This window comes from Callorhinchus milii, unplaced genomic scaffold (genome assembly GCF_018977255.1).
Source record: "Callorhinchus milii isolate IMCB2004 unplaced genomic scaffold, IMCB_Cmil_1.0 Scaffold1, whole genome shotgun sequence".
Taxonomy (NCBI): domain Eukaryota; kingdom Metazoa; phylum Chordata; class Chondrichthyes; order Chimaeriformes; family Callorhinchidae; genus Callorhinchus; species Callorhinchus milii.
The window spans coordinates 136,212,946-136,276,484 of NW_024704742.1; the positions used below are offsets into that span (position 1 = coordinate 136,212,946).

General features: G+C 44.4%; 2 protein-coding genes across 2 annotated transcripts in view; one reads left to right on the forward strand and one right to left on the reverse strand.

Moving 5' to 3' along the window:
* LOC103187355 (RNA-binding E3 ubiquitin-protein ligase MEX3C) overlaps positions 1-6,347 on the forward strand; it is a 120,379-nt gene extending 114,032 nt beyond the window's left edge. The window contains exon 5 of the mRNA XM_042331976.1: positions 4,078-6,347. Within this exon, the coding sequence (XP_042187910.1) occupies positions 4,078-5,318 (1,241 nt within the window). The 3' untranslated portion in view covers positions 5,319-6,347. The remainder of the gene's footprint in view (positions 1-4,077) is intronic.
* Positions 6,348-16,823: 10,476 nt separating this feature from the next.
* On the reverse strand, positions 16,824-59,112 carry LOC103187334 (mothers against decapentaplegic homolog 4). Its single transcript, XM_007906780.2, has 12 exons — positions 58,933-59,112; positions 48,377-48,789; positions 42,160-42,334; positions 40,268-40,297; positions 38,574-38,777; positions 36,049-36,168; positions 22,827-22,940; positions 21,510-21,560; positions 19,761-19,944; positions 18,859-19,027; positions 18,615-18,753; positions 16,824-17,335 (listed from the first exon to the last, which is right to left on the reverse strand). Exons 2-12 carry the CDS (start codon positions 48,614-48,616, stop codon positions 17,124-17,126), a joined length of 1,638 nt encoding a protein of 545 aa, XP_007904971.1. The 5' UTR covers positions 48,617-48,789; positions 58,933-59,112; the 3' UTR covers positions 16,824-17,123.
* Positions 59,113-63,539: the final 4,427 nt, after the last annotated feature.

Sequence of the window (63,539 nt, forward strand, 5' to 3'; positions counted from 1 at the left end):
GGAGTGGTGGTTTGAATCAGATGCGGCTGCTGTATACATGTAGATGTATTCGAGAGGAAGCGAGACTTTCACACGAGGGAGCGGGGAGTTGAAGGGTGTGGGAGGGAGTAAGGAATGTGTGAAGGCTTGTGTGGAATATAAACACTGGCACAGACTGGGCTGAGTGGCCTGTTTCTGTGCTGTACATTCTTTGTAAGTGATTAACTATAAAATGTAAGTTCTTTGTTTACTTCTACATAATGTATTTGAAAAATGTCTCGATAAGATGGGGCATTATCTACATTGCTTTCTTTTCTGAGCTTGTACAGTGGAGGTATGTGTGTGCTGCATTATGTGTGTGTGTGTGTGTTGCACTGGGCATGTGGTGTTCCTGCTCAATGTATTGACTGTTCCTTTAAATGTTCTGGTCACACTCGAGAAGCTCGGACCCTTCTTGCCTTTTGTGCATACCTTGGCTCAGCCAGGAGCAAGGAGTGCTTAACAGTCGAGGTTCGCAAATCAGTGGACTGGTTCTACCAGCTTTGTCTTGAGAGAACTGGCAGTGAATCCACCTTCTGCATTCCTCTTCTTAAAATGTTCGTCTCGACAGTCAGCTAGGAACTTGGTTTAATGTTTCATCCACAAGAATGCTTCCCACCCCCCCGTCCCCCCCAGTCTTTTGTGTGCTTTGCAACACATGAGAGGCCATTCCTCCCATTAAGCCTATACTGGTGCTAATGCCTCCACTGGAGCGCTCTACTTTAGTCCTATTTTCCCTTTTCCCCCATAGCTGCCCAACGGAGCCTCTAAATCGATTTTATGCGTGAAATGGTTACTTTGAAATGTTTTGGCATCACCTACATGCATTAAAAAGCAAGACATTGAAATTTCAATTCCCCGCTTTTCCCCATTTTGTGCTCCACTATCCTTGGGCCAGTTGTGTGGCTCAGACCCCCCCAACCTGTCCTGTAGCTTAGCGGTTAGAGCACTCGCCTCGCAAGGTTCCCAGACGGGGCGAAATATTGGGCAAGTTTCCTTGCCTCAACACGCCTTTTAGCAGTGGGTAGGAACCTGGTTGTTAGTCAATTGACGGATCACTTTTTCAGGAGAAAAGCATAATAAAAATATAGTCACTCAATCCACGACTGCTGTGCGCAATTAGCTGCCGCATCTCTCCCACAGAATAGCCAATTCACTTTACCTTATATTCTGTGAAGCGCTTCGAAGATGTGATAATGCACTATGTCAAATGCAAGGATTATTATTATAACCATCTCACCCAGAGGGCTCATTGCTGTGAACCGAGTGAGCCACGGGCTTATTGACCACTTTGAAATGCAGGGTGAATTTGTGCAATAAAGTCTGGTGGCGGCAATGCAGTTTATCACAAGAAGTAAGTGGTGTAACTAGACATTTTAGTCATTTATTGGAGGTGGTGGTGGGGAATCCACTTCCTTATCTCTTGAGGGCTTTATTTGCATCAAATATGCAACGGAGGATGTGGCTGAAGTCCAAGTGAGGTAATGGAAATGGAATCTGACCCTCAGGATTTTTGAACCTTAGACTAGACATGAAAATGGAATTGAATATGTTGTCAAAGCAAATCTTATTCTGTAACGCTGTCAGAGGTTAAATGTCTTGTCAGATGTTGTGTATCTTGTGCTGAATGAGTGGAGACGATCCACACTCGTAGCACTTCTCTGTTCTCCCTCTCTCCACCTTTCTTTCTCCCTTTCTTCCCCTCTCCCTGCACCTGAATTTTTTTTTCCCCTCTACATTGAGATTTTTAAGCACTCTGAGATGCTGCCGTGCGTGAAGGGCGCTATGTAAATGAAGTTGATGTTGTTAACTACATCTGTGTCATCCTGACCATTGGATGTATCAGTCCTGTTCTCTGACTGGTCAATCAATGCGAAAAATTCAGAGGAACTTCCCTCTCATTCTGTCGCAGAACTTTTGATATTCACCTCTTCGCGATTTGCTGCCGCATTTCGCCACAAAATATAGTCAATTCACTTTATAGTATTCTGTGACGCGCTTTGAGACGGACTTTACAGTCCAGATTAACACAGGAGGAGTGGGGGGACGGGGAGAAAGAGGGCAGTGCTGACAATCTGCCTTCCTACAAACGAGACTTTGAAAAGGGTGCGCTGTTTGCCTCTTCGTATTTAAAAATACTACAAAGTTATTGGAAAAGAGAAGGGAGTTTCTCCCAGTCACTTAGCCAACAAACCTCCAGATAAAATTGGTCATTAACTTTTTAATGACTTTTGTGGGACTTTGCCGTGTGGAGATTGTCTAGAAATAGTCGCTACACTTAACAATCCCCGTGAAGCACTTTATATCGACCAGACAGGAGCCATACTCTTCGGCTCTCGTCAATGTCTTCTCTCCCGTGGGTCTGAACTCCTCAACCTCCCTCAGCTCACCCGCAGACTCTCCGAACCCACGCGCAACTTAGGCGTCAGGTTCAATCCCTAGTTTTCCTTTCTACCACACACCTATTCCCTAACCAGGACCACTTTTTTCCATCCCGATCATATTACCTGCCTCCGTCCATAATCTCACAACCGAAGCAGCTGAAAACTTCGTCCTCGCTGTTGTCATTTTCCAGCTCTTTACTGGTCTCCCCGGTTCCAACATACAGAATATCCAATTAATTTGAAACTCCGCTGCTTGCACGCACGAAACTCCATACCTCCATCACACCGGTCCTTCCCAGGCGCCACTGGCTCCCAGTTACCAAACGGATCGATTTCAAAATCATCTCACTCGTTTTCTAATGCCTTCGTGCCCTCACATCTCCCTACCTGTCTAACCTGCTTACCCCCCCACCCCCCACCTCAATCCATCGCCGACTGCCTCCGCTCGGCTGGCTCCGGTCTCCTTTTTGTCCCTCGTCCCCTCTGTTCCCCCGTCGGTGGCCGTGCCACTACTCCTGGAACTCAATCTCTCCACCTTGCCCCTCCCTCCCCACTTTAAAATCCCACCTGAAGACCTTCCTTTTTGATCGTGATTATGCTTTGCTCCCTCTCCCCTTGGCCTGTTGTCAGACTCCGCCACTGTGAAGCTGTCCGGGACGCAACCCGTGTGGAGGACGCTATATAAATGCGAGTTTATACAACTCACTACAACTCACCAAGCCATTCAGGAACCTCGGTGTTTTGTTCGACCCTCAACTGTCTTTTCTCCCCCACATTCAAGCCATGACCCGCTCTGCCTTCCCTCACCTCCGTAACGTCGCTCGACTCCACCACTACCTCACCCCTCAGGCCGCTGAAACACTTGTTCATGCCTTCATCACCTCCAGGCTGCAAATGCTCTGCTCGTCAGCCTTCCCAACTCCTCCCTCCACTGCCTGCAGATAATCCAGAACTAACTCTGCAGCCCATGTCCTCTCCCGCACCAAACTCCATGACCCCATCTCCCCCACTCTCATCTGACTTCATTGGCTCCCTATCCCTCAGAGGATCCAGTTCAAGATCCTGGTCCTCACCTACAAAGCCCTCCATGGCCTCGCCCCACCCTACCTCTGCGACCCCCTACCACCCTCCCACTCCATCTACTCAGCCGGCTCTGGCTGCTCCACGTCCCCTGACCCACCCGCCCCACCATTGGTGGGAGAGCCTTCAGCCACTCTGCCCCCAACCTCTGGAATTCCATCCCCCAATCACTCCGCCTCGCCCCCTCCTCAACCTCCTTCAAGTCCCGCCTCAAAACCCTCCTCTTCGACCATGCCATCGACCACCCCCCTTTCCCTCGCCTCCCTTACCCCTCCAACCCCAGCTCAGGTCTGAAATACTGTACTCTGTCCAGCGCCTTGGGCCGTCCTCCCGGCGTGAAAGGCGCTATACAAATGTAATCTTCTTGTTGAGTTGTTATAACATATTTTGATATTATAGGGCTACAAGGAAAGATTTGCAGGGCTATGGAGTAAGAGCAGGAGAGTGGGTTTAGTTGGTAGCTCTTTCCAGAGCCGGCTTGATGGGCCGAATGGCCTCCTTTTGTGCTGTAAGATTCTATGATTCTACATCAAATGCAAGTGATTATAATTCTATACTAAAATAGCTTTGTTTTTCTCTGCTTCTGTTTCTAAAGGTTGCAAAATCAAAGCACTGAGGGCCAAAACCAACACATACATCAAGACGCCTGTGCGCGGTGAGGAGCCTGTGTTTGTGGTTACAGGGAGGAAGGAGGACGTGGCTATGGCCAAGAGGGAGATCATCTCAGCAGCCGAACACTTCTCCATGATCCGAGCATCTCGCAACAAGAGCGGGGCATTGCCTGGGGCCACGACTGGCTTAGCCGGCCTTGCCCTGCCCGGGGCGCCCAGCCTGCCAGGCCAGACCACCATCCAGGTGCGTGTTCCCTACCGTGTAGTGGGGCTGGTGGTGGGTCCCAAAGGAGCCACCATCAAACGCATCCAGCAGCAGACGCACACCTACATCGTCACCCCCAGCCGCGACAAGGAGCCCGTATTCGAGGTGACTGGCATGCCCGAAAACGTGGACCGGGCCCGGGAGGAGATCGAGGCTCACATCGCCGTGCGCACCGGCAACTACATCGAGGTCAACGAGGAGAACGACTTCCACTCCAATGGCACGGACGTGAGCTTCGACAGCGTGGGGCTGGAGGCCGCCTGGGCCGAGATGAATGCTAACGGCCCGGCCCGTAACCGCCTCCTCTCGAGCTACAGGAACGACAGCTCCAGCTCTTTGGGCAGCGGCTCCACCGACTCGTACCTCGCCAACCGCATGGCGGACTTCAGCCCCACCAGCCCATTCAGCGCCACCGGATTCTGGTTTGGGGAGTCGGTGCCCACCGTCAGCTCGGAGGATCTGCCCTTCGACCCTAGCCCTCTCTCCACCGCGCCCCCGCAGCCTGTCATTTGGTGCCCCTTCGAGCAGGCCGGCTTCTCCAGCGAGCCTGCAGTGTCCGGGGGGTCTGTGGCCCGGGACAGCCAGCCCACCACCCCGCGCCTCTCGCCCACCTTCCTGGAGAGCGTAGAGCAGCTGCCACTGGCCCACAGGCCATGCAGTGACCCGCTCCGCCTCTCCGGCTACATCTCCGGCTTCTCCAACGGCAACAGCTACTCCTCCTCGTCCGACAGCAGCCACAGCGCCTCAGGCTCTCCCACAGACTCGTCAGGCTCCGGGCACGGCCCGCGGGGCAAGCGGGACTGTATGGTCTGCTTCGAGAGCGAGGTGATCGCGGCCCTGGTGCCCTGCGGCCACAACCGCTTCTGTATGGAGTGTGCCAACCGCATCTGTGACGAGGAGCAGCCAAAGTGTCCCATGTGCAATACCCTGGTCACTCAAGCCATTCGCATCTACTGCTAGTCGGCAGGACCTACGCAAGTTACAGGATGATTTGGAGAGGTGTGGGGGGGGAGGAGGAGGGAGAGTGCGCGTAGAGACCTGTCTGTAAACCTCCTAAATGTGACTGTTATATATAGGATTAGGCTGCAGGGTTTGTTTCTGTTGGAAAACTTTGGGAATTATTGAGTCTCTTTGTTACGGGCGGGCGGGACGGCAACTCTTTTTGTTTCCATCGGTCTCCGAGTAAACCACACTCAGCATCAGCAGAGAGGGATCCACATTGCGGGAGCCTCGTGAGTAACTATCAGAGGCTTATTTGATGGAATTCGTACAAATTTTTGCATTGTGCCCTCTCTCTCTTCCACCTTCTTAAATCCCCCCCTCCTCTCCCCTTTCCCCTCCCAGAACTTAAATCCCACTCCCCCAGCTCTCTCTATTCCAGAGGGGCCCAGATCTGGAGAAAGGCCCCATCCGAAATATTGCTGTGCTGAAAACAAAATAATAATAACAAATAAAATCAGTGAGAGGCTGCCAGCGTTTCCTCCACATACCCCTGCGCTGTGTGTTGGGAGAATAGCAAATTCACTTTGTATCAGGAGCAAAATTTAAAGCTGGCGAGTGTTTTAGTCCTCTTCCTCCACCTTGCACCGCCCCCCACCCCCGCCCCGCCCCCAGTTGACATCTTCCCCACAATTAAACGGTTCAGAAAGTTAGATGCTGAAAAAACTATAGCAGAACATGTGGTGAATGTCTCTCACTCGGGGAAGTTTATTGCAGGAGTCGGGTCAGTGACGAGACGCCCACAGCCTGGGTTTGCTCCGTGCTGTTTGCCAAGACGGTTTGAAGTTGAGGTTTGTGGTTTCTGCCCCTTTGTGAATGTTAAGAAACAGAGGAGGAAGGACATTGCATTCCCCCTACGCTCTGTAATGAGGTGTGAGCACAGCCATTTTAATTTGTACTTTGGTCTCTCCCTCCCTACCCCTCTCCACCCTCCTCCACCACTGATCTCTGAAGGGATGTGGAAGAGCAGATGAACCCACGTCTCTTTCCGCAACCCCTTGTTGCCACTTTTCTTGCTCCTTTCCCCACACAACCCTTGGCCAGGCAGCAAGCGCTCTGATCTGTGCCTCTCTGCCCACCCAAAACTGGAAACTCGCTGAGTCGGTGGCTGTCGTGTCACCTCACAGCCCCACGTGCGGGTTTGTTTCGGCCTCGTCGTTGGTTAGCAGCACTGAGGGGTATTTCAGTTGTTTACTGCTACGATAGCTGTGAAGTCAAACCAGGGGAAGCTGATGCTGGAATCTCTTCAGGTCACACTGCAGGCTGGGGGGGGGTGTGGGGAGGGGGGAGGCGGGTGTCTGTCCGTTTCTGCGCTTCCTGAACTGGGTTTTTCCTTTTTTTAAAAAAAATACAACACTTGAGAGCTTGGAACGTGCAGCGTCCAAACACTGAACAAACACTGAGCTGAGCCAAGAGGGATTCAGCCATCACAGCGGCCACACAGCTGGAGCTGGCTCCGGCCTTGCAAACGGACAGAGGAACCGTTTAAAACGTTTACATACCCTCCCCTCCCCTCCCCACAGCCTGGCCAATAACCATGTGTGATATATATTTCTATTCTGTCTATATAAATATATATATATTATATATATTCAAAACTACATATAAACCGTGTACCGTGCGTGCGAGCGAGTGGCGCGATGTGGAATTACAATCTGATGTAAGCACTTGTCGGTCGTCAGGATCAGCAGTGACGACTGCTTACATCAGCTGCTGTGAAAACGCATTTGATTCATTAGAGCGGGTTTGGCTGAGCGGCTGCTGGTGAGTGATTGCGGGGGTGGAGAGAGGAGGGTGTTGGATGCTCTTGTCTTTACAGGTTGCCCCTCATGGCACTGGTTGTGAGCTGCTGATAGACAAAGCCAAGACTGTGAATGTGCCTGCGGGGCTCCTGGGCGTGTGTCGAAGGTGTTGTGTAGCTCAAGCGAAGCAAAAAGGGAGTGTAGCCGAGTGGCGTCTCTGCTGCTGCTGGTGGTTTTGTAAACTACTAAACGTTTGTGGATCAGCCACGTTCGGGTTTTCTGAATGAAACCCTCTGTGTGAGGCGAGCTCCGCTCAGCTTTGTGGATTTACTGTTGCATTTTTTTTTCTTTGGGTGTGCTTTGAGACCAGGGGTGTGTCTGAGGTTTAACCAGCGAAAACCGTGCAGCTTGACATTGCTAACAGTGACTGACCGAGCAAGCTTCCTGCTCATCATTGTCTTAATATTTAAGACGGTGCAGAAAATTGGCTTCCATTTTGAAATTGACTATGACTAGTTTTCCAAAATTCCTCCCGGCCGAGTAATGAGCAATTTCAAGTCCTGTGAGGGGGGAGAGAGAGAGAGAGAGAGAGAGAGGATTGTTGCTTGAAATCTGAAACTCCGACATTAAAGTGTCAGCCTGAAACCAATCAATCTTTTAACCCACAAGGACTGAGTCTTACCGGCTCCCAGGGGAGGAGTGGGCTGATCTCGGTGTATTTTCACAACGGTGTGTTAACTGCACGCCAGCTGGTAGCTGTTCAGTAGCCCTTGGAGATGGCAAAAAGCATCTGGTTTCCAAAGGCAAGTAGGAAGGAGCTTCCAACAGCTTTCCCCTTCTCCCAAGTCCTCGAACCGCACCAGACCTTAGTTCTTTCAACCTCTCACATAACATCAGTCCCGCTTCAGGAATGATGCTTTCACTTGAAATGGGTTTGCAAACAAATGATGTGCCTCAATGTGATCCCCTTTGTTGGGAATCTCCCAATACTCATCCCCGCACAGTCCTGATCCAAACAGAAGGTGACGCAGAGGGGAGCACATGAGCCGTTTTCTCTCGCTGAGCCGTGATCTTCACCAGTTTTCTTTTCCCAGTTAGACCCAAGACCCTTCTGCGTTCCTGTAAAGTAACTGGCTCTAATTTTCCCAACTACCCTGTTTAACTTCACACTCGGAAAGGCCGTCATTGTCAGCATGGAGACCAATCCTAATTTAGAAACAACCATAATCCGGATGTTTTCTCTGCAAAACTGAGAGCAGCTCAGGCAGAGAGTGAGGTCCCGCTTCCAGTGGGATCCGGGGATAATTTCTGGGGTGAAACTGGGCTGTGGGGGTGTGGGGGGGGGTGAGGTGGCTGTGTTGCGTAGCCTGGTGCTGTGTGAGCTTGTGTCGTGGGGCCTGTGGGTCGCTGTAGCGTTGTACTGGGACCCTGTACTGGGACGGTCTGGTCTGGCCGGGGGTCAGGTCATCGGTTGAGCTGTTCCTATCAAGTAGTTGCTGAAATCTGCTGTTTTAGTAGGAAGTAGTCACAAGTTTCCCGCCCTACACAGCAAGACGGAGAGCAAGTAGTTGGTGGGTGGGGGAAGGTGGGATTTAATCGCAAGTTAATTGTCCTCAAGCTACGATAATGTAAAGGCTACGGGAATAGATGGGGGGGGGGTGGAACAGTGGAATATTCCCACGCTGTGTCTCGAGGTGCGTAACTTCCTCCCCAAAAACCAGACTGCTTGTGCCCGAGCAGGACGTGTAAATAGAGCTCGCGAGAGAGAATTTTACTTTTTTATTTTGACTTGAAAAGTTACATTTCGTACAGGGGTGGGGTTGGCGCTGTGGGGAGAGAGGGGGGATTCAAATAAAGTTTACACAACAAATAAAGGCTTTTATTTCTATGCTTTTTTTTTTTCCTTTTCCCCCCCCCCCCCCCCTTTCCTGGGGTATCTGCAAATTTGCCTTGAGCGGCGACTTTCTTATCTGACTTATAATGTGTATCGCGTAAACCTTACCGCTGATTGCTTCTAGAATAGTCTATGTCAGTATTAAAAGATAACACAAGCTGCCATCTCGGGACTAGATGATGGTCACTGAGCATGTGATTTTGTAGCGTCCTGCATTGTACACTGCGATGAGAGGCCAGGGGAGTAAGTAGGTCGTGTGATGGGAATATGTTTCTAACCCACAATCTGAGAATGGCAATTTACGAGTAGTTTAGGAATTTGCTAATTTTACTACACCCCGTTTGTTATGTATGTGTAGGGAAGTGATAAGGATTATAAATTCAACCTATTGAGTCGAAACAAAAAGTTTAAAACCATATATTTTATGATAAAATGGCCTTTAACTTAACGTGGCCAAAGCACTGATATTATATATTTGCTGTAAAGAGAATTATAAGAGTTTTATTTTTCTGATATTAAAAAGTTACTTAATAAAGACCGTTTCCATTAAAGTGAACTGTTGTCATCCTGCTTCTTGGTACCAATGCATGAAGTAACGTGGACGTGTGTTTTAGCCTCTACGGAATTCTTCAGGTGAGACGTTAAACCCAGGTCCCATCTGCTTGTTCGGGTGGACGTCAAAGATCCCGTGACGCTATTCGAAAAGAGAAGGGAGTCGTCTCTCTCTCCTGGTGACCAGGTCAACAATCCCCCAAATTAAATTAGTCATTCACTTCAAGGTATATGAGGGACATTGCTGTGCATAAACGGGCTGCTGCATTTTGCCCACAAAATAGTCCATCCACTTTCCAATATATATCCATTGAAGTGCCTTCATATACTGCATTATCACATCTATAAACAACATGATAAGCACATAGTTGTCTAATAGAAAGAACCTGAATATTTTCTGTGTCTTGTCACAGAAGTACCTTAATGGCTGGTGGCAATTTGCACAGAGCAAAGATGTCGCAAACAGCCATAAGAAGAAATGAGGTAATTTTATCTGGAGAATCGTTGGCCGGGGTACTAGGGATATGATCCCTTTTTCCAAGTGTCTGGATGTTTTGACGTGCACCTGAACACCAGGCGCCCAGGAGGACGTCTGAGCAATAAATGATCTCACGGAGACGGTCACAAGTCATTCAGCAAAGCTGTGAGGTGATTTTGTTCAGGAAGGTTATTAAACCAGTGGGAAAGGAGTAGTGTAGATTCACTGGGATCTTACTGAGAAATCTGGGTATCAATTTTGAAGTGAAACTTGGAAGTTGGACTTTTTTTGTAATATGCAAGAAGCTTAAATGTGGAATTCTCTGCCCCAAAGCACTGTTGAATCAGAGTCTCAAACAGTCGTAGATTGATCCAATTAGTTATGGTGCTAACTCCCCACTGGAGCTGTGCCATCTGATTCCCTCGCTTTGTCCCTCGTCTGTGCTGGATCTCTCTCACTGCAATAAGACAAAACAGAGGTGGTTCCCACACCTGAGCCAATCTGTGGGTTTTGGAAACTCGCCTCTGCCCAGACATAGTAACAGTCAAAACATGACTGCAACCGAAAACACTGACAGCAATTAGCTAAACAAATTCAGCAGAAACGCATCAAGATTACCAGAGACCTTGTTTATTTGCTCAGTTGTCAGCTCGATTACCCCACAGCCAGAAGAATGTGGGTTCCCTCCATCGCAGTGAGAGATTAAACCGAGGTCCCATCTGCCTGTTCAGATAGATGTTAAAGTTCCCACTGCCACGGCTCAAAAAGAAGGGGGAGTTTCTCCCAGTGAGCTGCCTAACAATCTTGCTCATTAACTTTGTGGGACATTACTGCGTCCAAATTGGCTGCTTTGTTTGCCTACAAAATCTACAAACATTACACTTCATAATATATCCTGTGAAATGCTTTGCGACACCCGCCTGATTTTAAAGTGCAAGGATTATCTGGGGACTTTAACACTGCACCTGTGCGGTGTTCTCAGAGGTACCGCATTAATTCGTTCTCACCTTCAAGGCCTTCCGTGGCTTTTCCCCCCTCCTTCAGGAGGTTTGAGGTGTTCTAACGTGAACAGTGCAATGTGAAAAGTAAGTATTATAAAGCGAAGACGGTGTTACTGGGTGGAATTTCATGACTTGTGATTGGAAAGGTGAGGTGGGGAGTGATGAGAAGGAGCACAACTAACTGTTGAAAGTGTTGCTTACTACGCCCCCGGCTGGAAGACCGCGGGAGGTTTACTGGTAAGTGAACTTGCTCCACCCGGCTTCAGAACGATTGGGAAATCATGACATGATGGAGAAATATGGTCACTTTATTGCTCGTAATGTCAGTTTCTTGCTCACATTGTGACATTAAATGGTTATTTGCACTGATGCCATCATAATTATAAAAATAATAACCCTTGCATTTGATATAGTGGCTTATCAAGTCTTCGAGACATCTCAAAACGCTTCACAGAATATACTGCAAAATTTATTGACTATTTCGTGGGCAAATCATGGTGAATGCAAAGCAAGAACTGTTCCCACTCTTCTTACTCCAGAGCAATCCTTTGATGGACTCAATGTTGTAAACGAACCGTCAAATTGAAGCTATATCTACTCGGAGAGTATTCAGACGAGGTAGAGAGATGGCAGAAACATGTGGAAGTTTGTCTGGTATTCATACTCTTAAGGCATGGTGACAGGTTTCCACATGTCTACCCACCCGACCAAGAAAAAATCACAGCAAAATAGCGACAGGTGGAGGCCATTCAGCCCACTGAAACCTGTTCCATTCATGTATTAGATGCTGACAGATTTTTTTGCTGCACCTCTCAAGCCAATTGTCTGGCTATATATCGTTTAAAAATCCCTACTGGTTTTGCCTGTGCAGTTTTCTGGGGCAGCACAAAACTTGTGTGAAGAACTGCTTTCTCACCTCATTCGGTTCAGTTTTTTTAAAAAAAGTTTCCAATTTTTTAAAAATATTCTCACTATTTGTCCGCTTGCGGTGTGGTGCCAGCGCCCATCAAACCACAGCCAGCAAGACGCCAAATAATGCATTGTTCATATACAATCACATCGGGAAGATGTTCCAAAGCCCTGGACAGTCAGGGATTTGGACCCGAGCTGGGGGTTGGATCAGGGGGTGGGGGGGGGGGGGGGCTGGGATGGTGGGGGTAGGAAGATGAACGAGGGCAAGTTTGAAGAGCAGAGTCTTGAAATGGTCCTTGAAGGAGGAAAGGGAGGGGAAAGGTGACGGGACTGTAGGATGAGGTTCCAAAGGGTGGGGCAGAGAGGCTGAAGGTCCGACTGAGTGGGGGACATGTTTGTCAGACCAGAGCCCACTGAGCCCATTAGGGTTTACGTCTCCCTGTAATATAACCCTAGTGTACACAGCCTTTCTTCAGACCCTTTCACCTCATGGGCTTGTGACGCTGCCCTTTACTTACTTTAACAATTAGTAACGGACGGTTCAAAGAAATGAATAAGAAACTGCAGTGTTTGGTGAACATTTTATTTATACTTGGTTGCTTAAAAGATACATTTACTTGTTCAATCCAAAACAATTCAATACCACTTGGTCAAAGTGGTGCCACGGCAAACTCGCCTCGTCCAGACAATCATTAGCAAACAGTCGTCAAACCAATGGGACTCAAAATACTGTCCTCCAGCTCCAGCAATCACACCACACTGATTCAGGATCCCTCCCTCCCTCCCGCTGTTAACACATCAGACTTGTAAGGCTTTCAGTTCAGTGACCATTTTGTGGAGAAAGAAAGAAAAACATTTTGCATTTTTATCTTTATGACAGCGAACAGCTTCACAACTTGACTTTGTGCAGGCAAACGAGGCAGCCGTCGTACCATCCCGCAAACAGCTGTGAAGTGAAATGGCCGATCAGTTGGATCTGAGAGGTCCGTAACTGGACAAGTCAATAGCGACGAGGCAAATGCACCATTCAGGAATCACTCTTTAGGGGAGGGAAACGTATTTTGCCACATTCGGAAAGCAAATGCTCAATTAGCTCTTACAATTCTGGTCTGTTGTCGGGACACATGATCGAGTTAAAAGGTCACCCAAGTCTTGTCCCTTGCACAGAACTTGGAGATCACTACCCACCTCTGAATGGGATAGTGTGGCTGAAAGTCCCATTCACTTTGGAATGGATTCATTTGCAATTGAGAATCACTGTGGCCAAACATTTGGGCCAAACATAGTGAATTAGAAATGTAACTATTTCTCAGTCAGGCTACAAATCTGCTCTAAGACATTCCCTCCCTCGCCCGCCCGCCCGCCCTCCCTCCCTCCCTCCCTCAAACCCAACGGTTAAACTTGAATATACATTGAGACAAAAAAAAAGAAATAACATTGAAGCTCCACTGTACATTTCCTGAATAGTTGGTTACTGTGAGCCGAGCAGGATTACCTCACCCCCGTCTCCTGTCAATGTCAGATCTTACACACATTTAATAAATATAATTAGCAGTTGCAGCTCTGTTGTAAGACGGCGGAGTTTTTCACTATTACTATCACAGAAGTATTCAAACTCTATATTGTTTTCACTCCAAACTATGTCCTCTCAGCTAATCTAAGACTTGGCTCTTGTTGGTTTCGAGGTACAAGTGGGCGCCTGAGAGTTGAATGTGGTTGAGGATTTGGGAAAAGGGGACACGTCAAAAGAGTTTAAAAAAAAGGTACCCAAAAGTTCTGCCCTCTCTCACTTTTAACAGGTTCCCTTGAGACGTTACAACACTGGGATACATGCAGCTCAAGCGATGGCTGAGAGCGACGTCTGGTCCAGATTCAAACTTCTTAAGAGCTGAGAGGAGACACGCTGCAGTGATGGCTGCCCATTGTAACCCCAGGCAGCTGGGCTTCTTACACGGCCCGACACACACCAGACAGACACGTGTTCTGTAGACAAGTGACGCTTTCACTAGGGATATTCAGCTAGTAAATTCTAATCAGTAATCCATTCTATCTTATTAAACCCACTACTGTCAAATGGTTTAGAAAGGGAGACATTTGCTTCCTTTGCCTTTATCTCCTTCCCACCTCTCCTACAGACAAGATTTGCTCCTCCTGGGTAACCACCACAACAACTTGCAGTTATTTAGCGCCCTCCACGCAGGGTAGCGTCTCAGAGCGTAAAGGAGTCTAACGACGCTCCTGTTGTAGGCTTCCCTGATTTAATCATCAATACACTCAGAGCAATGAGGCTAATCCCCAGTGTTAGAGGGATGAGCTCCAAGCAAACTGGATAAACTGGGATTCTTCAGCTGTTAGAAAGGATGTGTGGAGGGGATGCGATCTGACAGCAATCAATTATTCACTGACAATGTGCGAGCCTTGACCAGTTGGATATTTGACTGGGAGAAGAGAATAGCCAAGGTTGACGCAGAAACCAGTAAAAGGCGTTGGTTGTCAGTTAGGAGTGGGAATCCAGGACGTTTAATTCCATCCCTAAGCCAGGGAGCTAAATCCGCACCAGTCACTAGGAGCCAGTTTCCAGCCAAAGTAGCTGATACAGTATCACTGAACAAATCCGGTCTTTCAAGTAAAAAGCATTGAAAGATCAACCCTGTTTCCAAACACAGGATTTTGTAGAACAGAGGCATTGAGATTGCAACCCGTGTTAATTATCACATCACTGACAAATCTGATCAATGAGGCCAATCAATAAGTAAAGACCACAAGTGACTGGGATTAAGATTCATCCCCCAACTCCTGGTTAAGGTTTTGCCTGTGCTAACCAAATGGACATGGAGTGTTAGTTAAATCCAATCCACTGCACTAGAATGCAAGCTCACACTGGATTGCTGGTTAACAGAACAGCTAACCTCGGATTATTTTAATTGAGCCACTACAATATTCCACTAACCTACATTCATGACCTGATCTGCTAACCAGCAAACCCCGAGAGTAATTTGTCTTCAAAACAACCCATTAAGAAGAAGTTGGGCTGGAAATGTACCCACATCCGATCTTCAGTTACTGACTGGCCTCATTCACTGCATTTATCAATGATGGGATGATCAACAAAGACACGACGAGTCTCAAATTTCTAGAATAAAATGTAATATTAATAACCAAGAAATGCTTTTAATATACAGTTATCTTTACAAAGTTCATCGTGCTTAGCATCTCTCTCCTTACCTCCCCCCACCCCCCCACACACACACATACAATGTTCCTCACCAGGGAACATGTATAGATGCTAAGCCAATTCCTTCTCACCCCTATAATCGCAATGCATGGTTAAAATGAAATGGGGGAAAGGAGAGAAATCACAGACAAAGAGAGAAAGGAACACTGAGCATTGGTATCAGAGGCATAAAATTCCAACTAACCATTTAAGACCATTTTGTCTTCAAATTGAAGATCGACCAGAAAATTCTTTAAAAAAATTAATCTTCATTTTGGAAATGTGCGTTTTTCTTTTAAAAAAAAGACTGCAAGAAAAGCTTCCGAATTAATGATTGTTATAATGATGATCCTTGCATTTGATATAGCATCTTACCACGTCTTCCAGACGTCTCAAAGCGCTTAAATTAAGACACAATTTTAGAATGTTCCACGAATCTGCACAATCTTAAAATTTGAAGAAAACGTGCTTTAAAGGCATGTTTTTACATGAATTTAGGCAAGAGTTTAGGCCTCGAGGGCATATGGTGAGAGACAAATTTCTGCGCTTTTAGTGTTACTGAGCAGATCTGGATTTACTGTAAAAAAATATAAGGCTCTTTTTTCCCCCAATGGGAAACAACTGTTTGGTGGGGGGGAAGGGGGGGGTGAGGGGGGAGGTAAAGGGGGAGAAGGGATGGGGGGTGGTCACAATTTGACTACTTTGGCCGCTGTAGGTAAACCATGGCCGAATGGATCTTGGGTTTAAAAAAAGTTTAAAGTAATACTAACTTTTCAAAAAATAAAAGCACAGTACAGTATATTTAAGATGAAATATACAATACAAACTCCCCTAAGTGTGTAGGAGTGTAGGAAAAGAGACAGAGGAAAAGAAGCGTTTAGAATAAAGTGCCAATACAGCTGTTCCTTCGAGCAAAAGAAAAACCTGGGTCTGAAGTGTGGCCTTGGGGAGTAGGGGGATAGGGTTGAAGAGGCCACACTCGGTGTAATGGTTGGCAAAGGACATTCTCCTTAGTTTATAAATAGTCGGGGTTTCTACTGTTCTTAATTTATATAATCTCTCCCAGCATCCGGGGGGGAACTACAGTTAATAGTGATAGTGGCTGTGGATAGCTACACACACACATTGCTAACACCACCGCCCCCATACACACACACGCACACACACACAGTGACACCAGCCACACACACACACACACACAGTGACACCAGCCACACACGCACACACACATAGTGACACCTGCCCCACACACACCAGCCACATACACAATGACACGAGCCACACACACACACACACACACACACACAGTGAAATCAGCCACACACACAAGTCCCCCCGTACACACCCACAGTGACACCAGCCACACACGGGCACACATGACACGTGCCACACACAGACACACACAAACATACACATAGTGACACCAGCCACACACAGTGACACCAGCCCCCTGCGCACACACACAATGGCACTAGCCATACCCAAACACACACACAGTGACACCAGCCACACACACACACAGTGACACTAACCACACACACACACACACACACACACAGTGACACTAATCACACACACACACATACAATGACACCAGCCACACACACACACACAGAGTGACACCAGCCACACACACACACAGAGTGACACCAGCCACACACACATACACACTGTAACACCAGCCGCGTCCCCCCCACACACACAGTGAGACTGACTCAACATTGAGGAGAGAAACAATGTGCAACTCCAATAGCAAAGAGAACAGCTGTTACTTGAAGGATTATTCTGTGTGCCTCACAACAGTTTGGTTCTGAAATAATCTGCTGAAGATACATAAAATACATCAATTTGTTAACCAGGTTAATAAACACGGTTAAACTCTACAGTCTGATCTCTCGTTCCCCCCCTTTCCCCCTAACCCTAACGTCCTTCCCTCCCCCCTACCCTACAGGACAGTGGCTGTGAAGCGGAGCTCAGTCCAGGGGCTGGGGTTCTGCGATGGGCATGGTGTGCAGGACCTCATCCAGGAGCTGCAAGGCGCGGTGGAGGTGAATCTCGATCCAGCAGGGGGTCTCCTTGATGCTCTGCCGAGGGTAGTCGGGTCCCCAGCCTTTCACAAAACTCATCCTGAGGATGCACAGCCGTCGAAGGTCGTCCACTCCTATCCCGGCTGCTGCAGAGAGACCTGAGGGAAATAACGGCTGATATTAATTGTATTAATTGCACAAAGGGCTGGTTAATTTCCACGGGGCTCACCCATGTGAAATCAAGCATCATCGAACCTTACAGCGAAGAAGGAGGCCATTCGGCCCATCGTGCCGGTGCCGGCTGTTTGGAAGAGCTATCCGAATAGACCCACTCCCTTGCTCTTACCTCCAGCACATTTTTCCCTTTCAAATACCTATCCAATTCCCTTTTGAAAGCTATTATCGAATCTGCTTCCAAGTGGAGCCACGGGAGAGAATTGACTGTAATTTGGCTGGAACACAGGACACTAACACCAGGACTAAAGGGCAACTTCTCAGACTGGCACTAAGTAGGAAGTGTGTTTCTGCACGGTTCTCTATTAGGACCACAACTGTTCACTCTGCAAAGAAATAATGTCCTCAGATGTTGTGTAAAAATTCAGAGGACACCAAGTTTGGGGGATATAGAAAATAATGAGGACTGAAAAGGGAAGATACAAATAGGCTTACAAGATGGGTGGGCAGATGGCAGATGAGATTTAATACAGTAAAACTCACATAAGTTTTATCGTATAATCGCCAAAGTTGTACATTCACCCGAGTCCCATTCAGTTTCCACTTACGATTTCTTTGCACTATTCGTATTAATCACCACCTAATCCTAACGCCTCTCTCCTACCCGCCATTACTCCACATTTACTGACTGCATCAAATCATGGGAAGAGTAATCCTGACCTGTCGACCCATACGCAGAAGAACTTCATTTCCCGCGATTCCAATGCTGGTAAAATATGTGACAGTTTGCGACAGTCAGACAGCACATGCGGCGATGGTCTACACCCGCACCTACTGGCTGAAAACTTTCATTTATTGAGTGCTTTTCACATTGGGAGGAAGTCCCAAGGTGCTGGGCAGTCAGGGTTTTCACCAAAGGGGATTAGGGGAAAGATACCCGAAGGCACGGTTAAAGAGGTCGCAAGGCAAGGTCTTGAAAATAACAAGGGAGCATAAACACGACAGCCACTAACAGATCTAACAGTAAGTTTAGGAGGAACGTCTTTGCGCAGAGGATCAGCGCGATGCTCCTCATTACTGCACAATCAGGTTACTGTGAGGAGAAGTCCTGATTATAAATTTGTGTGGAATTAGTGGATTTTAGACCCATCGTCTGGTTTTCACTGTACCCAGGCAGCAACTTCAATGTAATAATTAAATGGGCGGAAAAGAGAGTGTTGAGGGAGTCCCCATCAACGTGTTGACTGAGCCGCTGTAACTCACTGATGGCCGGAGCGATGCCTCCCACGGAGCCCGGCCCAGGGATGTTTCCAGCCACAGCAGCCGCCTGAGCAGCAGCCGCTGCCTGAGCTGTGGCCGCCTGCTGCTGCATCTGACGGTGACACTGATGTAAGTCAAACACCTGGAACACAAGCAAACGGGGTTTACACCAACTCAACTCACATCAACACAAACTCACTCACATCAACACTGCTGAACGGAATCTACCTGTAAGGATTTGACTGACCTTGATGTAAGCACTTGGATAGATCTTGTGAACGGCATCGCCGGGCGCACGCCCCGCTTCTCGATCCAAGTAGTAGCTCTGCACAAACACCGCGTGGTCGCTGAGACACCGCACCCACACGTCACCTTCCCCTTTGCACTCCAGCTGCACACCTTTCCCGATGTGCAGCCTGTCAAGAAAGAGAACATCCATCAGTCGAGGCAACCACTTCGTTTTGCAAAATTACATATAGCATATAGTATACACAACAACAACATTACATTTGCATAGCACCTTTCATGTCAGGAGGACATCCCAAGACGCTGGATAATCAGTATGGGACCCGAGCTCGGGGTCGGGATCAGGGTGGGTGGAGGGCAGGGAGGAAGGAGAGTGACCGAAGGCACGGTCGAAGAGGAGGGTCTTGAGGTGGGTCTTGAAGGTGGCGATGGGGGAGCAAGGCTATGGAGCGCTTTGAAGGTGAGGATGAGTATCTTGAACTGTATCCTCTATGCGATGGGAAGCCAGTGGAGTCGGGGGAGGATGGAGGTGATGGGGGTTGTGAAGCCTGGTGCAGGAGAGGACACGGCCTGCTGAGTTCTGGATGATCTGCAACCTGTGGAGGGAGGAGTTGGGGAGCCCGACAAGCAGATAGCACACCTATAAAAAATGTCAATGCACTCAATAGCCAATAATTAGTCCTGCCTCTGCTCCCTGAGTGTAGATAGGGCCCTTATATACATATTTTAATAACAATGCATGATTGTTACTAATATTGACAATAATTCGAGAGATGATGCTTCCCAGCTTTGTTGCACATTAAAGAGGAATTGCGTACTGTCTGTATTTGAACGCGGTAGCAAATGAAAGACAATTTGAAATGAATCCTGGTCCGTTTCCCCTCTTTTCTCCTCATTGCTTACCTGGCTCTTTCAATGGCTTCTGTCCTGTGGACGTTGGAGAGCTGGCCGAGACAGAAGCGATCTCCTCCCGAGGGATCCACATACCCGTCCACAGTGACAACAGGGCAGCTGGAAGGCACCTTGAATGTCTCCCCCACCTGCACGTCCATCTCGAAGTAAGCAATCGAGCACCAGTATTCGGGGACTGAAACCAGAGTATAACAAAGATCAATCTTAAAAATGCAGGAAGGTGCTCTATGTTCTCCAACACACTCATAGTTTTTAAACTGTGTACTGTTGGAACACAAGAAGATACTTCAATCACTGTACTACACCCATCCTAAATACCATCTCATCGTTCTCTCGACTGTTTCACGCTTACCTTTCCACTTTGTTTCTACAAAGCTTTTCCTCTAGCCCTCACACCGTCACGTGCGGCATTCCTCAGAGCTCTGTCCTTGGTCCTCTGCTCTTTAATATTTATATGCTCCCGCTCAGTGATATCATCCGGAGGCATGGGGTTAACTTTCATATGTACACAGATGACGCCCAACTCACTTCTCTGCCTGCACCCTCGACTCTGCTGTCCTGACAGAATGTCTGTCAGACATCAAGTCCTGGATGAGAGCTACTTTTCTCAAGTTGAATGTAGATAAGACCGAGGCTCTCCTGATTGGCTCCTGTCTGCGCCTCCTCACCTCAGGCTTTGGCAGCATCACTATTTATACAACAACTTGCAATTATATAGCACAGGGGGATGGGGGGGTGTGGGGGGTAGGTGGCTGTAAGCACGGTTGAAGAGGAAAGTTTTCAGGTGGGACTTGAAAGAGAGGAGGGGACAAGGCTGAGGGAGAGTATTCCAGAGTTTTGGGGCATAGTGGCTGAAAGAACGATCTCCGTTGGTGGGATACAGGGTGCGAGGGACGAGCAGGAGGCCGGTGCCAGTCGAGCTGAATCACCGGGTGGTGGATTGGGGTGTGAGGAGGTGTTGTCAACTGTGCTTTAAACCCCACATCCGTATCATGACCTGTTCTGCCTTCCCCCACCTCTGCAACATTGCCCACCTCTGTCACTACTTCTCCTCTCAGACCATCGAGACCTTCATCCATGCTTTCATTTCGCTCAGGCTTAACTACTAACTCCCTGCTTGCTGGACTTCCTAACTCTTCCCTCCATAAGTTACAGATTATTCAATACTCTGTAGCTTGTGTCCGCTCCAACACCAAGCTCTGTGAGCCGATCACCCCAATCCTCACTCGGCTTCACTGACTCCTCATCCCCCAGAGGATAGAGCTCAAAATCCTCGTTCTCACTTTCTACGCCCTCCACAGTCTTGCTGGTCCCTACTCTGCAACCTACTAACACCTAGCAACCTTCCGACTCTCTCCGCTTGGCAGGCTGCGGTCTGCAGTCATCCTCCCACACCCAGCCCCATTACTCTCCACTCCTCAATTCCAACTCACAGCTCAGGAGCAAACCCTCGACTGTCCAGTGCCTTGGGGTATCCTCCTGACGTGAAAGTCACTGTGTAAATGCTGTGCAAGTTTGTTGTTGTTGTTGCTGGTGGGCTGTGCAGCAAGTGATGGCCATGGTAACTTTGCAGCTCTTTTACTCAGTTATTTTTGTAGTTAAAAAGATTACTTAAAAAGAACAAACCAAAAGTTTAACATAACCCTTGATATTATCCGTCAATTAAAACAAAACAAAAAGGCATCCCTAGTTATGAGGAGTTATGTATTTGTCAGATTTTTTTTTTACAACTGTACTGACCTGGATGATTGGAAATGGGAGGCTGGTAGGCAAGTTCGTTGTGCACTGCCCCTGGGAAGAAAGTTGGGAGAGAATTTCAAGTATTAAATAAATTTAGGAACATAGGAAAACAGGAACAGAGGAGGCCAATCAGCCCTGTTCCACCTGCATCAACCTTTGGCAATCTTTTAATCCTAATGTCCTGCCCTTTCACGATACCCTTCTCTTGAGGGTATGGTGAAAGATACGAACATAAGAATTTGCTCGGTGAAAGAAGACCAAGGTCCAACCAGTTCGCCTTCCACCATCTTGCCAGTCGCTTGCACATATCATATCCCAAACTATATACTGTATTCAATGAGAATAACAGAACGTTGCAGCACAGGAGCAGAACATTTGACCTACCAAGTTTCCATTCACTCCCCACACGCGTTCATCTTCATCTTTCACAATCACTAATCTAATTGGGCTTTCAAAGGAATTTAGATTCTGCTTCAACAATGGCTTGTGGCAAAACATCCCATATTCTGAGTAAAGAAATGTTTTTCTAACTTTAATTTTTTTGTTAATATCTTAAAATTTGTGCCTACTTGTTACTAACTTATCAACTAATTACTATTTACTTATATTATTTATATTACCACATGTCAAGCGACTGCCAGGATGGTGGAAGGTGAACTGAATGGACCTTGGTCTTCTTTCGTCTCGCAAATACCTATGTTCCTATTTTCTCTATCATAACCCTTCATAAGTGTCAGCCTGATTTAATTGGTAGTGCTCTCACCTCCGAGTCAGACGGTTGTGGGTTTAAGGTTCATACTTGGGACTTTGAACTCACAGTCCAAGCTGTCACTGCAATCCAATGCTGGGAGAAGTGTTGGATTGTCAAAGATGCCATTCTTCAGGTGGACATTAAAGATTCCACTGAAACCCGGTGACTCAGCTAATAATCCTCCAGATAAAACATTGTTCACTCACTTTCTGACTATTTGGAGGATGTTGAAAGCCTCCATTGGTTTGTCCATTTAAGCAACTTGATTCTACAGTGCATATAAAGTCTAACTTCACATCTCTCTTCAGTAAATTGTATTCAAGGATTTCCAATGGTTGATAAGTTGACCTGGACTGTAAGCTCAAAGCCCCAACACGAGGCTTGAACCCACAACCTTCTGATTTGGAAGGTGAGCGATAGCAAGTGAACCAGGCTGACTCTTAAAAAGAGTTTTGATAAGAGTAAATAGTAATTGATTTTTCCATTGGCTCATAAGTCAATGTCAAGTCTGTTTTATGACAGAATCCCATCCTCCCAGGTACCACCTTCGAGGTAGTGAGACTTACAGTAGTGGCCAGTGTGATGTATAGCCGTGTGGTGTTGAAGATGCCCATTCTGGTGGTGGGGCAGGTTTGGGGTGTATGGTGCTGTTCTGCTTGCTGTCCAAGTTGTAGAGCTGCCTGTTAAAGTAAAAACGGGGACGTACAAATTGTAAAATTCATCTCAAACAGAAGACTTCCACCAACATCCCTCACTTTGATGAGCGCAGAAGCCGCTCCTTTTAAAAATAATTGGTAAAATAACAATGATAATCCTTAAATTTGTCCCCTTGTATATATATTTTTTTGGTCAGCGAGGTGTCTGACACATGTGGAAACCCTTCACCACGCTTGAGAGTATCCAAAAATATTTAAAAAATGCACTGTATATGTATAATATACATTATACAAATAAAAAGTTTAAAAAAACACAATAATTATTTGGCTACTCAATCCACAGCGGTTTGTGGGACACTACTGTGTGCAACTGGCTGCCGCATTTAGCCCACAAAATACACAGTTGATTCACTTTACGATATATTCTGTGAAGTGCTTTGAGACATCTCAATATAAGGCAAATGGAAATTATTATTATTACATAGTTAATTACTCCTTTGTGTATTTATTTCGATTTACACTCTACTTTCTTCTTGTTCTACTTTATACTTTTTTTTAATAACTCTGTTCTAGTCTGATCTGTATAAACTCGTATAATCGCCGAAGTCGCACATCTGCCCAAATCCTGTTGAATTACCTATTATTCATATGTTTCACATAACTCATACTTTGCATAACTCATATCAAATATATATATAAAAAATAAAATGCAGACAATTCATTTCATAGTATATTCCGTGAAGCGCTTTGACGTGAAATGACGTGAAAAGGCGCTATATTAAATGCAAGGATTTATTAGTAGCATTATTTTTAAACGTATGAGTCCCAACCGATAAGACTTATGTAACGTTTACTGTACTCCGAAATTGTAATCTAGTCAATCTCGCCCCAACTAGAGGAGAAGTAGGGAATGTTCTTAATGCATCAACTGACAATGTAATATTTGAGCAACTAAAGGGATGAATCCTCAGGGAATGACACACTAACAAAAGCTGTAATAATTTCATCGCATATACCATTCTTAACACTGTAACAGGAAACATTTATTACATTTTAAAAGTTTATTGTCCTGGAATTTGTAGTAAATTTTCTCCACAGCAAGGTTTCATTCCCACTGCAGTGACATCTCTCAAATAGGAATTTGGCTAAAAATCAGATTTCAGGCTCTTTTATCAAGAAAAAATAAATAAATTTAGGTCTAAGCTGTCCCCATTATGATCCAATACCCCCAGTAAGTCTCAAACTTCTCAATAAACAAACTTCGCAGCCAGAAATAGCATCAAATTTTGAAACCTGGATAAAGCAATGAATTGAACAACAATATAATGCCCCATTGGGCGGCGGAAACACGATGCCGAGCCAGGGGGAGTTGACCGTTGGTACGGTCAAAGTGGAAGGTCTCCAGGCGCGACCTACAGATGGAGGAGGGATAGAGGAAGAACGTTCCAGAGTTTCGGGGCATAGTGGCTGAAAGCACGGCTATCAATAGCCAGGCGAGCGGCGGCAGCGGTTAATGGGTTGGGGTGGGTAAGCAGGTCGGCAAGATAGGGAAGTGCCAACTTTATACAGTCCAAATACATCTTCTCACTCTCTTCTCTCCTCTGTGAGTTTATAATGGCTGAGTTACAAGAGCTGATCGTTGGTCTACACTGAAGTAACTAATCTAAATCAGGGGGATATGATGCAGATATATTTATACTAATGGCTTAAGAGGAGCAGCGGAGAAATAAGAACCTTGTTAAAGGGAAGTATAAAAGCAGCTGCCTGGGAATATTAAAGGATGAAACAGGAGGAGCCCATGAGCCCATCAAGCCTGTTCTGCCATTTTATTACATCCTGAGCAGATATTTTTAAAAATCCCATTTACCTGCTTTTCTCGGTATCGCTGAATACACTTTATTTTGCAACTCCTTTACATAATAATCCTTACATTTGATATAGCACCTTATCACATCTTCGAGACGTCTCAAAGCGCTTCACAGAATGTAATGTAAAGTGGATTGACTGTGTATTTTGTGGGCGAAACGCGGCAGTCGATTGCACACAGTGTCCCACAAACAGTCGTGGATTGAGTGACCAAATTATTAATTTAAATGTATTTATTATTTTGAAGTGATTGTTACCCCAGAAAAGCGATCCACCAATCGACTAACATCCGGGTTCCTACTTACTGCTGGTAAACAGAGGCATGTGGACTAGGGAAACTTGCCCAACGTTTCACCTTGCTCAGAAATCGCACCCAGGTCCTCTCGCTTGCAAGGTGAGTGCTCTAACCACTAAGCTACAGGACTCCACTATCTAAATCACGTACACCAATCAATTTTTCATTTAGGTCAGCGAGTTCCATACTTGTGTATCAGACTCCTACAACATAAAAGGAGGCCTCAATAATAATTACAATTAAATCATATTTAACATTAATTAGTTACTATGAACCGATATTAAAATCTTAAACAATTAATTAGAAATTAAAATAGCTAACAAATTTTGTTTTAAATACTAGGCAAAGGATTGTAGAATGTAATGAGCTTGCCATCTCTAACAATCTTTGAACCTCCTTAAACACGACTTTCTAATTGCATAACACAAAGAAATGCTCAAGTACCAGAGCTCAGCCCATCAACAAATCAAAGACTGCATTTCCTACATCATAACAAGTTACATTATTCAATCCAAACAGTCATGAACTAGACAATACAAATTGACATTTCTATAGACATTTCATGTCAGGAAGACATCCCAAGGCACTGAATAATCCTGGCTTGGCACCCGAGCTGGGATGGGGCGGATTCAGACAACAGAAAACCGACTAAGTGGTCAAAAACCTGTAGCAATACAAATTACCGATGAATTTTCATGGACACATCTGAATAAGTTCCATTCCACACGTGTAAGAAATGACAAAGAGGAGAAGGCTTCAGAGATGCTTCTATTCCATTTTGTTTGAAAAAGTCATATTTAATGTTAAATATTTCAAATGCATAGCTTATCTTACTGCATTCACACACAGCTTTACACTCACTCCGCACTGGGTAAACGTTATATCTTGATGTTCTAGAATAAAAAAACGTGAACATTGAAAAGAACAAGATCTTGCCATCTAGTTCATTGTACCATAAAGTTGGTTTAATAAAAATAAAAATGGTGAGTGAATCACAGCACAAAGAACTTGTAATATAAAAAAAAGGTTTACAAAGCATACAGGAATGGAGTTAACAGGTGAAGGAATTACAGTCTTAATTTTGCTCTAGTTTATGAACCTGTTCGAACTCTCAAGGGGCAGCCGAGGTCTGAAAATCCACCTAGTCTTAGCGTGTTGCTATTTCAGATTGTGTAAAACTGGGGAAAATTCATAAAACCAATCTCAATTTGGAAGTTGGTTTTCTGCAGTTCTTAAAAATTAAATCGGATGTGAAGCGTTTGCCACAATTCTGTGAAATCTTAAATTTTAAGACAAAATAATAATCCTTAATTTGTATAGCACCTTATCGCGTCTTCGAGACGTCTCAAAGCCCTTCACAGAATATATTGTAAAGTGAATTGACTGAATACCCTCCACCCCCTCCTGATCCCAACCCCAGCCTAGGTACAGATCCCTGACTGTCCAGCGCCTTGGGACGTCCTTCTGCCATGAAAGGTGTTATACAAATGTTATTTGGTATTGTGGTATTTTGTGGGTGAAACGTGGCACAAATTATGCACAGTAGTGCCCCAAAAACAGTCGTGGATTGAATTTTTTTTAAAAAAGGGATTATTACTCCTGGAAAAGCGATCCTCCAAACTGGGTTCCTACTTACTGCTAAGTAAACACAGGCGTGTGGTGTGGAGAAAGGAAACTTGTCTAATATTTCACCCTGATCGGTAATTGAACCCAGTTCCTCTCACTTGCGAGGCGAGTGCTCTAACCAATACCCTACACAAATAATCTCACAGGTTAAGACTAGATGGAATTTCAACCCCACTACACTTCTCACCTTTTTGTTCCAGGTATAAAGGAACTAATTATGTCTGATATCTGGATTTGCCACCTTTTAGTAACTCATTTGTCAGTGTGAGAAAGGTCTACTTTGCAGTGACAATTCTCCTCCCACTCCGTCTCAATACACTGTTATTTATTCACTTGTATCGGCTTTAAAATCACTACCATGTAAAAGCAATATTCAGTGTAGGCAGAAACGGCAACAGATTTCTGTCTAGCAGGCAGGCCGGGTCTCCTTGGACCTGAATTGGCTCCAGTGACATGCTTGGCTACAGAATCTCAGAATCGAGCCCATCCTCTGTGACGGTCTCTAGTTTGGTTCCCGAGCCAGGCAGGTCCGCAGTATTCCAGTGCATTGCTGATAACAGTCCTGGCTCGCCGACAGGACTCGGTAAGACAGACTGCTCACTAGGGGAAGTGAGTCGTCCCACACAGCTCCTGTTAACCCTGCAAGCCAAAGCCCTAAAGGGTGTGGATAGCCAAACATTGTCTCAATAAGGAAACAGCTTACCTCTGCAGAGATTGTCAGGAGATGCATTATCTGTGGTTTGCCCGGCAACCCCACCATCATAGTCACTTAGCCAGATAACTGCTGATAAACACGAGACGTCACCCTTCCATGTTGAAATACAACAGCCAGGTCAGACACCAGCTTGCCCTTAGTAGCAGGTTACAATGCAGCAGTTCTATGCTCTAACTGCTTTCCCCCATTGTAATAGGAACAGAAATCTTTCCCAATGCAGGTGTCTATCGCACCATTGAAACCTGAGCAAACTTATAGGGACTGAAAATTCCTTCCAATCCAAAGAAACTGTACAATCAGTCTTGAGATATTAAGTGCAAAGTGAGCAATATCGCTGGTAAATTTGGGGCAGGGAAGGGACAGAAAGGGTGGGAGAGAGAAGAGAATGAGAGTTATGTCCAGGGCATGCTTCTTACAAACCTTTGCCTAGCTGAGAACGGTAAAAACTGTTGGGTTCACAGGTATGATCACTCCCTCAAGGTTGGGAGATTCACAAGTATTCTTAGCACACAAACCAATAACCTCCTCTCTTCTCACTTGTTAGTTCGCCTTTTTGTAATAATATAAGTTCCATTTTGTGGCTGACAGCTCCTTAGTCTAGGAGGAACCGCAGTGAGAAGATTTGGTCCTGAATGTCATATCTCAGTTACTAGCAGCAGCTACATTCTGTTGAATATGTCTATCACCAGTAAAATAAAGACAGCAGGTAGGCAGGAAAGTCTTTTGAATGCAAGATCGATGTGAGACAAAACGCTGTTTAAGTTTAACACATTCCCTATCAGTACTATGACAGAATGCAGGGTGAGGGGGTGCTGAATAGTTCATCTCTGACATATTTGCGAACAGCAGTATATAAGGACTTCAAAGTGTAGTTACGCATTAACAAACAGAAAAAAAAATTCAAAAAAAACCCCTTTTGGGTTTTTTTTTGTGAAACAAAAGCCGTTTGGGGTTTCTGTAGTAAATGTACTCAAGAGATGTTAAGCCATAATGCAGTGGGTCCCGACAAGCCACCCTTCCCAGAAAAAACATTAGCAACACACACACGCACACAGAAGATAAAAATAGTCTCTTGGTTGCCCGCAGTTTATTTGTTCAGTTGTGTTTGGGTTTTTTGAAGGGCCTCCTCTCACTCCAGCAGAGTTCTGATTCAGAAGAGGCATTTGAGGGGCCGGGAGCGATCAGCTCTTCTTCGACCCACGTGGCTCCGTGCGACATCTCTGTGTTCGTAGGCTGCTGGCTAGCTCGCAGGTGTGCAAGGAGATCCTGCAGGGTTTGTCCTATTAGTTCCAGGGGGCCGCGGAGAGAGTCAATGGAGCCGCAGATGCTCTCCACGTGATCGTTCATGTCCTGGCGTAGCCCATAGATCCCCTCTTGCATCCTATGGAAACCATCAATCAACATTGCATTGTGGCACTCCGCCATTTTATATAGAGTATCTTCAGGGACCCAAGTCAAAGGCCGGCGTCTACTTGTCCCGTTACCTGAATCCGCCCCCGGAGAATCTGGATGAATGATCTCCTGGGGTTCATCATACTCATCATCTTCATCTTCATCTTCGTCTTCTTCAATGGTCACAAGGTTCGATGACGCCATGGTATCTGCGAGAAAAACAGGCGAAGGGGGAGTCTCAGCAAAAATCTACTACCCAGGAGGACAAGCACATTCACACGAAAGGATTCAAAGACGGGAAACACAAGCTAAGAGGGCCATGGCTCAGCTCATCTCAAAGGAACGACACCCCATCCCCACAGCGATGACCTAAAGATACAGATACAACGGAGGTCACTTTCCTTCCCTAAATCTAATCCTGGCAAAATACCTCCCTCTATTCTACAGGAAAAATTGGTCAAGTTGCTGGAAATTAATATAATTCAGGGTTTGTTGGGTTATTAGATGTATTGAAGGAATCTTTTGGAAAATTGGACTTATGCCTATAACAGCAACCATGTTACCTTTATAACTCAGTTTAGATTTCATTCTCACTTTGTTGGGCAGATGCCATTAAGACCTCCAGTCTGTATGATGCACCTCCTTTTATCATAAAGAAGAGCATCCCTAAACTGCATCTTGCCCTGAATTCAGACACTCCTCTCCTAACCCTTTCAAACCTGCTCACTTTCATCCTATCCCTTCCCCAATGTAACCTTCATGATACCCCATATATGCCGTATGTATCCTTCACGATATGCCAGGGCAACCTTATTGCCATTATGTCCATCCTTTCTAAAGGTATGGAAGTTGGGATCCACTCTCAAACGATCCAAAAGCGTGGGGCTAGTCCATGGCTTAGCCACAGTGATCTTCTTTCCAGTGGGACGAATCCTCTGTAACTCGGCTCTTTGGTGATTGCTTTCCATGCCATTCAACATCTGCGTCTCCTTTGATATGGTATGGCACTGCGTATCTGTAAACTTCTTGAGGTCTTCAATGCACACTCTATGCCTATAGTGGATGGGTCTACCTGGTTTCCTTTTTCACCAGCTGTAGGTTCCCCAAACTCTCTCCCAATCTGTTACTTCTCCACATCGATGCCTTGCTCCATTCATGTAATACGTTCTTCGGCTGATGATTCCATTGTACGTTCATCAATTTTTTCCTTGGCACAGAACCTCCATTCTTCCCAGTGTAGTGACTGAATCGCTTTGCTTTGATCGCATCTGTGCCCTTTGATGGGGTAAACAGGTTATTTACTTCAGATGTGGTAATGTCTCTTACCTCCCACCTATAATGGTTCTATTCTTCAGCATCTATCAACACTCTACTTCCTCTGTTAAATTGGTATAGCTCCTCCATTCAGTTAGGTCTATTTCATACCAAGTTCATATTTTACTAACAATTTTTCTATAAATTACATAATAATCCTTTACTACACCTCACACATGCAAAACCAGACGAGTTATCCAACAACAACAAATTACATCTGTATATTGCCTTTCACACCAGGAGAATGTCCCAAGGTGCGGGACAGTTAGGGATTCAAAATAAGTAATGCTTGTTTTATTTCTCTCCAACTTTTCTTGTTTTTCCCCTTTAAATTGATTCTATAATAGATAATGCTCCTCTGAACTTTCTTCATTTGGTCCTAAATTCCAAGTTTTCCACGCTATAGCCAGTGGTGGTCAACCCATTGTCCCCAGGCTCAAAGTGGGCTATGGGTGTCAAGAAATAGCCCTCCAAACATTCACACTAGTCCAGGTAAGTTTATGCTAAATCATTATTTGGCTTCCAGGCGCTACTGTGGAAACACTACTTCATTGAGCGAGTAGTAAACTCATAGAATAGGCCCCCTGGGGAGACAGTGGAAGCAGAAAATGTCATTTGTTTCAAGAACAAATTAGATAGATTTCTGCGAGAAAAAAATCTCAGGATACAGTCGGGCAACTGACAGGATCGTGGAAAGCGAAATAGACGGACCTTGGTCTTCTTTCGCCTAGCAAATCCTTATGTACTGATTAGTGATATTTTATGGTGTGGCCATATATCAAGAAATATTTATTTGGGTGGTGACCATATCTGTGGGGAGTGTAGGGAGGTGCTACTGTTTTCTCCTGTCTGAGCAGTTCCACCTTGTGTTGATGCAGATGATTGATTGAGTGGGGATACCCACATCTTCTTGGTGGCATTTGCCAGATGTTCCTGTGCCACAAACTAGGTGAGATGAAACTGAAGCGCTGATAATGTTAAAGTCCGATAATGTTGTTGTACAAGGGAGTCACAAGAAATGGAAGTCGAGAGGAATTTTCTCAGCTGTTTGGAACTATTCCATGTAAGGGGTATTCCACCTAACAGCAATCTCCTCCCAATTTTTTGACAGCCATTGAATCTCTGACAATCACCCATTAATTCAAAGCTGACCACCACCGCCACCTTTCAATCAATGCAGATTGGGAAGGCATGAAAAGGACCACCTTAGCACCACATTCAATTGCTGCGATTTGGTTTTGATGAAGTTTATTCAGTGTGGAAGCAATTGGTAGCCATCAGTTTCAGGATTAGATCAACATTTCTGGATATGTAAGAGAATTTTTTTGTTAGTAATCTGCACTTAAGTCAGAAAAATAATTCAGTGCACTATACTTACAAGTAATTGTGGACTTAAATAAAACAAAATATGTATTTTGTCAAACAGGGGCTGAAGATGAAATTCAATATTTATTAGCTAGTAAAAGTCAATAATCTGTAGAAACTAAAAGTGCACACACTATCGCTATAATATTGTATGTACAATTGTCTAATGGTTCCATGTTCTTAGCATTGATGGGTGAAATGTTTGTGGTGTGCAGTAGAGTCTTGTTGTCTCCTGGTCCACTAGAGACACTCACACTGCACTGGCTATTATTCGAGCAGATCAAGCGTAACTTGCAAGTAGTGTAAAGCTGTCCTTTATTCAATGCTCAAGAGTAATTTCTATTTGCTTACAATAGCCTGCATAACAAAATTCCACATGTTCTTAGCCCTAATACCATTGACTTGATATTTAAGATCATCCAGAATTTTGGAGATTTCTTCAATTGTGTCTTTATCTAAAATCCATTTTCTTCTGTTCTTCATTTTCTCTTTCTCATTGTCTCCCTCTTGTTTCCTCTCTCTCTCTAGAGAGGGAGAGGGGAGGGGGAGAGAGAGAGAGAGAGAGAGAGAGAGAGAGAGAGAAATGGGAGGGAAAACAGGAAAGATAGAAAACAAGAGAGCAAGAGAGAAAACAAAAGAGGGAAAATGAGAAAACAGAAGAGAAAACGAGAGAGCGAGAGAAAACGAGAGGGAGAGAGAGAGATCTTAAAAAGAATCACCTACCAACTTAATGAATTTAAGAATTCTCCCAAATTCTGATTAATCGTAAATTTTAATACTAAGGTCTCAAGGCTGAGATGATCAGAATTTTGGATGCTCCAGTGAGTGAACATGTGGACAATCAGCATTACAATTTCTGGGCTGAGAGAGTTTCCCAGCCAAGCCTGCTGACAGATCCAGGGAAGAAAACAAACCGGGAAGAGTGAATGGATACAGAAGGCAGCAATGGCCAAAAAGATGGAGAGGATTCTTGGGAGAGGGTATGGTGAAAAGGAATTAAATGTTCACTAAGACCCAATGAAACAGGCTAGGAGAGCTCGATGACCCTCCCCCCCACCTCCGCAGGCTAGTGAGCAACAAAACCAAAACATTTAACACAACAGTATGGTACAACAATAAGAAAATAATGATTAAAAATAGCAATCTTGTGGTCAAGCAAGTTAACTGCCATATGAACTAAATGGCAGATCACATCAGGACATGATGAAATGATGACGCAGTTCAGCCATTCTCATCCAGACCTCAATAAAATGAATGAATGTGAATAACTGGATTTGATTTGAATCCAGTTGAAAACTCTTGTTATAACCAACTGTCATTTTCAAGTGTATATAGATTCAACTGGTAGTGCTGCATTGTCAGAGGTGTCGTCCTTCTGGTAAGAAGTTTAAACCAAGGTTTTGTTCGCCTGTTCAGATGGACATCAATGATCCCACACACTACTGGAAAGGAAGAGGAGGTTTTCTTGGTGTCCTGGCCACCACTCTTAATCAGTACTTCATGCCCGCTGTGAGTTCTTGCTGCGCACAAAATATCTACTGACCACAAAATGTCTGCTATATTCGCTCACAAAAAGTTACTTACTAGTTTTGACGAAAATTGTTTTAACTCAGTTTTTAATGTTGATATGAGGCTCCATAAAAATGCAAGTTCCTTCCTCCAAGCGCCTAACTCAGGATTATTACGGATATGAGCAAGTCACGTCAGGCATGGCAAAACTCTGCATGAAACATAATCTATTTGTGCAACAGAGCTCAGTGTTGGTAGTGTTGTATAAAATGCACAGAAAAGTATATATCTAGACTTTGAAATCTAATAATAATAATCCTTGCATTTGATAGAGCACATTTTATTATGTCTTCAAGACGTCTCAATGTGCTTCACAGGATTGAACTGTAAAGTGAATTGACTGTGTATTTTGTGGCAACCAATTGTGCGCAGCAATAAAGTTCAAAAAAAGAGATTCGCAGCGAATTGCTGTCATGTGTAGTGACTTGTATTTGTAGGTCCCCGCAGCAAAATCCCACACGATCTACAAGGCAAATGCTAGCAGTCAAGTTGATGATAACCCTAAGAATAATCCTTGCATTTGATACAGCGCATCTACTGACAACAGTAAGCCACTCTTGTCCTAGCATTGTTTAACTTTCTTTACACATTTGCTTTCTAAAACTTTTGCGACATAACCCACTTGTCGACACACCACTCATGCTGCATTGAAGGGAACAAAAGCTGAACATGTGAGATAAATGGCAGCTGCAGTCACAAAAGACTTATATCATATAAAACACTCAACAACCCATCTACCTGTTGTTCTGTTCATCAAAAGGCTTGCAAAGAGCTTGTGGAACATGCTATCCACCTAATGAGGGCTCAAACCTGTACTTTTGAACATTAATGATCAACTAGTGAGCTGAAGGAATGGAATATCAGAATTAAGTTGATTCCTTGTGGAAGTCTCGCTTCCCGATCCAGGCAGATAGTCTAACGCACTGCTGATGTCAGACCTGCCAGTCTTGGGCAGGGCAGACCCGTCCCTCGAGAAATGGATTCTTATCACTCTAGGGGCAACCTCCATCTAATAATCCACGGAATTAGGTGAGCAGAGTGCTTCCCTCCGGGGAGAGAACGCACATTCAATTTGAGTCACGGAAATTTCCATGTGTATGTAGCATACATGGAACGCTCAGTCTGACTTAGATACTCTTGAGCCTGGTGATGGGTTTCCACATCAGACATTAACATCATGCTGCTGCTCAAAAAAGGTAATACTATTGAAAAGAGTTTCTCCCAGTGCCCAGGCCCACAACAATAAATGACGATAAAGTGGGCATTCATTGTGGGACTTTACTAGTGCATGCTTGCCTCCCATTAGAGACACTACACTTGACAAAAGTATTACTTATAAAGCTCTCAAATATTTTGTCAAAACAAAGACAATAAAAATATAATTTCTTTCTTTTTTGCTACAGCCACTTTGTAAAAATTACATGAAGAACAAGACTATTTGAGCATTTTTTGAGATGGAGTATCATTTTCCTATTTCGCATCCATGTCAAAATAATTTAATTTTCCATTTGATATAGCACTTTACCACATCTCAAAGTGCTTCACAGAATATACTGCAAAGTTAATTGACTGTATAATTAATAATAATAATATTAGATGGGCGAAACGCAATAGTCAATGGCATAGCAGTGTCCCACAAAAAGTCGTGGATTGAGTGACTAAATTATTATAATTTTATTTATTTATTTTAAAAAATGGATTATTACTCTCAGAAAAGCGATCAGCCAATCGACCAAAAAACGGGTTCCCACTTACTGCTAGGTGAACAGAGGCATGTGGAGTAGGATACTTGCCCACTCCCAGAGTGAGGGAGGCGAGAGGATAAAGGACAACACTGAGCTAACCAGGTTCTTGGGTGAACGTGACAATCAGGTCAGAGTAGCCAACAGTGGGAGTTTTTCTCCTCATTGTTGCCTCCAAAGACAGAATGAAGATCCACCTTGAGAGCTGTAATTAGTGAACAATAATAATTTTCTATTTTCCTGTCCCATTTAAAGTATCTCCTTTGTGCCTTCTGCTGAAAGCAGCTATAGGAGTAAAATAGGTCATCAAAAAAATCCCATTATTTTTTAAGACATTTTCAGGCACCGAATAATGTGCAATATTGGAAGATTTGATATGAAGATTCAACAGCTTATAGGAACATAGAATGAATGACCAACTCTTGTTTCTATTAATCATGGCTGATCTGAACCTCAAATATCTTTAAATATATTTATTTATAAATTATATAATTGTTTATAAATATTTTTAAATACATATAAATATGAAAATGTTTTATTTAATACAAATATTTTTAAATAAAAAAAGTAAAGCTTTTAACTGATCTGTATATCAATGATTTTTCTTACATTTGAGTGTAGTTTGGCTTAATACAACCTACTGCCTCCTTGTCTATTATGTGTTTGGCATTTACCAGACAATAAAAAAAAGTAAACAACCGACTTTGAGTCACCCGCAGCTGAACACTTGCCACTGACACTTCGTTCACTGACATTTCAACCTAAATAGCTTCCACTATTATTCCATAGGTAGTGTAATTATTAATAATAATAATCCTTGCATTATCACTTCGTTGAGACGTCTCAAAGCGTTTCACAGAATATACTGCAAAGTGAATTAAATGAGTATTTTATGGGCGCAATTAGGTTAGGGGTAAACAGTAAAAATGCTGTGTAGACATGAATTGCATCTCATGACTGTGTATCTAAGGTGTGACAACATGAAGTTATTCTGCTCAGTAATTTTAAACTGGAAGGGTATGACTGCTCTCCTCTGTCAGTGCCACTCACAGCTCAAACGGAAACCCAAGTTTAGGAAAAAAAAGGCATTGAAGGGCATCAAGTGCTTAGTAAGCAATTACAATGGAAGAGAAATTACAGAGCTAGTTAAGTATTTCAGTGAAATGTTTCCTTAAGATCTCAAAATCTACAGCCATTTAACCTGTGCCTGTGAGGACTCTGAAAGATAATTGAGGACAGCTTCCTTACTGCGATGGTAGTTTGCCGGCTGCGCTGGAAAGCCATTCTGCTGTGCTGCTTGCTGAGGGCCGGTAGCAATCTGTATTAGTCCTTCGGTGTGGTTCACAGGTAACATGCTGCTGGGCTGACCTGGGGAGGTGGGACAAGCACAGTGCATTAGGAATGCTAGGATAACTCATTCCTAAGTTACTGAATTACTTAAAAATGTTTAAACTAAAATACACAGATTCAAATCAAACTGTGAAACTCAGAAGACAAATGTGTGAATACAGGAAATTACACCGGGGCTGCAACAAGCAAGATAAAGATTCCCTGAAATAGGCTGTAATATTACAGCAAATATAAGTGATTATTGTTCATTAAATATGCACCTGAGCTGATTAACAGATGAAGTTCAATGGAGATAATTGGTACTGAATGAAGAAGTGAAAACAGAAGGTACATGCACTTCATGAATGGGATATAAACTACCAAGGGGAACCTGAAAGAGATCTAAGGTTGTTCACTCATTTCTCTCTCTATGTTGAAATCCTGTGATGTAGTAACAAGGCAAACAGGATGTCAGTCAGTACTGCCAAATTAATTTACATGCCTAGAGTCACACACAAGTTGTGCAGTGCTCTTGTTAGGCTGCACTTGGGAGCTTTGCATAAAATACTTTCTAACTAACCTCCCTCTTAATTCTTCTTTGCCCCTCATTTCGGAGGGAACCAATAGTAATAACACTACATAGCCTCTCATACCCTTCTATAGAAATGCCTTAAGAGAACTCCTAATTCGAGGCTTATTCTATCTAGAGGGGCCTTGAGTAACCATAATCATAAAGTAACAATAATCGGTTGTATTATTCCTAAATATTATCCTAAACGTAGATCAAGAAGGAGTGGAGTTCCTGAAACTCAATTCCTTATTGGCCTAAATACGCAGTTGATCAAATTATGTGGTAAACTTGTTTATATTTTTATTCTATGCAGTTTTAGCTGGTTATACCAGCAGTTCCCCAATGCACATTCTTGGTTCCTCAAGCAATGGTTTTCTCCAAGCTGTGGTTATACATTCCAGAATTAGGTAAGCGTGGTGCAACCCTCCAGGGAGACAGTGGATTCCAGACACAAGGAAATGACTATGACAGGTGGAATGTAAATGCGGAACTCAGTCTGGTCTGTATATGTCTGGTCTGCATGTCAGACAACTGGCTAACCAAAAAAGTGCAGTCAACATCAGGGTCACGATATCAATTGCAAGTATTAATACTTGCCATTTGATATAGTGAATTATTACACTGAAACATCTTAAGCGTTTCAGTTTGTGGTAATTGGTTTTGTACAAACACTGCGCAAACCATGTGTAAATGCAAGTGTGCATTGTTTGGTGTGCACACATGTGCAAGGAGGGAATTAAAAATGGTTTTAGGGATTTAATTAACATTCAGACATGCTCCTTAAAAGTGTTCGCTCAGATTCTACTTTGGGTTACTGCAGACCTTGCAGTCATGTGTACAAGCTTAATCATAGTCCCTTCATGCTTTCCACTGGATATCAAGCCTACGATTCTCATCCCTGAATTTCTTTTTCTCTGTAATATTCTTCTCACTTCCCCCTTCATCACCCCCCCCAGCAATGCTCATCTAAATTCAAAATTGTATCCTCAATATCTGTGGAGTCCTGTAGCTCAGTGGTTAGAGCACTTGCTTTGCAAGTGAGATACCTGAGTTCAATTCCAGGCAGAGGGCGAAACCTTGGGCAAGTTTCCTTACTCCACACAGAGCCTAATAATAATCCCTCCAAAAAAACAAAACAATAATAAATTGGTCATTTTCAATCTACGACTGTTTGTGGGACATTGCTGTGTGCAATTGGCTGCCGCGTTCGCCCACAAATATACAGTCAATTCACTTTACAGTATGTTCTGTGAAGCCCTTTGGAACGTCCTCCCGACGTGAAAAGCGCTATATCAAATGCAAGGATTATTATTATTATTATTTAGTGGAAATAAACAATTCCTGCTTCTATTCTATCAGGTCTACTTCTGCCTGGTTGAGGCCATACTTAGGTCTCAATCACCAACCTGTTTTACTCCCAAGTAACTGTCAACGGTTTGGGTTGGTTGGCATCAATTGGCAACAATTAGCACAACCCACTTGAGAAATGTTGCCTCATGTTAAATCTACTGTTGAGAATTAAAACTCATCAACTCTGGTAACACACAGTTACAAGACAGAATCTCCCAGGTAAGGCCTCTAGAACTTGCTACACCTTCGACTGCGCATTCAGTCACCCTCCTACCCTTACCCTCCCTGCCCTCCTGATCCCAATCCCCTGCTCGGGTCCAAATCCCTGACCTCCCATTACCTTGAGTCGCCCTCCCGATGTGAAAGGCGCTATACAAATGTAATTTGTTGCTGTTACCAGAAGTGCTGTGTTTTAACTGCAATATCAACACTGTAGTAGTTAAGTTATGCAAAGAAATTCGATGTTTCCTAGATTTTCTGCAGGTACAAGCTGGAGGTTAAAACTGAGCGAGCAATCACTTACTGGTGGTGGCAACGGGAAGGCTGGGGAAATTGGGGATGCTGAGGCTGCTGGTATCTGGTGTTAGCATGGCCGGTCCACTGTAGGTTTCTGCTACCGGCCTGGCGCTAGGCGGATGCTGGATTGTCTGCAACGAGTGTCCTTCAGTGCTCAACAGAGATTGCTGTCCCTCAACTTGTACATATTCATTTGCAAATTCATCTTTTACTAAAAGAAAAGGACGGGAGATGCCACAATTAAAAATTGGAAACAACTATGTTCATAATGTGGTATACGATACCGATACGAAATTGAGGGAATCATGTTGACACTGCTTAATACCAAAGTGGATGCATTTGTGTGTGTGGGGGGGCAGGGAAAACGGACATGGCAACGCAGAATGACGTAAAGAGTTTGGCAGAGTGGGCAGGTAGGTGGCAAATGCAATTCCATGTCGATAAACAAAACAGTGCATTTCGGTAGAACAAATGAGGAAAGAAAATGAAATGAATCACAAATAAGACTTTAAATGGATTAGAGCAACCTTGTTGTGCAGATAAGCAAATATACAGGCCAATAAAGATGCAAGCACAGGTATATAATGTAACGTGATGAAAGTAATCCTTGGTTTTGTATCCAGAAGATAATACTAAACATGTACAAAACCTTAAGATAGCCTCCAGCTATAATATTATGTATAGTTTTCACCACTTAGTTATCGGAAGGTTACAAAAGTACCCTTTCTTTGAAGGGGTTACCTGACAGTGGCTTTTAAGATTATGACAAGCTAAACGATAGAGGTTTCTTTCCTTCACAAGCTGCAGACTATCCAGAAATCTCTAGCTCATTTTCTTTTCCACACAAGATCCGCGAGCCGAGCCTATCTATGTCCAGTTCCACTGGCATCTCACTTCCAGTTGGTTCAAGTTAAAAATCCTAACCTTTAAACCTCTGAATGTCTTTCCCCAACCTACCCCTGTGACATCCTCAAAACCAGTAGCTACTTCCTCTCAGTATCACCCCCACCCAACCGTTAGTGGCTTTCAGTGTATGTATCCCCCACCCTCTTGAACTCCATTCCAGAAAATTTCAATTCACCCCTTCACTTGCCTCCTAAATTCTGCACTTCCAGATATCCTCCCCCCCACCCCACCTCCCACCCCGAACTTGGTGTCAACCATAAGATTATCCAGCACCTGGAGTCAGCTGAGCGGAAGCAAGGTGGGGAATAAACAGTCAAAGAGTTAGGGGGGGTGCCAGGGTGTAACAAGAATTTGTAGACGAGTATGAGGTTTTAATATTAAAAAGTATGGAGAATGAGCAAGAGTGGCATTAGACTAGATTGGATGGAGAAAAGTGCTGGTTCAATTTGATAGGATGAATGGCCTCTTTCTGTGCTGAAATATTGAATGGTTTTAGACCACAGCAATGAGGAAATCAAACTACAGAAAGATTAGCATTAGTTGCTTCTATTTTCTTCCACAGGCAGACATGAAAGTTAACACAGGCCTCTTCAACACTGCACCCAAATTAATTAACGCACTGTATATAAGGTTTCCCAGCTCTCAATTCACTCAATTTAATTTAAACAATTCCAGAATACGTATTGTATTCCAAAATACAATACATAGTCAATACATATTCATTCACGTCAGTCACCATATAAGTTGTCACAAAATCTATTCAGCAATCCCCAAAGAGATTGATTGACTGTTTACCTGAACTCTGCAGCGTCAATCCTGAAAGATCTTCATTGAAAAAAGAAAAATCAAATATTAAAATCAATTTTCTTCATCCAAATATTGTAATGTCAAATGCTGCTGTTAAAGCTCCACTTTTTAGGAACAAGTATTAAGTGAGTAACTGAATTTGACTTACATTTGATAAATATTAGCAGCAACAATCACAGAGATTAATAGTAATATCACAATTACTTACAATTTTACTCCTAAAAGGTTTCTGTCAAACTACAGACAGACTGGAAGTAAAGAGCAGAATAGCACACAAATACCACATTAATACAAAATAATTTTCAGAGCTTGGGCGAAACTCACAAATATTTTGTAAGCAAAAGCCCTACAACTACTGTATTTATTGTGAAAATAATAATGGGAATAATAATACTTGAATTTGCTATCGTACCTTGTTGAGAGGTCTCAAAAATTAAAAATCAGTTAAAACCAGACTTTTGTGTTCCTTACACACGAAACACCAAAGCAGCTTACGATATAACAATCTTGTTAATATGCCTGTTGTACTGTCAGGGACCAGAAAGCAATTAAACTGCAATTAGCAGGCTACTTATTCATCAGAGAAGTCAATTAACGTGACATAAATTTGAATACTGGTTACATGAAAACGAGAGTACAAGTCACAGTTTCTTATTACATACAACCCAGCTATGCTAATATTCTGCTTTTATTAATGCACTACATTCTGTGGATCTAATCAGCGTTAACTCACTTGTATATGATTCTGAATCTGCTTCAAAGATTTACAATTCTGTGAATGAGCTCTATAACCCAATAAGGAAGAACAGAAAATTGTTCAAAATCCAATATCAAGATTATTACATTGGCCATTCTATTGAACAAATCCATTCCATCATTACGAGTTTGCTGTTACAATTTAAAAGGTTCATTTGTGCTACATGTCACAGTAATTTATTGACCTCATCTTTTTTAAATTTCTGGATTCAGATTAATAATTAAAAATGTCTAAAATAGAGAGGAAAGTGATCTGAATCCATCTTGTTTGGCAGGCGTCAAACATGGCTGTCTTTGCTAGTTATTGGGCACAATTAAATTCATTCAGCGAGAGGCATTTCAATTCATTAATACACTCTTAATGAATAATTAGTTTGATATATTTTATAAATGTAAATAATGTACCATGTAAAGATAGTGTAGATGCATTCAAAAGGAAGCTAGACCTTAACATAAATGAAGGCTCGTGTAGAGTATAAACACTGACTGGTTGGGCCGATTAACCCGTTTCCAAGCTATACATTCTTTGTAAATCTTAGTAAATGTTTATTCCAGTGACTTAACCTGTTCAATTCCCATTGCAAATGTAAAGCTAGTGAAGGAGCACCATTGTGCCCAGCTTTTGTTTTAGAAAGGAGAGAAATCAGCCAGTTCTAGCAACTGATCACTTGCAACTGACCCACCTCTTCCCACTGAATAGCTCCCTGCTCTTTCCTCATAATCCTTTGTGTTGTGCTTCTTCCAATACACAAACAAATTAGTTTATAGACTTTGTGAGACTGATTTGGAAATCCAGACGATATTCCCGAGAAAGAACATCTAACACTCCTCTCCTCTAAAAATAAATGCACATTTTCAATCATTTATAACTCATGATATTTTGTCACATGAAAATGAACAAAAACCAATGTGATAATGTGATAAAAAGTAGTAGTTTGTTCATAGGGACTCACAAAGTTTGTTCCAGCAATGGGGAACCACCACTATGTAGCAAAACACCACAGCCAACTCTGATGCTGACCTACACCTGGATAGGATATCCCAGTGTTAAACTTGCCACGTTTTCAATCCCAATATCTAGTGGTAGCAGACGGCTGTTTTCACAGAAGTAAAGAACATCTTACCGATGCCAGGGGAAACCACACGCTCGTAGTGATAAGGGTTCACGCAAACACTGTCACATTTCAGGTCAAACGCATACTGACAATATTTTACATGTTTAAGTTCATTTTTATGAAGGTCAGGCCATCTCCAGAGCCGAGCGTAAATCACGTGTGGGAAACCTTTACGACCAGCAACCTGGAGGAAAATAAAGAGGACATCAATGTAGGTGAGCAGTGGACAGAAGCCACAGGGGCCCTTTAACAGCAGCAATGTACAACAACAACTTGCATTTATACAGCGCCCTTCACACCGCACGGCCCCTCGGAGCGCTTAATGTAGTTATTAATACTGGGGGCCCGGTTAGTTTTGATGAACAAAGCGGTTATGTAGTTAGACTCATTTACAACAAAGCCTTGAAAGAACGAACTGACATTTTTACGGCGTCACATCACGTTCAAAAGTCTCACAAAGAGATTTAAATGCCAAGGTCAAGTTTCGTTCACCACTTGGATAGTTTTAACATGGGTGTCCGATGTTAGGAGGATTGATTAAATATATCTAATTTGCATTAATGCCAAACATCTACAGATTATGTCGCTGGGAACACTCAGCAGGTCAGACAGCATCTATGGAGAAAGGAAAGCAAGTCAATGCTTTGGATCCATGACCCTTCGTCAGAACACGAAAGGGTCGTGGACCCAAAACGTTGACCGACTTTCCTCTCTCCGTAGATGCTGCCTGACCTGCTGAGTGTTCCCAGCGACTTCTGTTTTTATTTCAGATTTCCAGCATTTGCAGTATTTTGTATTTTGTATCAATTTGTCACTGTTCAGCAAAGAAAAAATTACTGTCAGATTGATTACCCATCATCGTAGGCAAACAGCAGCCATTTTATTTGCAGTAAATCTCAGAAAAGAGCGAGGAGATGAATGACCTTCTGTATGAAATATTTTGCAATCAAAATACCATCTGAACCTTGGACTTTAGCTTAAAGTCTCATATGCAGGATAGTGAGACATTAATACAAATGTAATCTTTTTGTGGACATCTGTCACACTGGTACAACAATAAAATTACATTTGTAAAGCGCTTTTCATGTCGGGAGGACGTCTCAGGGCGCTGAACAGACAGAATTACGGACCCGAGCTGGGGGTCAGGGTGGGGGAGGGTGGAGGGCAGGGGAGGAAACAGCGAGATCGAAAGCACGGTCGAAGTGAAGGGTCTTGAAGGTGGCGAGGGAGGGGGCGAGATGGAGGACTGTGGGATGGCGTTCAAGAGGGCGGGTGCAGAGTGGCAGAAGGCCTGCCCGCCAATAGTGGAGCAAGCCAGGCGGGGGACATGAAGCAGGCCAGAGCCCACTGAGCAGAGGGAGCGAACGGAGTGGTAGGGGGTTAGGAGTTCGGACAGGTAGGGGGGAGCAAGTCTGTAGAGGGCTTTGAAGGTGAGGACCAGGATCTTGGAACTGTATCCTCTGTGTAATGGGAAGCCAGTGGATTTGGGCAAGGATGGGGGTGATAGGGTCCCGCAGATGTGGGGTAGAAAGAATAGTTGAGGGTCAAACAAGACCCCAAGGTTCCGGACTGGCTTAGCAAGGTGGGGTGTGCAACCATGGATGGTGATACTCTCAGCGTCTGAGGTGAGGAGGCACTGACGGGAACCAATAGGAGAGCCTCGGTCTTGTTGACGTTCAACTGAAGAAAATTAGCTCTCATCCAGGACTTGATGCCTGACAGACATTCTGTCAGCACAGCAGTGGTCCTGGAGTTAAGGGTGGAGGCAGAGAGGTACAGTTGGGTGTCATCCGCATACATGTGGAGTTGACCCCATGTCTATGGATGATGTCACCAAGAGGGAGCATACAGATACTGAAGAGGAGGGGACCAAGGACAGAGCCCTGTGGAACGCCGTACGAGACGGTCCGGGGGTTAAAGGAGAAGCCGTTTGAGGAGATGAAGTGCAGGTGGTGTGAGAGGTACCAATCAAGGCAAGGACAGCGCTATGGAGGTTGAGGTGAGAGGAAGTGGATGAGGATAGAGTGGTCAACGGTGTCGAAAGCAGCAGAGAGGTCAAGGAGGACGAGGAGGCAGAGGGAGCCCTGGTCGCAGATGGACAGAATGTCATTTGTCACTTTAACCAGAGCGGTTGCTGTGCTGTGGGCGGCACGGAAACCCGATTGGAGGGGTTCGAGAAAGGAGCGGCGGGAGAGGAAGGAGCAAAGCTGAGAAGCGACAACTGGTTCCATGACCTTGGAGAGGAAAGGGAGGTTGGAGATGGGGCAGTAGCTAGGGAGTAAAGAATGGTCCAGGGAGGTTTTTTAAGGATTGGAGTGATGACAGCGGTTTTTAATGGGGTGGGAAAAGTACCAAAGGACAGGGAGAGGTCGACGATATCAGTGAGTAGAGGCTCAAGGAGGTGGAGCTGGGAGGTGAGGAGAGGGGTCGGGATGGGGTCGAGGGAGCAGGTGATGGGTTTCATACGGGTTATGGCGGTGATGAGAGAGGAGGGAGACAGGTTCAAAGATGCGGAGGGAGGCATGGGTGGTGGTCGGGGTGGGAGGAGGAGATGGGGACGGGATAGCAGATGCAGTGGCAGAGGCAGCTGAGCGAATTCCCTCAACTTTGGATTCAAGGAAGTCCAGCATCGCCTCGCAGTTGTCATTTGAGGTGAGGATGAGTAAGGCGTGAGAGGGTGGGTGGAGGAGCCGGTTCATTATAATAATAATAATCCTTGCATTTTCGTTATGGAGAAGAGGAGCCTGGGGTTGTCCTTAGACTCCAAAATTGTCTCGGGTGTAGAAGGAGTAGAAGATACAGACTGCTTTGAGATGTTTGGAGGATGCATTAAAGGGAGATGGTGTAGGCAGCATCGAGAGCTAAGCAGATATGTATTCTAATGGTAAATTGGGTTGGTAGAGTATGTGAGATGGCGAGTGAAGACTTTTGAAAATAAACAAACAAGAATCAGACATTGAACCAAGGTACGGTCGACTTTTGTCACCAACAAAAACAACAGTCATTCTCATTTACAATATATCCTGTGAAGTACTTTGGGACACCTTACTGACATGAACGATGCCATAACAAAGATAAAGATTAATAATATTATATTAAAAATCCTATGGTACTAAGAAAAGAGAAGGTAGTTTCTCCCAATGTCCTGATCAGCAAGGGTACAGTCAATTGCGCACAGCAGTTTCCCACAAATAGTTGAGGATTCAGTGACCAATTTTTTATTATTAGATATAATTTGTATTATATATTATTAGACATACCAAATGCAAAGATTAATACCACAAATGGATTCCAAATTTTCAACAACAACTTGCATTTATATAGCTTCCCTCACGCAGGGCAGGGTACCACTGCACTCCCCTGACACTAAAAGACAAATCAATATTTTTGTGTAAAATTATTGTAAAAAATGCTGGTGAAGCTAAATACTGAGTTAGACAATCAACATATTGTCAGGCCTGATATCATGAACCCAAAACTGTAAGGCACTTGATTCTCAACCACTATTCATCTTCAAATAGAATCAAAAAGGCACCACATCAAAGAGACTTGCACTGATGAAGAAATATGCTTTCAATAAAACTACAAATTAAAAACAGATACAGAACTTTTAACTGAATGTAAGGCATTAATTCAGTCTTGGCTTCTGAAGCCCAAATTCCTCACAATCTTAGCATTTCAAATGATAACATATTTTATCTTCTTCTACAGCTGACAATTGACCCTTTTAAAAAAAATTGGGTCATTCAATCCAGGACTGTTTGTGGGACACCGCTGTGCGCAATTGGCTGCAGCATTTTGCCAACAAATACACAGACAATCCACTTTACAGTAAATTCTGTGAAGCGCTTTGAGACGGCTCAACAATGTGATAGGGCACTACATCAAACGCAGGGATTATTATTATTATATTGTCATTCAGAATTCTATGTTCCTTTATTCAATTTGGAGAATACAGCACTGATTCAGAAGATAGGGAAGAAACTGTAAGTGTTAGGGCAGTCCCTGGAGTGGAGGAAAATTTGATTCAGCTGCTCAAGATTATGAAGGGAATCAACAAAATAATGAAAATAATAAGAGGGGTCTCCTTAGAGCTCAATTGACTCCAAGGTGGTAAGGGAATGTCAGATTCGAGCCAACCTTCTGGTGTGGTCTCGGTGGTCCAGTTTCTAAGTCAGATGAGTCAGAGTACTCGAGGGCACTGCAAATGGCAGTCCTGACTAATCGGTAGGACTTGAAAGGGCAGATCAGTCCCTGGAGGTGGGAAATCCTTCCACTAAGCTTCCATTAACCTTGCAAGCCCAAGACCTAATGGGTAGGGTAGTCATAGCTGGACAAGCATTGGGAAAGCTTGCCAGACAGTGCTCTCAATAGCATGCTATGTAGTTTTGGCTGATTCGACTCCAGCAACACACTCTGGGGTCACCAAGCCTTGGCTCTCTCCAACCTGCACTTAATACTTTCCGGAATTAAGTAAGCAGGAAGTATCCCTCCAGCGAGAGAGTGTGGGAGAGTCCATTCCAACAATCTATCTCTGGGATTTCCATGTGTAGGCAGGATGCATCCAATTCTCAGTTTGGATTGCATACTCTTATGAAAGGTGATGAGTTTCCACATGTGTCAGAGACCTTACCCTCCCCCAAAAATTAACTTGATAAGATGTGGGAAAATGGGAGACGATAATGAGTAGCGCCACCAAATTATTTGTGGTGGTACTGGTTCGGTGGAGCAAATCGACTTTCTCCAATTTCTTAAATTATTATGGAAACAACAACTTACTATTTATATTAAACCTTCTTGAAGGGTGCTATATAAATACATAGCACCCGTCAAGCAGATTCAAGATTCAAATAAACATTTATAATAATGAATAAACATGTGTGAGCTGTTGATTAAAACATGTTTTTCTATCCTGATCTCTCAATATATTTTTTCACCACCCTCTTTCTAACCTACTTTAGCAAATTCCTGAACTTCTCCCAGTCCTTCCTTCCAGTTTTTTATCCAAATTCTTAAATTCCTACTTTTTCCTCCTTTTCATAAATTTGGGGGTCTGCAAATTCTCCTCATATTGGACATTTTTGAAAACACATGGATCTGACTGCCTATTTCTTGCATTACTACTCGATTGAATTAAAAATGCCAAGAAGCACATTTGAAAAAGTAATATAAAGAGTAATAAATTAATAAAACCTCAAACCTGTGTATGTCGGATGTCAAATGACCAACGAGTGGTGATTTTCCTGGTCTGGGAGGGTGGGAGTCCTATTTGCTCCAAAGTGACATGCTCGACAACAGAATGTTGATGAATGTCAACACTGTGTGACAGTCTCTATGAGTACTACAGGGTACTCCTTGTGACAGACCAGCCAGTCTGATTGTCGGCAGGAGTTTAAGTGGCAAACTAGTCACTGGGGACCTCTCCTGTTAGCTCTGCAACCCAAAGCCCTAAGTATAGTCCAAACTGGCTAAGCATCAGGGAGCTTGTCCAGACAGTGACACGCTATACGGTTAACAGAAGTACCGCAACTCACACTTCTGATAACTTGGTGGTCTCCAACTTGTGCCTAATACCTTAAAGAATTAGGTAAGCAGGTGGTATCACTCCAGCGAGAGAGAGAGAGCGCACACAGGGAAACTTCCATTCAGTCTGTTTGGATACTCTTAAGCACGGCGGCTGATACGAGGCTGAACAAAGGAAATAACAGATTTGTTCATATACACATGGAGTTTCCTGAGCAGTTCACGTACAAAACATGAACTCGTACTTTTATAGCCCCTTTTAATGTCAAAATGTCTCAAAGTACTTCATAGTAATTAATGTCTGTTTATGGAAGTGACTCAATAGTATAAGCACAGCAAGAACGCACAAAAAAGGTACAAGGAGCATGATCTATTTATCAGGATTGCTGGCCAGAAAACGAGGAGAAACTCACTTCTCTTCCAAAATTGTCATGGGATTTTTAAACATTCATCTGACAAGCACACAGATGGGGACCTTAGTTTAACATCTCACCTGAAAGATGACACCTCAAATGATGCAGTGCTCCCAAGTTGTCAGCCAAGACTGTCAGCTCAAGCCCCAACACGGTCAAGAATGCACATCTATCAAATCACTAGGAATGTTAGCTGTTGAGATAACCCCACTGTTGGGGTTATCAGATGGCTGAACTATTTAATCTGTCAACAAATTATTTTCTCAGCAAATCCTTCTCTCAATGCTTACCTGGAGTCTGCCGTCTAGTGTTCTCTGGATTGTGACACACTTGCTGGGATGGGCTCCGTTAGTTGTTATAGCAGTTATCAACGAGTCAAGCTCATCTTTCTTTTCCTTCAGCTTTTTCACCAGGCTTTCAATTGCCCTTTTCGCAAATGTCTCGCTCTCCCCGCCTTGCCGATGGCACATCAAACTGTGCACGATGCTCAAGCAGGCATCATTGCTGGTCGGGGTGTTGGTGATGGACATGTTGCTGACCTCAAGCGGCTTCTCTCCCCTCAGAAAAATGTAGCGTGGAGAGTTCCAATCTGTTCCCCCTCAGCAATAAATGTGCCAAAGCTCAATGCTTCGGGTTCCAGTCTCAGGCAGATCCACAGCACAAGCAGACGATCCAGCTAGGGTGCAGTATTCCTCGAAGCGACCTTTATAAGCAAACAGGAGACAGAAAATATAAATTGCAACCATTAAACTCATTCAAACATCCTTCAGAATCATATAAATTCTACTATTTATTTACAATGAGTCACAGGAACCCTTCATAATCTCTCTCTCTCTTTTATAGAAGCATGAAGTTACAGAACAGAAAGTTAACAGTTTTTGTGCAAATATTTTCTCTTAACTTCCAAGTTAGTTCTTGTTAATTTAATTTCTAAGGGCCATCTTTCTATAAAGCACTCTTTGTAAAGAAACATTTCCCGTTGTCCGTCCTAAATCCACAATCCTGAATATGTAGCCACTTGTTCACCTTATATCTTATTTGAAAATACTGTTCAGGGTTTACTCTTATGTGTACTATACTCCAAGTAAGTCCTGACAAGAGTTTCAGCAGGTCATGTGTGGAGTGCCCCCACACTCTGGAACTCCATCCCATGGACCCTTCGCCTCGCTTCCTCCCTTGCCTCCTTCAAGGCCGGTCTCAAGACCCTTCTCTTCGATCGTGCTTTCGGTCGCTCTCCTATCTCTCTGCCTTCCCTCACCCCTACACCATCCCTCCCCCATGTTCGGGCCCCGACACCTGACTGTTCAGCGCTTTGGGATGTCCTCCCGACGTAAAAGGCGCTCTATAAATGTAATTTTGTTGTTGTTGTCACCAGTGCGGGGCATTTGATCACAACTGATTTGACAATGTAGACCTACATTCTTGCCACATTTAATCTCATATCATTTAGATATGATTAGCAACAAGTCACCTAACACCTCTAATAAGCTTTTCTCAACCCGCTCCCTCGCAAGTTCTATCTTCGGTTTATTTCCAACCTTGTATTTTTCGGTACTGAACATCATCTGTCAGTGATCAGCCCAAGTGCATACCCTGTCGATCTCTCCTTATAATATCTTAGTTGGCTCCTCAGTGTCTAGTTCCCCCTCTCCCAGCATGACATAAGCTATGAATTTAACTACCTTCAAGCAAATCTGCAAAACTAGGTCTATGTATAGCAGGAACCAGAGGGGCCCCAACATGAACCCCAGAGGCAGTCTATTCAAAACCTCCACCACATTTCAACATAGCTCACTTTACGACTATTCTGTTTCCTTTCCTTAAGACAGTTGTTATTCCCATGTCCAGATCTCAGCCTGGAGCCTAAATGACAGTTTTTAAAGGAATCTCCTTTTTTTTTTGTTGCTTTTTTCTTAATTTATTTTCAACACACAAAAGGGCTGGTAGGACATGGAATGCTGTACAAAAACAGTTGTCAATCAGAATCGAAAAGGAATTTATACTTTTGAAGAAAGTGGAAATTTCCCCATCACAGGAATGAAATGCGCACTCTCCCTGGAGGGACACATTATGGGTACCAAATAGTTGGTATTAGACTTAGATGCATACCCTTAGAGTGTATACTGAAATACTGCCGGAGTTCAACCCGCAAAAACTGCATAACTTGCTGTACTGAGCTGTCTGGCAAGCTTCCAGCTGATTGTCAAGCTACGACCACCTTAAAATGTTAACTTCAGTGGAAGTATTACTTTTTAGAAGGATTGTCGATGCATTTTTAACCATACTTGGGATAGGGGGAGAATAGGTTTTCTGGAAGGCCGAGGTTCATGCAGGTTAAAGGAACTTCAGAACCCTTGTGAGATTATTATTAATAATATTTATAATATTTAATAATCATAATAATCATTTAATATAAATGCAAGGGTTTATAAGTAGTATAAGTAGTACACAAGTAAGAATCCAGACTGACAACCGGGTTCCTACTTACTGCGTGTGGAATAAGGAAACTTGCCTCATGTTTCGCACTGCCCGGGAATCAAACCCAGGTGATATCTCCAAGTCTGCACTAAGGCCCAACTACTGAGCATTAAATAGACTTAGCAAATGCAAAAAATGCAACATTCCTAAGGTGGTTTAAGTTTGGCTGATAACTATTAAATGCATGTGTCCCAGCTTGAAAATCTCTCCACCAGAGATGGAGAAGGAAAAGTATCTGTGCGTGATTATTGATTGAAGGTTTCCAGTCAATGAGGAGGTGCTGTCAAACAAACTAGATCAAATGCTGGGCTGCATCTTAAGGAACTGGCTGAAAGTTGAAAGAGATTATTCTAACTTTGCAGAGATCAGTGGCGAGGTCACATAGTGCCATGTTTGAGTACTAAATCTTCAAAAGGACAAGCAGTGGTTGGAGTTCAGAGAAGAGTATCAAGGATGATTATGGCAAGCTGAGTTATCATTGGAAAAGGGTACTGAGGTGGAAAGAATCTATGTTTTTCAACCTACAAAGAGGCAGGATATTGAATTAGACAATGAGATCAGACCAGAGTGCACAATTGGGATTAAATTAAGAGACTCAATTGGGAATAAATAGAAACATCTTCTTCACTTGAACAGATTCCCAATGCTAGCAATTGATGCATTAACTCCTTCAAAAATCTGAATAAATAGTTGCTTTGAACATTGTAGGAATAGATGTAGACTGAGATTGACAAATACAGATTAGATCACCATGTGATTGACACAATGTGTTGTTGGGGTCAGGAAAATGTGGGCTGATGGGATGTTTGTGGAGATGAAGAAACTTGGCCTGAATATAAAGCTTTTGCTTTAGTAACGGGAAACTTTCAAATGAAGCTCGGAATTCTTTTTAAAAAGTAGGGTATTACAGTTCATAATAAGAGCAAGTGTGGTCTGTTGAACAAACAAGTTTGGTGAGATAAAAGGCCTTTTCTGATTTCTTACTTCCTCAAGCACAATAAAGATTACCAAGCAACATAATTCCCCACAGACTTTCTTGCTCTTCCAACGTCCTTGGGGTAAAGGCACCACCAGCTGAGCACTTGGCCAGGAACGGGAGAAAATTGCAGGTTCAAACCTCTAGAGGTACTTGATCTTAAAGGGGCATCAAATGAGGCACATTTGGCATCTTGGCCTGATGCTCAAGTGAGAGGCAACAGCGAGTTCACACATGGACTATAGTGGAGATAAGATTTTGCAAATTGCCTGCAAACACTCTGCCAAATTTCACGGATGAATAATTGTGACTTAGGGAGATCACATCAGTGCAACCTTCCTCCACTAGAAGGAAAAAGATGTCTTCCAATAAAGGGAAGTTAATTTTGGAAGAAAAAAAAATCATGCTGGCAGCTAACTGACGACTCAGATCCCAAATGGCAAGCTCTGAAGAACTAACTTTCTAATTTAAACATGTTTTAAAATATTTTGAAAAACGTATCCAAAGAAAATGCATTGCATTGAAAGTAGACTCTCTCTTAATTATGGCTCAACTTTAAATGAACCTCCTGTTATTTAAAAGACTCCCAATCGTCAAAGTCCACTCTTTCATTCTATTTCTCAGTCAGAGGGATGGCCAGTTGATGGCTACAAACCGAATGCTACCTCGAAGAGTCCCCAACAACAACAAAATGACATTTGTAAAGCGCCTTTCACGTCGGGAGGAGGTTCCAAGGTGCTGGACAGACAGAGTTACGGACCTGAGCTGGGGGAGGATGGAGGGCAGGGGGGGAAGCAGGAGTCGATGAGGAGGGTCTTGAAGGTGGCGAGGGGCAGAGGGATTACAGGATGGAGTTCCAAAGGTAGGAACAAAGTGTCAGAAAGCCCACCCGCCGATTGTGGGGCGAGCAAGACAGGGGACATAAAGCAAGCCGGAGCCCGCTGAGCGGAGGAAGAGAACAGGGTTAGGAGGTCGGAGAGGTAGGGGGGAGCAAGACCATGGAGGACTTTGAAGGCGAGGACCAGGATCTGGAACTGTATCCTCTGTGTGATGGGAAGCCAGTAGAGTTGGACAAGGATGGGGGTGATAGGGTTGTGCTGCCTGGTGCAGGAGAGGACACAGGCTGCAGAGTTCTGGATGATCTGCAGCCTGTGGAGGGAGGAGTTGTGGAGGCCGACAAGCAGTGAGTTTGCATAGTCGAGCATCAATGTAATGAAAGCTTGTATGAGGGTTTCAGCGTCCTGCGGTGTGAGACAGTGTCAGAGCCGGGCAACATTGTGGAGCTGGGGAAAGTCAGAGCGGGTTATGGCACAGATGTGGGGTAGAAAGGATAGTTGAGGGTCAAACAAGACCGCAAGGCTCTGGCTTAGCAAGATGGATGGTGATGCTGTCAGCGCCTGAGGTGAGGAGGCGCTGACAGGAGCCAATCAGGAGAGCCTCGGTCTTGTTGACGTTCAACTGAAGGAAATTAGCTCTCATCCAGGACTTGATGTCTGACAGATATTCTGTCAGCACAGCAGTGGTGCTGGAGTCAAGGGTGGAGGCAGAGAGGTAGAGTTGGGTATCATCCACATACCATAATAATAATAGTTGACCCCATGCCTGCAGATGATGCACCAAGAGGGAGCATATAGGTACTGAAGAGGAGGGGACCAAGGACAGAGCCCTGAGGAACGCCGCACAAGACGGTCCAGGGGCTAGAGGAGAAGCCGTTTTGAGGAGATGAAGTGCAGGCGCCGTGAGAGGTATGATCTGAACCAATCAAGGATAACGCGATGGAGGTTGAGGCGAGGGGAGATGCGGTGGATGAGGATAGAGTGGTCGACAGTGTCGAAAGCAGCAGAGAGGTCAAGGAGAATGCATAGGCGGAGGGAGCCCTGGTCACAGATGGACAGAATGTCATTTGTCATCTGAACTCTGGGCGTCCTCCCGTAATGACCTATCCTCCTCGGTCGCCCTTCTCCAGGACTCCCTCTCCTCCACTCTCAATTCCCTTGCTCCCCTCTCTTCCCCAACTGTCTCCTCCTCACGCAAATCACCTTGATAAACCAGCCAGCTCCATTCCCTTAAAGCTCAGGCGGGTTCTGCTGAGCGCACCTGGCTTAAATCAAACCTAACTGTCCATCAGCAGATTTGGCTGGACCATGTCAAATCCTACAGCTCCGCCCTCGCCTCTGCTAAATCGTCATTTTTCCAAGACAAACTTGGAGGCCAAGGACAACCCAAGGCTCCCTCTCCATCACGAACCGACCATCCTCTCACACCTCACCCACCCTCACCTCAAATGCCAACTGCAAGGCGACGCTGGACTTCCTCAAATTCAAAGTCAAGGGAATCCGCTCAGCTGCCTCTGTACCTGCTATCCCCTCCCCATCGCCTCCTCCCACCCCGGCCCCTACCTATCCCTCCCTCCACACCTTTGAACCTGTCTCCCCCTCCTCTCTCATCACCACCATCAGCCGTATGAAACCCACCACCTGCTCCCTCGACCCCATCCCTACCCTCTCCTTACCTCCCAGCTCCACCTCCCTGCTCGTCTACTCACTGACATCGTAAACCTCTCCCTGTCCACTGATACTGTTTAAAAACTGTTGTCATCACTCCTATCCTTAAAATACCCTTCCTGGATCCTTCTCTACTCCCTAAATACCATCCCATCTCCAACCTCCTCTTCCTCTTCAAGAACCTGGAACAAATTGTTGCTTCTCAGCTTCGCTCCTTCCTCTCCTGCCACTGGTAACCAATTGGGTACAGCAGTGGCCCACAAACAATCGCAGATTAGACATAATCTAATGCAGCAATAAATAATTAAATTAAGGAAAGATAAATAAATTCATAAATAATAACTCAGGACTTGAATACTTTACCTAGCAACTTCCAAAGGTTCATATATAATGTAAGCGTACACAAACCAACATTATCATGGCTGCCAAATCTACTTCCAGTAAGTGGTAAGAAAAAACAATCTATTCAGTGGTTACAGTACTCGCCTCGTAAGCGAAAGACCCGTGTTCGATTCCCGGCAGGACGAAACATTGGGCAAGTTACACTCTTCTGTTTACCTAGCAGTAAGTAGGAACCTGGTTGTTAGTCGATTGGCGGATACAGTTAAATCACTTTACAGTATATTCTGTGAAGCGCTTTGAGACATCTCAAAGACGTGATAAGCCACAATATCAAATGCATGGACTATTATTATTTCCTCATTGCAGTCAACGTTTGTTTTCTCTAGTCATGATCTTGCTTTCCTCATGAACTTACATTTTATACTGATACAACAACTTTCATGTGGGGAGATTATCTCAAAGCACTTTACACAACTGACTGGGAGCCTGAGCCTGGGGGAGTGGGGAGGAACAGCTAAGGAGGGGATGGGAATGTCTGAACGTACTGGTTCAAGATGGTGACAAGACCAAGAAGATTAACTTTAAAGAAGTTGACCAAGTAAAAGAATTTGGGGAGAGTTTAAAGAGTGTGGGGTCTGAAGTGATATTGTCTGAAGACTCACTGACAGAGAGTAGAATGGAGGGCAAATGGATCGAGAGGCAGATTAGAGTCATAGGGTTTAGTCAGGCAAAAGACCTGGAGAGGTACGGAGAGACAGGATCCACATACGTTAAGGATTGTGTATGAGTTGATGCAATGTAATGCATTTTGGTTCAGTTAAAAAGAACAATTTTCCAAAATGTTCTGTAGTTCGCATCATACCTGAGCTAACAACAACAGCAAGTTGTATTTGCATATTGCCCTTTACACTGGGCAGCGTCTCAGAGCGCTTAACAGTGGCGGAGCCTGACGCCGAGCTGGGGGAGGGAGACCGTAAGCACGGTCGAAGAGGAAGGTCTTCAGTCGTGATCTAAGAGGAGAAGAATGAGGCAAGGCTCTCTGTGATGGGGAGCCAGTGGAGCCTGGCAAATGTTATGGGGGTGATGTAGTTTAGTATGGGTGAGAATATGGGCATCTACTAGTGTCTGGAACCTCACAAACAAAAGAAATAGGCATTTGCAGACGCAGGTTTATCCAACCCCTATATTCCTACTGGTGCCCGAAAACAACATGAATTGAGAAGCAGAGAACCCATGGCAACAAATCCCACAGCTGTTTTCACACCAGCAGCTGCAATTTAAACAAAACTGGTTTGTTCGTTTGGTAAAAAAAATTCTAGTTTTCTTTTTTACAAAAAAGATATTTAGTTTTGCCCACTGCTTCAATGCAGATCAGGAATGCAGTGCAGTCTACAGATAACTTCTGGAAACAATGCAGCTACAGGGGTTCAGTAATAACCAGAACATCTTGTGTCAAATGCAGTATATGAGAGTAAACCTGCGGAGTCACTTTTCTCCAAATCTGTCTACAATAGCAGCCTGCGTTATGTAGTGCCCTTCACTTAGAGATGGCGTCTGGGAGCACTCTACAGTCTGACGCCAAGCAGGGGAGAGGGGGAAGTTAACATAAGAAAGGTCAAAGAGACAAGTCTTAAAGACTGATAGAGAGCGTGAGACAGAGGAGTGAAAGAGGGAGGTCCAGAGGTTAGCAGCATATAATCGGAAAGCACAGCCACCATCAGTGGTGGCGGGAAACCTACAGTAAATACGAGTACGTTGAGTGAAGAGTTCAAGCAAAGAAGTGGGGTAGGAGTAGACTAGAGAGACGGGGCAGTGCAAGAGGATAATAATAATAATAATAATCCTTGCATTTGATATAGCGCTTTTCACGTCGAGAGGACGTCCCAAAGCGCTTCACAGAACACACTGTAAAGTGAATTGACTGTATATTTGTGGGTGAACGCGGCAGCCAATTGCGCACAGCAATGTCCCACAAACAGTCGTGGATTGAAAATGACCAATTTATTATTGTTTTGTTTTGGAGGGATTATTATTAGGCTCTGTGTGGAGTAAGGAAACTTGCCCAAGGTTTCACCCTCTGCCTGGAATTGAACGCAAGTCTCTCTCTTGCAAAGCGAGTGCTCTAACCACTGAGCTACAGGACTCCACAAGTAAAAGTAATATGCAGGTGAGGATCTTGAAATTGAAATGTTGAGAGACAGTGGAATCTGGCAAGGACTGGGGTTCGGGCATAGACATAGATGGAGTTTTGAATAAGTTTTTGATAAAATTAGTCATTCACTTTATGACTGTGCTACCTTATTCACCTAGAAATACAGTTGAGGTCATATAATGTTAAGTCGCCTCATGTTAAAATCAGCATAATATTATACTAGGGCCATGCTTGGTAGGTTTTGTTAAGCGCTCTGGGACGCTACCCTATGTGAGGGGAGCTAGATAAATGCAAGTTATTGTACACATTTGAGTTTGCATTATGTTATACCATCACTCTGACATATGAAATCAGAAACAGAGAGACAAGTGGATAGTCCAATGAGAAGAGGCTGTTACAGTACAGTAGTTTAGTGCCCATAGTGGATTTTTTTGTGGATTCAATTTTGAAGATAAAAAACTAAATTACTGATTTATTTTTTTAAAACTGTAGTGAAATTAATGAGTTTTTTTTTTAAAGAACTTATCCTTGAAATTGTAAATGCCTTCAGAACAGTCTGGACAGGTTTGTAAGTGTTTATAAGGGAAGCTGCCCTATTGTTATCGTATGTCTACTGTTATAATTGTGTCCCGTCCAACGAAGTATAACTTTAAGCAGACTCGACTGTACCAACAATAACTTGCATTTATATAGCCCCCTTCACGCCAGACGTTGCGTTGGAGTGCTTACCCGGTCACTACTACAAAGTAAAATCACAGTAAATCCTGCTCCATCATTTGGCTCGGCAAAATACTAAACAATGCATTTCTACACTAACGTGACACTTTTACTCCTCACTCAAGGTTGTACACAGTACTACCTTGTATATCTAGCCCACAAAATACACTCAAATATTTTTCCTTTCGGGTACCAAATCACAGAAATTACAATAAGAGTATTGCACGCATTAAGCCAAAACTGATGCTAGCTCCTCCTCTAGACATACATGTTCTCATCCCAACTATTTATTTGATCAATAAGTTAATCCTCCATTTTTTCTCCTCACAGAGTATCTGAGATCCATAAATAAATCACTCTACCACTCAAGTATGGATATCCATCTCCGGAAGAAATCTATGTTTCTGATTCCCTCCAGCAAGACAAAGAGCGTTTAAATTAAGGGTCTTCGTGTAGCAGACACGAGTAAAGATTTCAAATACCCAATTACAAAGTCCAAACAAGATCAAATACTCATCATGTGTCACTGTACAGATAAACAAAGATGACAAATACTCACACAGACACACACACACACACACAGATGACACACACAAAATTCATAAGACTGAAATATACCATTTGGAAAATGACATAGAATTAGCTGCATCACAAGACATGTTTATATCGGTTATGTTTATATTGGTTTATGCTGATATGGGGGGAAAAAAAACTTTTTCCAAAAAAGAAACTATTCTGAGAACGGACATTTTAAGAGCAAAAACAAGATCCACATTTGCAACTAAACGGTTGTCAGAGCTCAGAAGGTTTTCAACCTCTTAATTTGCTGTTGGGAAATGCAAGATTCCTGGACGCCAGAAGACGACTCCAAGTGGATTTGACAGTGAAAAATATGCATTTCCCCCCAACCACAAGCGACGACCACTCTTTTTCGAAACACGTACTTTTTTGTGACCCCCCCCAAAAAAAATAGCTCACACGTCAGGGGCTCTGTTAAATATCTCACACACACACACACACAGATCCCACTGTTCCAAAATAAATCAGAAAGGCTCACTCGCTGTCTGTCTGTCTGTCATCATTGAGAGGCCGTTTAACTTGAGCACAACACCGAAATTGGTGGGTCCTCTCCTAATCCCGAACGGGATCAGGAAAATACAAACATAAACAAACCTCAAGCACAGGACACACACACACACACACACACACAACAGATGGGTGGATTCAGTGCTACAGGAAAGGCTTCTTCTCACAACCCACAGCCACAGCCACACAGACGCCCCTTATACCCCCTCTATCCTTTATTTTTTTAAAAATATATATATATATATAATAAAATGCGTCCCGCGGAGAAGCGAACTGAGATCGTGAGGGGGGGAAGGGGGTGGTGGGGTGAGGGTGAGGGGGGGAGGGGTGGGGGGGGAGTGGGGGAGAAGGTAAAGCAACTTCACACAGAACTGCGCCCGGTCTCTATAACTTGCTCTCGAGACGCCTTCGAGGCCTCTTTTTATAGGGACTGATTTATTGATTGGACACAACACACACAAAAAAAATCAAAGGCCCGACCCAGACCTCGGGCTCGCCCGGGCTGCGCTTCCCGGCCCCTGACACAAACTGTTCGGCGGGGAGGGGGGGGGGTTGGGGAGAGACAATGGGTTCGCCAACGGCCTCCTTTACCTTCTGCCTTTCGCCTCCTGGCGGGCGCTGTACCACAAGTCCCTCCACCAACTCGAGCGCCAGGCTTCCCCCCGGGGCCCTAGGCCATCCCTCCTCCCACAGGTTTGTGCGTCTATTGTTTGTAATGGTTGCCGCCGCCGCCTCCTCCTTCCTTCCCTCCCTCCTCCTTCTCCTCCTCCTCCTCGGAGCCCCCGACGCCGCCGCCCTCTCTCTTCCTCTTCCTCTCTCTCTCTCTCTCTCCGACGCCGTTGCGCTATTTTTTTTGTTAAAAGAGGATTAAAACATGGCGGAGGGTGCGGCGCATGCGCCCCAGGCCGACGTCGCCGAAATGCCTGAGAGCCGAGCGCGTTCGGCTGTCTCCGGCACAGGGTTCGGCTATTTCCGGCACGGGGTTCGGCTATTTCCGGCACAGGGTTCGGCTATCTCCGGCACAGGGGTCAGCTATCTCCGGCACAGGGTTCGGCTATCTCCGGCACGGGGTTCGGCTATTTCCGGCACAGGGCTCGGCTATCTCCGGCAACCGAGGGCCAGATCCCCAGGTTAAATGCATCTCCATCACTACACCCATGTCACCAATGGGAGAAAATAATAATCATAATAATAATAATAATAATTTACTGTTTGTGGGACCGCCGCGGGGCGCAACCGGCTGCCGCGTTTCACCCACCCGCGAAATATCCTTTTACACAAATAGAATTTTTTGGGGTTGTTGTTTGGGGTATATTCCCAGCAGCGCTTTGAAAGATCTCTCAACGACGCGATAAGGGGCTTTTATCAAATTCAAGGATTATTATTATCTCCGAAGGACATTGCCCTACACAAGTTCATACTGTGGCACAATCCTACAATTCCCCCCCCACCCGCCCTCTTAATTATTTGTTTGAAAACTAGCCTCATCTTTACACAGAGGATAGTCAACAAATTAGTTGCTCGGCTGGAACTCTTTGAGTAATAGCTCAAGGCTATTATTCTGGAATAATATATTCAAAAGCTCTCCATGGCTCAGCCCTCTCTTGTGATCTGGTCACTTTGGAACGAACAAACGCTCCCTGAAAATCATCTTTTTATGAGCTTGATGTAAAGTAAAACTCATGAAAGTTTTTATCTACTGCTGTACTACACGCGAAAAATCTAACTCTCAGAGCGCAAAACTGAAACGTGCATTTCAAAATATTTCATAAAATAAATGGTTTAAAAATCATTCCAGTAACTGCAAGTTTTCATACCTAACGCAGGTTTGTAGGTAATATGAACAACTTTACTTTTTATTTCAGATTTCTAGCATTTTTTGCATTTTCTTTTATCTACTTTGCTCATAATCCGCCCCAATTAAGCCACATACCCTATAGTTTTTCTGAGCCTTTTCCTTTTCTCGTACATAGAAATGGAAGTTGAGCCAGTTCCAACATTAACATTAATCCAATTAAATTAAAATTAACATTTTAATCCAATTTCATTTCTTTATTTCCATATCCCTTAATATTCTTACTTCCCAAGTCAATTTCTGGCTTTGCACAAGCACCTACTGTACTGGTACATAAACAATTCAATCCCATTAACAGAAGACAACTCCAATCTGCGCTGTAAATTACTATGATTTTATCTCACCATTTGTCATCTATAACAACAATAAAAGTATATTTATAAAGTGCTTTTCATGTCGGGAGGACGTCCCAAGCACTGAACAGTCGGTGATCAGGACCCGACTGTGAGGGGAGCAGCGTTGGGATGAGGGTGGCTGAAGGCAAGGTCAAAAAGGAGGGTCTTGAGTCGTGCCTTGAAGGAGACAAGGGAGAGAGCAAGGCAACGGGTGGGGGCAGAGAGGATGAAGTCCGGCCGCCAATGGTAGGGCAGATCGCGGGGGAGACATGGAGCAGCCCGGAGCCTGCTGAATGAAGGGAGCGGACAGGTTGATAGGGCGTCAGTAGACCAGAGATGTAGGAGGGCGCAAAGCCGTGGAAGGCCTTGAAAGTGAGAACGAAGATTTTGAATTCTATCCTCTGAGGGATGGGGAGCCAGTGGAGCCGGGCGAGGATGAGGGTGATGGGATCATGGAGCCTGGTGTGGGAGAGGACATGAGCTGCGAAGTTCTGGATCATCTGCAGCTTGTGGAGAAGTGTAGGGGAGGCCGTCAAGGAGGGAGTTTCCGTAGTCGAGCCTTGAAGTGGAGTCCTGTAGCTCAGTGGTTAGAGCACTCGCTTTGCAAGTGAGAGACCGGAGTTCAATTCCAGGCAGAGGGCGAAACCTCGGGCAAGTTTCCTTACTCCACACAGAGCCTAATAATAATCCCTCCAAAACCCAAAACCAAAATAAATTGGTCATTTTCAATCTACGACTGTTTGTAGGACATTGCTGTGCGCAATTGGCTGCCGCGTTCGCCCACAAATATACAGTCAATTCACTTTACAGTGTGTTTTGTGAAGCACTTTGGGACGTCCTCCCGACGTGAAAAGCGCTATATCAAATGCAAGGATTATTATTATTATTATTATTATAAATGTGTGTATGAGTATTTCGGCGGCCTGAGGGGTGAGGCAGTGGCGGAGTTGGATAATATTGAGGAGGTGAGGGAAGGCAGAGCTGATCATGGTACGGATGTGGGATAGAAGGACAGTTCAGGGTCAAACAAGACACCAAGGTTACAGACTGGCTCAGTAAGGTGGAGTTTGCATCCTTGGATGGTGATGCTGTCCGTGCCTGAGGTGTGAAGGCGCCATTGGTAGCTAATCAGGAGAGCCTCGGTCTTATTGACGTTCAACTGTAGAAAGTTAGCTTTCATCCAGGACTTGATGTCTCACAGACATTCTGTCAGTACAGCAGTGGCCCTTGAGTCGAGGATGGAGACAGAGAGATGGAATTGGGTGTTATCCGCACACATAATAATAATCCTTGCATTTGATATAGCGCTTTTCACGTCTTCTAAACGTCCCAAAGCGCTTCACAGAACACACTGTAAAGTGAATTGACTGTATATTTGTGGGCGAACGCGGCAGCCAATTGCGCACAGCAATGTCCCACAAACAGTCGTAGATTGAAGATGACCAATTTATTATTGTTTTTGGCTTTGGAGGGATTATTATTAGGCTCTGTGTGGAGTAAGGAAACTTGCCCAAGGTTTCGCCCTCTGCCTGGAATTGAACTCAGGTCTCTCGCTTGCGAAGCGAGTGCTCTAACCACTGAGCTACAGGACTCCACTGTGGAATTTAACCGTAGAATCATAGAATTATACAGCACAGAAGGAGGCCATTCGGCCCATCGTGTCTGTGCCGGCTCTTTGAAAAGAACTATCTAATTCAATTCCACTACCCACTTTCTCCCCATGGCCCTGCAAACTTGTCCTCTCCAAATAATTACCTACTTCTCTCTTAAAAGTTTTTATCGAATCAGGCAATGCATTACAGATCCCAACAACTCGCTGCGTGAAAAAAATTCTCCTCACCTCCCCTCTGGGCGAAGGACAGAACCTGAGAACGACGCCCGAGATGGTGCGGGGCTTAGAGGAGAAGCTGTCCGTGGAGATGAAGTGGAGACCGTGTGAGAGGTAGGATCTTTACCAGTCAAAGACAGAACCATGAAGATTGATGTGAGAGGAGAGGTGGTGGAAGAGGTCAGAGTGTGAAAGGGAGGGAGAGTTGAAGGGGTAAGCAACCAGAATCTCAGGGTTGTGCTTGCACACAGAACAGAGGTTGTTCGGCAAATCCATCACCCAATTTGTGTTTGGTCTCCCCAATGTAGAGGAGACCGCATTGTGAGAAATGAATACAGTATACTACATTGGTGGTAATTCCATTATACTACTTGTGACTTTCTACTTTAACTTACTTTCTGTCTTGCAACACATTATCAACATGACTATGTTTAATTACAATCCCCTGCAACCTGGGCCATAATCTTAAAACACTTAGTTGGGGTTTAGATGAACAAGTTAGAAAGCCACAAAGCACTCTGTATTCTGTCCATTGTCAACAGGTTGAAAACTACAAAACCACTGATAACAACAATAAGATTACATTTGTATTACGCCTTTCACATTGGGAGGACAGTATACAGTATTTCAGACCCGAATTGGGGTCAGTGGGGGAGAAGGGAGGGGAGGGGAAGGGGGGTGACCGATGGCATGGTCGAAGAGGAGGTTTTTGAGGGGGGACTTGAAGGAGGCTAAGGAGGGGGTGAGGTGGAGTGACTGGGGGATAGAATTCCAGAGGTTGGGGGCAGAGTGGCTGAAGGCTCTCCCGCCAATGGTGGGGCGGGTGGGTCGGGGGACGTGGAGCAGGCTGGAGCCGGCTGAGCGGAGGGAGCGGGCGGGTTGGTAGGGGGTTAGGAGGTCCCAGAGGTAGGGTGGGGCGAGGCCATGGAGGGCTTTGTAGGTGAGGACCAGGATCTTGAACTGGATCCTCTGAAGGATAGGCAGCCGATGGAGTCGGGCGAGAATGGGGGCAATGGGGTCGCGGAGTTTGGTGCGGGAGAGGACACGGGCTGCAGAGTTCTGGATTATCCGGAGCCTGCGGAGGGAGGAGTTGGGAAGGCCGTCAAGCAGAACGTTTGCATAGTCGAGCCTGCGGTGATGAAGGCATGAACAAGAGTTTGAAACATTGTTAGTGTTTGTG

Bases quoted from the DNA above. Each gene is read 5' to 3' on its own strand.
- LOC103187334 (XM_007906780.2), bottom strand. From the start codon at position 48,616: ATGTCCATCACCAACACCCCGACCAGCAATGATGCCTGCTTGAGCATC. The intron at 22,941-36,048 runs GTAAGGAAGCTG...TTACTTTAACAG, and splicing joins GCCGGCAAACTACCATCGCA to GCAGCTCTACAACTTGGACA. The intron at 19,945-21,509 runs GTCAGTACAGTT...CTCTGGTTTCAG, and splicing joins TCCCATTTCCAATCATCCAG to TCCCCGAATACTGGTGCTCG.